General features: G+C 54.6%; 1 protein-coding gene and 1 long non-coding RNA gene across 4 annotated transcripts; one reads left to right on the top strand and one right to left on the bottom strand.

Annotated features, from left to right (window-relative positions):
• Positions 1–2303: 2303 nt before the first annotated feature.
• On the top strand, positions 2304–33661 carry LOC142819469 (uncharacterized). The gene is made up of 3 exons (XR_012897389.1): positions 2304–5020; positions 25840–26063; positions 33531–33661. It is a non-coding gene; the product is annotated as an uncharacterized LOC142819469 (long non-coding RNA).
• Positions 26360–46457, bottom strand: LOC102461691 (dnaJ homolog subfamily A member 1-like). Of its 3 annotated transcripts, XM_075906915.1 has the most exons (8): positions 46325–46457; positions 41580–41728; positions 41303–41495; positions 38573–38677; positions 36852–37079; positions 33580–33810; positions 32531–32631; positions 26360–31280 (listed from the first exon to the last, which is right to left on the bottom strand). In XM_075906915.1, exons 1-8 carry the CDS (start codon positions 46440–46442, stop codon positions 31053–31055), a joined length of 1353 nt encoding a protein of 450 aa, XP_075763030.1. In that variant the 5' UTR covers positions 46443–46457; the 3' UTR covers positions 26360–31052. The 3 variants fall into 3 exon arrangements, with proteins under 3 accessions (XP_075763030.1, XP_075763029.1, XP_075763031.1); XM_075906914.1 differs by having other exon boundaries at positions 41303–41728; XM_075906916.1 differs by having other exon boundaries at positions 41303–41728; positions 46321–46406.
• Positions 46458–55865: the final 9408 nt, after the last annotated feature.

The raw sequence follows: 55865 nt of genomic DNA, 5'->3' as shown, positions 1-55865 counted from the left end.
GAGAATCATCAAGTGATCCCTCTCCTGTCACCCGTTCCCAGCCTCTGATAAATGGAGTCTAGGGACACCATTCCTACTCATCCTGGCTAATAGACATTGATGGATCTAACCTCCATGAATTTATCTAGCTCTTTTTTGAACCCTGTTAAAGTCCTGGTCCTCACAACATCCTCTGGCAAGGAGTTCCACAAGTTGACTCTGAGTTGTATAAAGAAAAACTTCCTTTTGTTTGTTCTAAACCTACTACATATTAATTTCATTTGGTGAGCCTCAGTTCTTGTGGGAACAAGTAAATAATTTTTTAATTCCTTTTCTCCACACCAGTCATGATTTTATAGACCTCTATCATATCCCCCTTTAGTCTTTTCTTTTCTAAGCTGAAAAGTCCCAGTTTTATTAATCTATCTTCACATGGCAGCTGTTCCAAATCCCTAATCATTTTTGTTGCCCTTTTCTGAACCTTTTGCAATGCCAAGATAGCTTTTTTTGAGATGAGGCAATCACAGCTGTACGCAGTATTCAAGATGTGGGCATGCCATAGATTTATACAGAAGCAATATGATATTCTGTCTTATTCACTATCCCTTTTTTAATGATTCCCAACATTCGGTTTGACTGCTGATTTCCCAGCCTGGTTGGAAATGTCCCATGGGAATGATGGGGTAGGAATCTCTTTCCATTTTTCTTTCTCCTCCTCCTGGCCGATTTATACTCCAACTCCTGGACAGGTTATGGCTAGGACCAATGTTCCTTCGGAATTTTTCCATGTGCCGAATAAATTTTGTTATGAGGCACGTGCAGATGTGCACCACCAGTAGAAACACCTGCTGCTGGTTGTGGGTGCTCTGCTAATCAGCTGGGCAGCACCTGAATCTCTCCTGGGGGGCTGCTCAAGTGCTCAGCTTACAGGGACCCCTGGCTAAAATATCGCGTCCTTTGATTCTAATTACAACACAAGCTCTTCTAGCCCAGCATGCAATAGCCCGGCTGGCGCAAAGCGTACCAACATCGCGGGTGCCAAAAAGCACCAGCGAACATTAGCCCTGCCAGCCACCTCTTGCATTGTCACCCTGAGGCCCACTTGATGGCTGCTTGCTTTCCACCTTGTTCCCTCGACCGCAACCAAAGAGGACGCCACTGACCACAGCGTCTTGCTGCAGAGTACGCACCAAGAACAGTCTCACCACGCCACGCTCAGTGGCCAAAGGAGGCTGCAGCCCTAGCCCTGATACCCACACCGATTGGGCTCCCTGAAATGGTACTGATCTTTGCCCCATTGGCTGGCTGTGGGCTGGATACTTAGCAAATGTAAATTGGTGTTGACATGGATGAAGCAAGGACGATTTACACCCCGGCTGTGTCTAGACTGGCAAGTTTTTCCGGAAAATCAGCAGCTTTTCCGGAAAAACTTGCCAGCTGTCTACACTAGCCACTTGAATTTCCGGAAAAGCACTGACGATCTCATGTAAAATCATCAGTGCTTTTCCGGAAAAACTATGCTGCTCCCGTTCGGGCAAAAGTCTTTTTCTGAAAGACTTTTGCCCAAAAGGGCCAGTGTAGACAGCATAATACTGTTTTCCGCAGAAAAGCCCCGATCGCAAAAATGGCGATCGGGGCTTTTTTGCGGAAAACCGTGTCTAGATTGGCCACGGACGCTTTTCCACAAAAAGTGCTTTTGCGGAAAAGCATCCTGCCAATCTAGACACAATTTTCCGAAAATGCTTTTAACGGAAAACTTTTCTGTTAAAAGCATTTTCGGAAATTCATGCCAGTGTAGACGTAGCCACGGTGACTAGGATCCAGGCCTTTCTTCTGCCCCTCTGATTGTTGGATCCGCATCCTCTTTTCTGGCTTTCTTCCTTGCAGCAGTGGCTACTACCCAGAGGGAAAAGAAAGCAGAATTTGGCAGGTGTGAATACCTCTTTAAGAGCAGAGCATGATGGGAGCCCTCTGCAGGGTATAAACCAGAGCACGGTGCGCTCGCACTCACTGTGCTGGTGACTGCCATGAAGGGGGACATAACGCCTGCTTTCTTGGGTGTTGAACTCGATCCTCCCAAACTGCCCCCAGAGCCTCAATATTTTGAGTGAAAGAGCTCAGCCATGGGAAACCGAGGCTAGTGACTGGCCCTCTGTCATTTCAGTGGGGCAGCAAGACAGTCGTAACCAAGTCGGTTTCCTGGGACAGAGTCGTTTTGCTCCCGGCGCTTGCGTCCTTAGAATGTGCGGGGGGTGCCGATGGATCTGTAGCAGCGCTGTGATTGGTGGCAGAGGGAGCGCCCGGTGCTCGCAGTCAGTGCTGTCAGCCTGCCCCTCCTGTCACCTGCCCTGGCTTCACGTACCTGTCACTTTAGTAACAGTAGGAAAAACCTCTGGGCTCTAGAGGCCGGTTGCCGTGGTGACAGCTGGGTCCCGAGTTGGCTTCGGATGCTCCCTGGCTGATCCTCCCTTCCCCAGGGCTGCCAGCGTGGTCCTGGAGGCTCCAGGAATTCAAGATTAATCGTGAATTAAAGATGACGTCACGAGATGAAACCTCCAGGGACACGTCCATGCAAAATTGGCGAGGCCCCCTCCCCCCAGGTTTTCCTGGGTCTTGGGTGGTTTTTATTTCTTTTTTTGCTCAACCAAATATTTTCCCCCCATGTCTGGTATTTTTTGTGAAACTATCTGGCAACCCTACCGTTGGGTGAAACAAGAAAGCACCCTCCTCGCTCCAGAGCACCATCAGGAGGGGCCGGGGGGCAGGCGGCTACATCCCCAGGGAACCCTACAGAGCCCAATGTATCTTCCTGGCACTCCAGTCTCTCCCGCACTGCTTTGTCGAGTTTGCCCTTTGCAGTCCTGGGGCCTGTTCTGCATTTGCCTACTCCCATTCGGGGGCAGCCCCTGAAATAATGAAACCATTTGTCAGGATGGGAAACGTCCCTTCTTGACAGGCCGGTTGCTTGCTTGCGCCTCCTCCCCCTCCTCCGCTCGTCAAGTCCCAGCAAACTGAGGCACGCGGAGATTGCAGAGGTTCAGCCTAACTCTCTGGAGGGCTCAGGGTCCCTAAAGCAGCAGGCCCCACCCTTTTGAGAATTGGGTTGGGAGCGGGAGTGAGGCTGCAGCTCGGGGTGGGGAATGTGGTCAGGGGTTGAAGATGGAGCCACAGCTGGGGGTGAGCCTGGGGCAATATTCCGTCTAATGTTTTCCATATGTGTGTGGAATAAATTTTTTCATTTGCTCTGAGGCCCGTGCGGATGTGCACCACCAGGAGAAACGCCTGCTGCCAGCGGTGGGTGCTCTGCCAATCAGCCAGGTGGCATTGGAATCTCTCCTGGGTGGCTGCCCAAGAGCTCAGCTTACAGGAAACACTGTTATGGAGCCAGGAGTGGGCCACACCAAGGCTGGAGCTGGGGCTGGGAGCCGGGGACATGACTGTGGGTAGAACTGGAACAGAGCTGGGGGAGGGGAGGGACTGGGTGGCGCTCCCTCCTTGCCCCTTATGGGGGCTGGCTGGGTTCCGCTATGCCCTCCGGATTTTTCTGCATGCCCCCCTGCCGCTCAGTTTGGGGAGCCCTGCCCTAAAGAGTCAGCTAGTGGCCTCTTTTCTTCATCTCCAGCTGACTGTAACAGCGTCCTTCGCAGAGCAGGGAGGGGAGCGCAGATGTCTGCCAGGCAGAGGGGCTCAAACGTCATGCTGCACGGAGGACGCCATTATGAAGAGCACCTCGCCCCTAGCAACCTGGCACGTGTCACGCAGGGCAAGGTCATATCAGTGGGGACTGCGCAGCGTGCGCTTCAAAATGGCGTCCTTCAGGCATGATCCAAACCATGGAAAAAACCCGACTGTCTTGCTCAAGACTGGACCAGTGGTCTGCCTGCTTGAGAATTCCCCTTGGATTGTTGTCCGTCAACAGAGCCAGTCTTAGGGGCAGGCCATGTCCGCATTTCGGCCTGACCTCCCAACTCCTCCCCCTAGCTTTCCCTGGTTACTACCCCCTTTTTTTTTGCTTGACAAATTTTTGTCCAATATATTTTTTGAAACCGTCTGGCAATCTTACAGGCAAGCCAGGCAGTCGCTCGGGACCGCCAATTGGTTAGGACCGGCCCCTGTCTGCTGGGGAGGGTGGCCTTGCCTCTCAGTTTCTTGGGGGACAAGTTCGTGACGCAGAATCTGGGGCTCTGTGTAATGAAACTCGTTTGTTCAGGCTTTATATCTTAGCCCTGGAAGAGAGACAATCACAAACTCGGGCTTGTCTTTCTTTCAGAAATCTCACTCAGGTGCCCAGAGAGCATCTTTGTACCCCCACATTGATCCTAATTAAAGCAATTAAGGCAAAAAGTGAACTCCCTTGCTAAGTGGAAGCACTTTCCCTGGAAGAAACAGCATCACAAAATTAACCCCAACACAGCATTTCTCCCGAGACTCAAAACTTGCTCGCACATGCTTAGAAACTAAACTTGTATGACTGTGTGCAACAGCGCCATCTGTTGACTCCCCATAGCAGATACTTTTCACAGCTCACCTCTGGGGCAGTTCTCTGCTTCCAAGGCTAATAGAACCAAAACAGTGGATCCAGTCACCCTTTTCTTCCACATGCTGGCAAAGCTTGGTGGATAGAACTGTGCAGGCCCATTGCAAGAAAAGGCCTTGTAGGGGGATACAGGGCGGCGGGAGCTCTGTGTGCTGGGGCTTGGTGATTCTGCCTCAATAAACTACTTAGCTCAGAGCCCGGAGGGAATGGTGAGGCATAATTGCATCAGTCTTCATGTTGTCTTTGCACGGAGGCATGTTTAGTTAGATCAAAGCGAGATTATGCCCGAGGAATTGGATGAGAACAAAAAAAAAAAGCCAGCCCTTTAAAGATTACATCAGAGAGGTTCTCCCGGCTCCCAGGGTGTGTGCCAGCTGCACTTTCCCTGAAAATAAAGCCGGAGATGATTTCCTGAATGCCATTGTCCTGACATGAGGCGGGAATGCGGCTAGAGCAAGGAGTGGAAGCCAGGACACCTGCATCCTTTCTCCAGGTCTGGGAGAGGTGTGTTGTCTACTTGTGAGAGCAGTGAGTTCTGGGAGCCAGGACATCTGGGTTTGGTTTTATTCTTCTCCTCCTCTCCAGCCCAGATCTGGGTGAGGAGCATGATCTTTATATTAGACCAGGGCTGAGGAATCATGTGATCTGTTCCCAGCTCTGGAAGGGGAGTATGGTCTAGTGGGTGGCTGGGGGTAAGTGTGTGTGTGGGGAGACTGTTACGTTTTCCCTCCTCTTTGTTTTCCTTTGCACGTTCCTTCTCCTCCTGGTGCCTGTGTTTAGTGGTACAATCATAACTGGTGGGGGTGTCATTAAAGTAGAAGGAAAGACCTTTGCAATTCTCAGATGAAACACGCCACAGAAGCTAATAATGACAGTAGCTAGGCTCGAAATGCTCACAAAAATTCATACTCATTCCCCCCCCCAGGCGGATGCTTGGTATATGGTAAATGGAGGGTCAGATTCAGAGCTTGTTTACCCCAGAGAGAATGCACTGCCTTCAGCATAACTAGGACTGAACCCCATCTTCAAAGTTAACTCTAGCGTCTCGTGACTCCAGGATTGTAAGGGGGTTATTGGATCGGGATGTGGCTTGATATTTCTTACTGTGCCCACCTGAAGACTAGTGAACTGGACATCTGGAAGCAAAAAGGACCCACCCCCCAAAAAAAACACACATCTCCCAAGTTTTATAAAAATCAAACTGGTCAAGTTTTACCAAGATTTGCTTTGCAAGACACTTATAAACTGTCATAAAAGTTGTTTTAATGAGCAACCCATTCGCTCTTTTCCAGCCTTTCTGGTCCTTAAAATACGTCTTGCTCTTTCTCCCTATCTTGGTGCTGGAGCCAGCTTGGCTCAGGGGTCCTGGGGAGAAACAGAATTGAAAGATGAGATTAGACAGGCGTTCTGGGGGGTTCTGGGCATTGGTACTAGAACCTTTGCAGCAGTGAGGGAGAGGCAAGGCCAGAATGCCCCCTACCCTCTCTGCAGCTGACTGCTCCTATGGTGAATCAGATGCCCTCTCTTCTGATGCCTCGACAGCCCCTGGTGGGCAAAAGATGTAATTTAAGCTCCTACCTAGCAGACACTATTATTCTGCGGGGGAACAAAAATCTGCGGGGACATGAATTCTGCGCTTATGTTTTTTGGTTAAAAAGTGGGAGCAGGCATTGTTGGTCCTTCTGGCTAATGGAGAATGCACTGGGCAGCGTCTCCAAAGGGCTTCTGGGTAACAGACAATGTGTCATTAGGTCTGGGCAGGAGCCAGGTTAGGTCTGTGGGTTTCTGTTCCAAGGCATGTCTTGAAAATATGTCTGTGCTGCCATGGGTCACTGAGCCCCCGGGAGGTGCTGATTGAGATGTTTTTTCTGGAAGTAGAGTTAATCTGAAACCACAGGCCCTGGTTTGGCTCTGACTTATCCAAGTGTTAACCAGGTGCCTCTTCATGCCAATTCAGGGGCATGATCTACAGCTCACCAAAGCTGATGGAGAAACCCTGTTGTCTCCCCCACAGTGTGGGGAAAATCAGGCCTACAGGGTGTAAATTAGCAGCTACGGGATTCTCTGTGGGATAGCAAGAACGCTGACACCTGCCAAGCCTCAATTTCAGGGCCCTTGCAATGCAGAAAAGCCCTGCCAACCCCTGCCCGAGTCGGGTTTCTCTGCTAAAGTGAGTGTGCAGCTGAACCCTGCTTTGTCATTTTGCCATCAGCCTTGGCTCTGTGATTGTGTTGTTTGCTAAACGAAAGAGAATTCCTCCCCTTGGACTACCCCAGACTACCCCAGACTAACACGGCTACATTTCTATCACTATCCTCCCCTTGGGTTGTTTATTGTGTTAATACCAGCTGGGACTTAAACCCTTTGCAAGACTCTTTGGAAAGGGAAGGGTGTCAGACTGCATTTCAGACACCGGGCATGGATGAGAGACTATTCACAAATTCCTCTGCCTTTTTCACACCGCTTGGGGCTGTTGAGAATAAACTAAAGACCAAGGATATCCAAAGCAGCTAGAAGAGATGGTGTAGTGTAACGGATAAGGCAGAGAGATTTGCATTCACATATAGGAAAGGAGCGTCATAAAGAAAACAGTGCTCTTTGTTCTCCATGCTTGCTAAGGCTACATCGACACTGCAGTGCTATTTTGGGATACCGGAGTATCCCGAAATAGCTATCCCATGTCTTCACAGCACATCCGTTATTTTGAAATAGAACGGGTTCACGATTTCAACATCCCTGTAAACCTCATTCCATGAGGAGTAAGGCACGTTTCGGAATAGCGGGTTATTTTGAAATTTGGCACTGTGTAGACAGGGCCAAAGTACGAAATAAGCTATTCTGAAATAAGATCAAAATAAGACACGCAATTTGCATAGCTCAAATTGTGTATCGTATTTCGAGGTACGGTGCAGTGTTGATACACCCTAAAGGTAGAACAAGAAGAACATAAGAATGGCCAGACTGGGTCAGACTGAAGGTCCATCTAGCCCAGCGTCCTGTCTTCTGACAGTGGCCAATACCAGGTGCCCCAGAAGGAATGAACAGAACAGGGAATTTTCAAGTGATCCCTCCCCTGTCGCCCATTCCCAGCCTCTGACAAACAGGGGCAAGGAACACCATTCCTGCCCATCCTGGCTAATAGCCATTGATGGACCTACCCTCCATGAATTTATCTAGCTCTTTTTAGAGCCCTGTTATAGGCTTGGACTTCACAACATCCTCTGGCGAGGAGTTCCACAGGTTGACTATGCATTGTGTGAAGAAATACTTCCCTTTGTTTGTTTTAAACCTGCTACCTATTAATTTCATTTGGTGACCCCCTAGTTCTTGTGCTATGGGAAGGAGTAAATAACATTTTTTATTCACTTTCTCCACACCAGTCATGATTTTATAGACTTCTATCGTATCCCCCATAATCATCTCTTTTCCAAGCTGAAAAGTCCCAGTCTTATTAATCTCTCCTCATATGGCAGCCATTCCATACTCTCAATCATTTTTGATGCCCTTCTCTGAACTTTTTCCAATGTCAAGAGATCTTTTTTGGAGGTGTGGCAACCACATCTGCATGCAATGTTCAAGAGGTGGGCGTAACATGGATTTATACAGAAGCAATAAGATATTCTCTGCCTTAGTCGCTAACCCTTTCTTAATGATTCCCAACAGTCTTTTTGCTTTTTTGACTGCCGCTGCACACGGCTTCGATGTTTTTAGCAAACTCTCCACAGTGACTCCAAGATCTCTCTCTGGAGTAGTAACAGCTATTTTAGTCCCTATCATTCTGTACGTCTAGTTGGGGTTATGGTTTCCAACGTGCACGACTTTGCTTTCATCAACGTTAAAATTCACCTGCCAGTTTGTCGTCCCGTCACCTAGTTTGGCGCGAACGATTTTAATCGGCAGCCGGGGCGATTCCATTTAGTTGCGACAGGGAAAATGTCACTGCAACGCCCCTTGTCCCGGTACGTGTACGAGGAGTTTAGCTTGGGAAGAGGCATCCAAGGGGCATGTGGAATCCCAGCCAGTGGAGGCTTTTAAGAACAGGTTGGGCAAAACGCCCGTCAGCGTTGCTCGGGGTTTGCTGGCCTTGCCTCCATGTCTGTGATCCTAGGCGGCAGCACTGTCTCCTAAGGATTTACGAGCTTTTCAGGGCCGCCTCTTCCTTGGCCTCCTGGCCCGAGACCTCTACTCCCCCGGGGGGAGAGGGGGGCGCCTCCCTTTGTGGTGACAAAGGGGTTTTCACACAGGGTGAACGGAGCCTTGCAGGGAATCAGAATCTAATCTCCCCTGGTGACCTTAGACCCCACAGCAGCCTGGGGTCTCCTGGCTATAGGAGAGGGAAGGAGAAAGGGGCAAGGGGGCCCCTCCACGCCCCCTTTCATCTCTCCCAGACAAAGGCTGGCTGCAATTATCTTCAGCAATTTTCTCCCAAGCGCCTGTGTCAAAGGAACCCCTGGCCCCCCGCCCTTTCATGGCTTAGTGTATCAGTTACGGTCTCCCCTCCCCCCTGTATTTTAATTAACTTTCTCTCTGAAATTGATTGATGGCTGTGTCCCATATGGGGGGGGGCCTCTAATGTGGCGTCTCCATCAGGCAGTTCTCCCAGCTGTATATTCTCGGTGGGAGGTCGCTGTACGGAGCCCCCCTCTTTTTTACCCCTGGGCTGAGTGCTGACCTCCAGCGTCCTTCCCCGCGTCCTTTAGGGCCCCCAAACTCGGTGCATGGGGATGGATCTTTTAGGGCGATCCTGTCGCTTTGGACCTGCACGGCATCGCTTTCAATGCAAAGTCTCCGCGGATCCCCATCCCAGTCCTGAGTGTCCTTCTGAGCCCAGCTTCCCACCCACCCAGGAGCTAGCTAGTAACACTGGGCTCTGAGCCGTTCCCATCCCTGAAGGTTTGATCCCCTAGCAGGGGTGGGAAACCTATGGCCTGAGCACCAGATCTGGCCCCCGGCTTGCCTGGGTCTGGCCCCTGAAGCTCAGGGCTCCCCCCAGCATCCGGGAGCCAGCGCTGGTGCTCCAACCTTGCGACTTTCCCCACCCCCAGCCTGCGGCTGCATCCCCTCTCTGCTTCTGCACCCTGCCCTCCTCCGCTTAGCCCTCCCACCCCCAGCCTGCTCCTGCACCCTCCCACCCTCCCAGACCCACCAACCCCCCACACCTCAAACCTGCCTTCCAGGAGCCTCTTCCCACACATAACCCCTTATTTTTGGACCTACCCCAGAGCCTGGGGGGCCCACAGAATCGACTAGCCTCCCCCGCCGCCCCCCAGCTCTGCTGTGTGAGGGGAATGTGGGGAGTGTTTTTCTGCTTCTCAGCTGGTGAAGGTGTTTGGTTTTGTTTTTTCAGGGGTATTTTCCTCTTCTTTTTTTGCTTCTCATTTGTGTGCAGCCCCCGACTGATTTTTCTGTGGGTCAGGGCTCCTCCCCCCCCCAAAAAAGGTTCCTTGTCTCCTCTCTCCCGGGGGTTAACCTGGGCAAAGCTCTGTCCTCCCATGGGAAGGGCAAATTGGCTTTAATTAAGTCTGGCTTGGAATAGTCCAGGAAACGGGTGGGGGAGCTGACCCGTAATTGGCGACTGGGGTCTGTGCATTGACCTCCCCTGGTCTGGCAGATTCCCGGGCTGGGGCTGGACAGGTTGCAAGGGTGCCTGTGAGGGAGGGGGTGAAGGGAGGAGCAGGGAGGGGGCACCCCATTTAGCCATCAAAATGTTGGCAGGGGCACAGGGGGCAGGGCAGCTCCTGGGTGCTACCACGAGTTGTCCTCCTTAACGGGTTGTGCACCTATTAACAGAGCCTGCTTAAAGAGACGGATTCCCTGATGGGTGCTATCTGTCCACTGCCTTGCTAAAGCCACCCCTAATACCTAAGAGACGGCACCCACTGAGCGGCCCAATGGAAACATGGTTTGCACTTCTCTTTGGGAAAGCAAACGAGCCACCCCACTTAGCAGGGAGCGAACTAATTTAGCCTTGTGGCTAGTGTTCCCTGTAAGCTGAGCGCAGGAGAGATTCCAGTGCCACCTGGCTAACTAGCAGAGCGCCCACAGCCAGCAGGTGTTTCTATGGGTGGTGCCCATCCGTGCATGCCTCGGTGCACAGAACAAAATTTATTCTGCACAAGGATGGAAAAAAATCTACACATGGATGGAGAAGATGAGCGGGAACATTCCCAATGCCATAGTTATCCTAATTTCACAGATGGGGAAACTGAGGTACAATTGTGAGGCTACAATTTGCTCCAGGGAGCTCAGCAAGTCGGTGGAATAGACCACATTAGTCTTGTCTCCCTTGCTCTAAACATGTAAACGACATTCCTTCCCAAAACTTAGTATAGAACCCAGGTAGTCTGACGGCCTAACCACTAGCCCCCGCTGCCATCCTAGACCCAGGCCAGCTTGCTGATAGGGTCAAAGTTAAAGCTGGGCAAACCAGCAGGGATGACATAAGAATTCTCCCCCTCCCCTGGACCTTCTAGTCAAACTGATCCCAAAAGGATTTTGGAGAGATCAGGAGCATGGAATGGATAACTTTTCCCTAACCCTGTGATCCGTGTAATCTCTCCTCTTCGCTTTCAGAGGAGAAGGCACTAGAGTGGTCAGCAATCTTGGGAGATACCCAGCCTGATTCTGCCAATCGCTAGCGGGATTGGAGGCTACTGAGGAGCACCCAGAGTTGAGGAACTTGCTGGGTCTGAACCTGCAAATTCTCGGAAGGGTGGGGAAGGGTTTGTGAGTCAGACACAGGGCTAGACAGCAGGATGTCTGGGTTCCCTTCCCAGCACTGCGCTGCGTCCTTGGAATCCTCTTTCGGGGTGCTTGCTGGAATGGAGCTGCCGGGGATCTCTTAGAGCCTGATTTTGGGGTGCAGGATGCCTGGGTTCCTTCTCCAACCTTGCATTGCGACTAGGAATATTCAATATCGGTTAATTGAATAGTCGATTAACCTCACGAATTCTTATCGGTTAGTCAACTAGTCTATAGTCCCTCGGGGTGCCACTCCCGAGGAGCCCCCCTGCTACTCCACACTGCTGCCTCTGTATCAGAGGCAGCAGTGTGGGGTGCCAGGAAGGAGCTGGTCCACAGGGGAGCCAGTTTAAAAACCAGCTTCCCTCACGGACTGGCTGCCTGTCACCTCATGCTGCTGCCTCTGAAAAAGAGGCAGCAGCATGGGGTGGCAGCAGCCCCTGTCTAGGGTGGTCTGAGTTTCTGGACCAGGCACGAGCTGGAACTAAGCCAGGCTGCCTGCCCAGCTCCTAATATACTTTAAATGCAGAGCTGCAGCAGGGATAGGTCCCGGACCTGGTGCGAGCCTGGATTGAGCTGGACAGCCTGCTAAAAATGTTACTGGCGGGGGTGGAGGAGGAGGGAAATGTGAGTAGTCTTTAGCATTAACCTACAAGCTTTTGCTCAGCAGTTAATCGACTACATTATTACATCCCTAATTGCGATGTTAACAAAATGCCCATAAATCCGTCTTTGGGGTGTTTGTTAGAACCAAATCGCCAAGGTCAGCAGAGATCAGGGGTGAAAGGGACTTGACATTTCTTACAGGTACTGTCCTAGTGCAACCCAGGTTCCTGCCAGCTTTTTAAATAGCTCCCTGCTGGCTTTTGCTGCAGCTCAGCCAGCTCTTGCCGGAGTTGTGCACCAGGGTGCACCCGCTACCTGTCACCTCTGGCAGGGATACAGGCTGGCTGCCATGACCTGGATTCCTGGGTTCGCTTCCCAGTGCTGCAGCCCTGGCACATCCATCCCTCTCTCTTGGGCTGTGTCTAGACTGGCAAGTTTTTCCGCAAAATCACGTGATTTTGCGGAAAAACTTGCCAGCTGTCTACACTGGCCGCTTGAATTTCTGGAAAAGCACTGACAATCTCATGTAAGATCGTCAGTGATTTTCCAGAAATACTATGCTGCTCCCGTTTGGGAAAAAGTCTTTTTCTGAAAGACTTTTGCGCAAAAGGGCCAGTGTAGACAGCATAGTACTGTTTTCCGCAAAAAAGCTCCGATCGCAAAAATGGCGATCGGGGCTTTTTTGCGGAAAACCGCGTCTAGATTGGCCACGGACGCTTTTCCACAAAAAGTGCTTTTGCGGAAAAGCATCCTGCCAATCTAGATGCGCTTTTCCGAAAACGCTTTTAATGGAAAACTTTTCTGTTAAAGCATTTTCAGAAAATCATGCCAGTGTAGACGCAGCCTTGCTGTCTTTGGGCCCATGTGAAAAAGCCAGCGACATAGCCCAGTTTATGATTGATCACGGCTAAGTTGCGTTACTGGGCTGTAGCGTTCTGGCTCGGGGGTGTGAAAAAACACCTCTCATCTCCCTCTCCCCCAGATCATGGAAAGTTTCAGCATCTGTGTAGACTGAGCCATGATCAGTCATGAACTGGGCTGTGCCCCCGGCCAGCGTGGATTGGCTTTACCCAGAGCTCTGGGAGAGATCTCATGCCATGGCCCCTCTGCCGCCTTAGTCTTACGTGTATACAAAGCCCATTTGATAAGGCTTCCCCTCCACCAGGCAGCCTGCGTCAATGCGAATAATACCCCCAGTATGCGTCAGCTGCGAGCTGGGTCTTGTCCCAGTTCAGCAGTGTGGGAAAATGCCCGGACAAGGTCAGCAAGGTGGGTTAATGACATGCGAACGTAGCTGGGGGGACGGGGAAGGAGGGGGCCTCGTCAGGCGGATTCCGAGAGCGTTGCTGGGGGACTGGGTCTACAAAGGGCCGCCCCCTGCCCTTCGTGGCTTGTGTGTTCACCCTGGGAATGTTCACGCATGGCAGAATCAAGGGAATTTCCAATCCCGGAGAAAGGAACGAGCCGGGCTGGTGATGGTGGTGGGTGAGCTGCGGTCAGAGCAAGCAAAAAACTGCAGCTGCTTCTGTGTAGCCTGACAGGTGTGCAAACGCCTAGGGGGCACAATACACATGTGCACACACATCACGGGCAGAGTGTGTGCAACACACACAGCGCCCAGGCCGGTGCGTGCCTCTCAGAGAGAGAGAGAGGCGCAAACACCTGTAGACAACGAGGCTGGACAGACAAAGCGCACTAAAATAAAGACACACACACATGTGTCTATATATACACACGCAGGAAGCAAATGTGTCTGCAACCGCAACCTACACATTCACACTCATGCCACAGAACACACACAGGCACACTGCACGTTACATGCCGAGGACAAAACTGCTGTTCCACCCCCCCCTCCAAATCGCACCCCTGATCAAAGTTGCACACAATCAAATGCACAATGGGGTTCCGCCATGCAGCTCCGCATGTCGCAACACACCCACGGGTCTAAACCTCACACCCAGATAACAAGGCACAGGGCTCAAGACCTCTGCAGTGCAATCCATCCAACCCACAGATGTGACATCCATCCCCCAGTACACGCCTAGAAACATGCCCACACATGCACTGTCTGCTAAGACAGCCAAGGACTCCCAGACGCCATGGGGCCTAATTCTGCTCTCACCCTGCCTTTCACGCTGGTCAGCTCCTTTGCCTACAGGGAATGTCAGATTCAAGTCCCTATTTCCTGGCTTTGCCAGGCAGTGGTGCTTGCCAGTGCTCCCTGTAAACTGAGCGCTTGGGCAGCTTCCCAGGAGAGAGTCAGGTGCCCCCCAGCTCATATAAGAGTGCCCACAGCTGGCATGTCTACTGGTGGTGCACACCTGCACTTGCCTTGGTGCATGGAACAAAATTTATTCTGCACTCTGGTGGAAAAAATGAGAGGGAAAAGCAGATCGGCAATGAGTCGGGTCAGCCAAGGGTTGGTGGCATCTCTCAGCGCCCATGGCAAGACATGTGAGTGTGCTAGGTGGGGGATGGGAGAACTGGGAGCCAACACGGGCCAGATCCCTGGTTGGGGTTAATCCACCTCCTTGGACTCAGAGCACCGGACTTGCAGCTGGTGTCTCTCTGAGTCCCTTCATGGCAGACAATGGACCAGATCCCCTGCAAATGCTCTGAGCGAATCTCTCCATCTATGGGACCGAGGAGTCCACACCTGCCAGATTTGGACCTAGTTTTACAGCTTGTGAGCCTGGTTCCTGGGCAGCCCTAGTGTGTGGAAAATGCCACCCGAATGCAGTTCCTTAGCACTGGAGTTAGCAGACTGCCCGAGGGGCACGGCGACTTGGCTCCTCGGCCTCCCTCCGACCCGAGCCCTCCTGGACTTTCCGCGCGGGGCGTGCCTGTGAGACCTTCTCTTCTTGGGTCCAGCCCAGCTTGTTCCTCCCTCGGAGCAGCTCTGCCCAGCTTTGACGCCCACGGGCGCTGCTCCGCGAAGGGCCGTTGGGATCAATTGGTGAGCAAATGTGCCGGACGGTGTCAAACGTGAGCACGGCCCTACGTGCCGTGTTAGCCGGGGTCATGCTGGCTGCTCCGGGCCCCTCTGGCCCGTTTCGTGTGGGAGCCTGTTTGGGATGATCCTGCCAAGACGGGAATGCTGTTTATTTTAGCCCTCGGAGCCGAACACCCGTCTCTAGCCTGGCTCTACTGAAGGTCAAGGCATTTGATGCCGGGCACGCCAGGTGGCGGAACAAAACGGGGCAAGGTTCCTAACTCCTTCATGCCATGGTGCCTTCTGCCCCTGTTTGCTCTGTGGCTGGTGGCCACCGGACTCTGTTGCCTGCTTGTGCCTGGACCTCTCGTGGCGCAACCGGGCAGCAATGCCAGCTAGGAGTGGCAGGGAAAACCGTGCCAGGCAGGAGTGGTGCAACGCTGTGTGGTGACACAGGATTGTGAAAAAGCAAGCTCAGTCCTTCAGCAATACCAGCCTAGTTAGGGGTGTTTTGGAGGCTGCTGCTGGCTGGGCTGAGACCTGCCAAACTCATTTCATTTTGGCTCCTGAAGATCCTACCATGTGCTTGTCACATGCAGGCTGAGCTGGATTTGAACCCACCACCCTCACATGGGAAAAGCTGTAATCCCTGCCCCCACCTCCTCCAGGCCTTTCTAGAGTGAGAGGCTCAGCAGAGTCCAGTCCCTTGCCGGCTCGGGGGTGTCAAGTCAGGCTGCTTCTCCCAAAAGATGAAGGCAGAGCCATTTGGGGCGTTGGCGTCCTCACCCTTTGGGGGCCAGCTGCTCTGCGGAGCTTGTCGGCTGGTCTCAGTTGTACAGCCTCCTCCAAAGGGCCGGCTCAGCCTTCCTTCTTCTTGCTGAGCCAGCAAATACCTATGTGTGTGTGTCACACACACACACACACACACACACACACACACACACACACACACACACACACACCCCTCCTGTGTCAGACACCGCCCCACACACCCCTTCTGTGTCAGACACACACACACACACACACACACACACACACCCTCCTGTGTCAGACACCCCCCCTCCTGTGTCACATACACACGCACACACACCCTGTGTCGCACACACACACATGCACCCACCCATCCTGTGTCAGACACACACACACACACCCCTCCTGTGTCAGACACACACACGTGCGCGCGCACACACACACAAACCCCCTTCTGTCAGACACTCTCTCACACACACACACACGCCCCTCCTGTGTCAGACACACACACACACACACACACACGTGCGCCCCTCCTGTGTCAGACACACACACGTGTGCCCCTCCTGTGTCACACACACACACACACACATGTGCGCCCCTCCTGTGTCAGACACACTCACACACACACACCCCTACCTCCTGTGTCAGACATCCCTGACCCAGCCTTCCAGAAATACCCGGGAGCTGCATGTCTGATTCAGCAGCATCACCCGTAGCCAGCTGGCCAGGAGGCTAAATGGGGAAAGTATCTCATAGCTCGCGACCTTACAAGCTGCGGAGAGAGGCATGTGTGACATTTGCTCCCTCTAGAAAAGGAGACGCTTCCCCACGCCACAGCCTTTCCCTTCAGCGGACACGAGGCAAAACGGCTGCAGAGAGACAGCAAACCCAGCATCTGAGCTTCTCTTTTGTAGGGATCTAGAGAAAAAAGGAAAAGTCCGTAGGAAGGTTCAGCTGTAGTGAATTGTCTTTCTCTTTTCCAGTCACAGTCACGCTCTCTCCTCTGGAACTGGTGGAAATTTTTTGTTCATATCTTTTTCAATGGAAAATGGCTTCTTCTAGCCGGCCCATATGATAGAGGTCTATTAAATCATGATGCGCCTGGCAAAAGTGAATACAAAGGAGTTATTTACTCCTTCCCAGAACACAAAAACTAGGGGGTCACCAAATGAAATTGATAGGTAGCAGTTTTAACACAGGCAAAAGGAAGTATTTCTTCACATGACACTTAGTCAACCTGTGGAACTCCTTGCCACAGGATGTTGTGAAGGTCAAGATTATAACAGGATTCAACAAAAAATTCATGGAGGGTAGGTCCATCAGTGGCTATTAGCCAGGATGGTGTCCCTGGCCTCTGTTTGTCAGAAGCTGGGAATGGGCGACAGGGGAGGGATCACTTAATAATTCCCTGTTCTGTTCATTCCTTCTGGGGCACCTGGCATGGGCCACTATTGGAAGGCAGGCTACTGGGCTAGATGGACCTTTGGTCTGACCCAGTCTGGCCGTTCTTATGTAGAATGGGAACTTTCCTGGGAAATGTCCCTTTTTGACAGAAATTCTTGGGTTTTTGGTGAGGGCTGAGAATGCCTTGTTTTGATCCCGGCTGAGAATACTGCGACCAAGCAAATGCTTGAAAATATTCTAGTTTTGGACAACACCTTTCCGTTCTCCCTGTGCCAGACTCTGAAAACGTCTCGCGCTTTGGCTTCACACCAGAGACCTGAACACTTTTGCAGAACGTTTTTGATGGAAATGAAAACGTCACTGTTTTTGTGGGGGTGGGGTACAAAATCCCATACCAAGCTCTGCCCTTTAGTAATCAAGCCATCCCCTTATCCGGGTGTGATAGTGCTCTGTCCGGCTGAGAGGGTTTTACACAGTCAGTCACTGCAGTACCATCTTTACATCTTCCGTGTAAAATGAAAAGCAACAGCAAGGCCCAAACTTTACTCCTTCCCAGAACACAAAAACGAGGGAGTCACCAAATGAAATTGCTAGGTAGCGGGTTTAACACAGGCAAAAGGAAGTATTTCGTCACATGACATGTAGTCAACCTGTGGAACTCCTTGCCACAGGATGTTGTGAAGGTCAAGACTATAACAGGATTCAACAAACAATTCATGGAGGGTAGGTCCATCAGTGGCTATTAGCCAGGATGGGCAGGGATGGTGTCCCTAGCCCCTGTTTGTCAGGTGGACATCAGGACCTCTCTGTCCTTTCTCCCTTTTTGAAGTCAGATGCGGGGAGGCAGACCCACAGAAAACCTCACTGAGGTGGCCCCTGACTGAGGAGAAAGACACTCCCCACCTTCTCCTCACACACCAGAGACTAGTGGGGCCTGAGCTATACTCAGAGGTGGGGCCAGAAATGAAGGGTTCAATGTGCTGGAAGGCCTAGTTGGAGGGTGCAGGAGTGGGGCAGGGTCCCCAATGCTGGGTGAAAACCCTGAACCTTAGGGGCCAGATCCAGGCAATCCAGGGGCCAGATCCAGCTCCTGGGCCTTAGGTTCCCTGCTCCTGGGCTAGAACTTCCTGCTGGTTGAAACCCATTTCTCCTGCCTATTGTACCTGGGGGTCTCTTGCTCCCCCGCTGACTCTTATGAATGGATCTGTCTGTCTGTAGCAGAGGGTGGGGAACCTTTTTTGGGCCAGGGGCTGCTGACCCATAGAAAAATCATCTGAGGGCTGCAGAGGAGGCAGTGAGGGATTGGGGTGCCAGCATGAGCTCCCCATTGCTGGGGGTGGCCCTTGCTGGGGGCAAGCCAGGATCTGTATCCAGCGCTTGGGGCCTTACGTTCCCCACCCCTGGGCTACAGTGTGAATTGCCCAGAGTTTGGGATGGCCACATCGGCCCTGGGAAATGTGACCCAGACGTCAGTGCGGCATCATCGTCTGGGGCAGCCGAAAGGGGAAATATCCCCCCCAGGACACAGATGGAGTCAAGTGCGAAGGGGGCTTGACAGCCTGGGGGAGCTTGTCCCCCGGCCTCTCTGAACTGGGGAGGGGTCACAAGAGCCTGCTTGGGCAGAGGGCTTTTTTCCTTGGGGGAGTCCCTGTCCCCCCCCCGTCTCCATGGCTGCTAGGCTGACCCTTGAAGGCTCTGCCATAGCAGCTGAAGCAAGGGTTTCGGGCTGGGCCTAGGGGAGTAGGGTGCTCACGTCAATGGGAAATAGGTGCCTCACTCTCTTAGGCAAATTGCCCAGCCTTGGTCTGAGGGGGAAGGACCCAGGCACAGGGCTGGGGAGCCCTTTTCCTAGCTGGCTCTTCTGCTAGCCGGCCCTATAACTCTGGGCCCTGTGGCGGCCATATTGCACTTGGCTGCAGAGTGTGTGTGTGTGTGTGTGTGTGTGTGTGTGTGTGTGTGTGTGTGTGTGGGGCGGATGTGGGGGGGTGCTGCTAGCTCCCAGGGGCTCCTCCCTTCCCTGGAGGGGGGGCGTTGTGCACTCTGCGTCCCAAGCCGCAATGTTGCGACACCTCGTAATCTTCCGCCCGGGGCCGGGCCGGGCCGCCGTGACTCACGGTGCGTCTCTGAGAAAGGGCAGGTGGAGAACGCTTTCTGCCTCCACAGCCCCTGCCCTGAGGAGCCTGCAGGCGGGCACGGCCGAGGGCGGGGCCGGCGGGTGAGGAGTTCAGCAGGGCTGGGACGCAGGCGCGCGGCTGCGTGACCACGAACGGGGGCCTCTCGCCGATGTCGCCGTCGCTCGGCCCCTCTCCCTTTGTCCTGCCAGTCACGCGGGCCGCTCAGGAATGGGGCCAGCAGGCCTAGACAAGGGGCTCTGAGCGGCTCACGACTCTGCGGAAGGGCCCGAGGCCTTTTCAGACATTTCTTGATCCCAGGCATTCTCGGGGCAGCGGGAAAAGCCAAACGCAGCCGCTTCCCCCTCACCCGGGAGCAGGACCAAAGACAGAACCAGTCGAACACGCAGTCTGGCTCCTGGCCAGCGAAGCCAAATAGTGGATGCAATTTTACCTTTCCTTTCCTTGAAGGAAAAGGTGGCAAATTCAAAACGGAACAAAGGAAAGACCTCATCACCCCCTCATGCGGGATTGGCCTGGGGAACTCATTGCCACTGGATAGCGTCAAGGCCAACGATGTAACTAGTTTTGTAAAAAGGACTGGACATTTACATGGACAGCAAGATTATCCGGACTTATAGTTCATGTTGACACAGTTTTACAGGGATTATTGACTCTCATGTTTCTTGGTTTAAACTATTGGGAGAGCAAACTGAGACAGGGCTGGGCAGGGAGGGGAGAGCAGATTAGTTTAGCTTGAAACTGTTCAGTCCTTCTGCTGACCGCTATGGGAGCCAGGGAACTGGATTAGTTGGTCCACAGTTCTGAGCCAGTCTGGCGATTCACTCACCAGAACCTCCCTCTGGCCAGCTGTGCCCCTGCTTCCTGCCGGCCAAGACCCAAACCTCCCCTTCCATCAGCCTGCCAGCAACCCATGACCCCCTCACCGCCGTCATGGGGTAGGGGAGATCCTGGGTTTTCAATGAGATCACGCCCGCAGCAGAATTCCTGGGGTATCCAGATTGGCGGGAGGGGGGAGTGGAGCGGTGGGATCGGGCCGAGGTTTGGGCTCTGAACCCGCCATGCGTTTCAGCTCTCAGCGCAATCTCCAAGAATGACGTAAGTCCGGGGGCCGGCTCCAATCCCCTCTCCCCGCTGAGAACGTCGGACTCATTAGATGCACGACCCCTTCTGAAGCCAGCCAGGTCCCCCCCAGCTGAGAACATGAGATTCGCTACATCTGTGGCACCCTTGATGTCTTGCCGCAATGTCTCTCCTTCCCCCCTGCCAAGAGACATGATGGGCAGAGGTAGTAGCCCCCCCCAGTCTGTCTTGAGCTCCCCTACCCCTGAATATGGTGACGGCCCTTTGCTGGCAGCCGAGGGGTGACCCCGCCGTGCGGAGTTTGGCCAGCAGTGGGATCAGACACAGCGAGCTGGCTCTGCAATGCGGCCTGTCAGCCAGGGCACGGCAGGGGGCTGGGCCGGACAGGAAGGGTGCGCCGGCGGGTCGCCCGGGCTCGGAGCCTGCTTGCTGGGAGAAAGCGAGCCAGTTCCCCAGGGCGCAACGGCCCCTGGCCCAGCTCTGGCAGCACGGGGCCTGCTCGGCCAAAGCGAGGCAGTACGTGTCAGTGGTTAGAGCAGGGGGAGGGGGGCAGGGAGCCAGGGCGAGGTGTAAGGGACTTGTGGCTCAAGACTGGAGGGGGAGGGGCTCAGCTCTCTCAACTCCCCCCCCCCTCCCAGAATGGAGACAGGAACCCTGTTTCTGAGTCCTCTGCTGTAACCATTAGACACCTGTCCCTGCCCCCCACCCCCTTCGGAACAGCACCCAGGAGTCCTGCCCCACCCCCTGGTTCCACGCCAGAGCCAGCCCAGCTGGGAGGGGAATGCCCAAAAAGCTCCCTCCCCCCCCCAGGCCCTGGCACCTGGCCAGCATTGTTCTCTGGGCTGCGAGGAGGGGGGGGGAGTGCCCCCCCCAGCAGCGTCTGGTGTCAATCACTGTCCCTGGCAGCCTGCCCGGGGCTGCCTCCCACTCTTGCTCTTGCTCCCCGGGGGGAGTGACTCGCCGCAGCCTGTTTGACCCACAGCTGCTGTTCCCTCCCCCGGCCGATGCCCCTCACCCCCAGCCTTGCTAGTCCAGATCTGCCCCCCCATCCCCACTGCCCCGAAACCCAGTCCCCAGACAACACTCCCCCCTTCCAGCCCTGGCCTCCCAGCACCCCCCAGTGCCCTTTAACCTCAGCTCCTTCAGCCCTGGCTGAGCCCCCCATCCGGTCCCCACACTTGTGCTACCCCTCAAGCTCTGCCTCCGTCGCTGCCCCTGCCCCACGCCCCAGCTGCCCTGGCAGCCGCAGGGCCCCGGCGCTGTGTATACAGCGTAGCGCGGCTCCCCCCCTCCCCCAGCCAGCCCCCGCGTGCATGGCCATCCGTCAGTGCCGGGGCCCTGCTGGGAGGGCGCCCGGATCCGGCAACGAGTTGCTGGGCGAGCTGCTATTCCAGGCTCGGTATTCGGCCGTGGGGCAGCCCCTGTTATTTATAACAACTCCCCCCCTCCCCCGCCTTCCGCCCCAGGGGTGCCCAGCCTGGATGCCAAGCCGAGAATTCCCCGGGGTCAGCCAGGGGCCTGCCTGACGTGCAAAGGACTGAAGAGCGATGGCCGACGCCGTGAGCCCCCACAGCTCTGCACCCCCCCGCTGGGCTTGCAATGCCAGACTGAGCCCCCCGGCCCCCGCTCACTAGAAATCACAGGACGACCCCCACCAGCAAATTTACTCCCCTCCCCCTTGTTGGCTAGCCCAGATTCGACCCTGGGGGTGTTTCTAAGACCACTTTGGCCAAACACCTGCTGGTTCTGGGCTGGGTTTCCTTGGCCCGGCCTCAGCAACCGGGCTGGCCCGGACGCCCTCCCCCGGCCCGACACGGCGAGGCTCCATCTCCGCCTGGTGGATGAGTGGGGTTAGGCAAAGGTAGAGGTTAGCTGGGGTGCCCCGGTGCGGAGCATGGGTAAGAGACTGGTGGCGGCAGCGCATTCAGGCTCCAGGCCCCGGGCTCGGGTGGCCGGTGGGGGCTACACTCTCAGTCCAGAGCTCTCCCCCACAACCACAACCCCCTGCCCTGAGGCCCCCTCCACACACCCTGGCCGATTCCTGAGCCCTTCCCCCGTCTACCCTGAGCCCCCTCATGGCTCCCAACCCTGTGCCCCGATCTCTGTACCTCCACACCCCTGCACCCCCACTCCTTGCCTTGTGCCCCTCACCTCTGCACCCCCCACTCCTTGCCCTGTGCCCCTCACCTCTACACCCCCACTCCTTGCCCTGTGCCCCTCACCTCTGCACCCCCACTCCTTGCCCTGTGCCCCTCACCTCTGCACCCCCCACTCCTTGCCTTGTGCCCCTCACCTCTGCACCCCCCACTCCTTGCCCTGTGCCCCTCACTTCTGTACCCCCTACTCCTTGCCCTGTGCCTCCCACCCCTGCACCCCCACTCCTTGCCCTGTGCCCCCACCTCTGCACCCCCACTCCTTGCCTTGTGCCCCTCACCTCTGCACCCCCCACTCCTTGCCCTGTGCCCCTCACCTCTGCACCCCCCACTCCTTGCCCTGACCCAACCCCTGCACTTCCCCACTCCTTGTCCTGAGCCCCCCTTGCTCTGACCTCAGCACCCCTCCACTCCTTGCCCTGAGCCCTCTCCAACTTCTGCACCCCCATTCCTCCCCGCACCCTTCTGTCCTGAGCCCTCTGCACTCCATCCCACACTTCCATGTTTTACAGGTACTGGCCCATCACAACCTGCCCTTAGTGGGTTAGAGGGAGGTTGCATTAGGCCAGTGCTGGTAAGAAATGCAGACTACTTTCACCCTGGGTTCAAGCAGGCCCACATGGGGGGAGCAGGCAACATACTGGAGGAGGGGTGTGTGTGTGTGTGTGGAGGGGTGTGTGGTTCAATGCATGTGTACAAAACTACCCCCCTCTGGCCTTATGCATGGCTGCAAAACACCATTTCCCATAGCCTGGGGGGGGGTGCATTCCCTGAAAGCAAATGAGTGGGTGCAGCAGGCAAGAGTTTTTGGGGGTTCTCCACCCGGGCTGGGGTGCAGGAAGGGCTGGGGTGCAGGAAGGGCTGGGGGCTGGTAACCAGCCATGTGGCCCGCCCCCCTCAGTGCATGAGCTGGGAGGTGTGTAGCCACTAGACCCCCCCGCCCCCCCAAGCCTCTCCCTCAAGCCAGCCTGCAAACCCAGCCAGGTCCTGCTGCCTGGTGGCTTGGCTGAGGAAACGCTGCCCCCTGGTGGCCGTGGTGGGCAGGCACTGGCTGCAGCAGGCTACCCCGCCCCCCCAAGCGAGCAGTTGCTAACACCAGACACCCAGGGGTGGGTTTTAATTTATCTGAGGCTATTGCCTGTATGGGAGGGGCGCGACTAATGGGACGAACCGGGGCCTGGGGATCAGGCCTCCTGGCTTCCATTCTCATCGCTGCCACCGATTTATCCTGGGCATGTGCCTCAGTTTCCCCAGCTGTGCAACAAGTCGAACGGCACTGACCCATTCCCAAGGGGATGGGTGGGTGGGGGTGGATGTCACCCACTCGCCTGACGCCTGCGCTGTGACGTGAGTGCTGCTGTGAGTGGGCGGGGCCGCGATAGATAATTAGCTGCCAATAAGAATGAAGCTGACAATGCATAATAAACCCCATTGTGACAGCGGTGGGGCTGCTCCGCAGGGGCGCTGCAGGGACCCAAAGAGGAAGGGGCCACAGAGGCTGTCAATAAGACTCGCTGAGAGGGTGGTGGGTAATCTGCGGCCCAGCAGGGTTGTGTGTGCGGCCCACGAGACAGGTTGTCGACTGTTGCCCACACACAGAATTGCCAGATTCTGCTGGTTGCCGGCTGCGTCGTTTTTTTCCTGCCAGTGTTACTGAAGGGACACACACGTAAAGCCAGGGCACGCAAAGTGAGGTGTGGGCTGATTCCATAGAACAGCCTAGGCACAGGAAGTAGGGGACCCTGCAGCACCCTGCTTCCCTGCACCTGGGGGGTCAGTCCTGCTGCCAACTCCTCCAGCCCCAGGTCCCGGCCTCCAGGTGGCTTCCTGTGGTCCTGCCTCCTGCCCTTAGGGTCTGGCTGGCCCTGCCATGGTCTCTGCAACCCACGGGCTCCACTGGTCCCAGGCCTAGGCAGTGAAGGTTGCCAGCTTTCCCACGTTGGATGGATCAGACACCATGTGCAGCAACGGAGTCCAGTGCGGGACAGATGGCAACCCGATCTCAGCCCCCCCCCCCAAACCAATTCCAGCGCCGCTGTACTACGAGCGCCAGACGCTCCCTCTGCTGCCAAGGACAGCGCGGCTACGGTTCCATCCGCACAGCCCGAAAATTCTAGGCCCGCGGGTGCAGTGAGCAAAACTACCCTGTTCTGGGAGACCATCTTGGTTAGAACCATCTTGCGGCCCATGAAGAGGGAGGAGGCCCACTCGCTCGCCTTGCTTGCCCAGCGCGGCGCTACAGCAAACCCATGTGGGTTGCCACAGGTCAATGGGAGCGGAGGGGGAAGTGGCAGGGGGGCTGGCTTGCCCTCCTGTTGAGCTCACGGAGCAGGGCCCTGAGAGAAGAAAGGAATAAGGAAAAGTGATTCACTTGTTCCCATAACATCAGAACTAGGGGCCACCAAACGAAATGAATGGGCAGCAGGTTTAAAACAAATCAAAGGAAGTTCTTCTTCACACTGCGCACAGTCAACCTGTGGAACTCCTGTGGAACAGGGTTTAAAAAAGAGCTAAATAAATTCATGGAGGTTAAATCCATTAATGGCTATGAGCCAGGATGGGTAAGGAGTGGTGTCCCCAGCCTCTGTTTGTCAGAGGGTAGAGATGGATGGCAGGAGAGAGATCGCTTGATCATTCCCTGTTGAGTTCACTCCCTTTGGGGCACCTGACATTGGCCACTGTCGGCAGACAGGATACTGGGCTGGATGGATCTTTGGTCTGACCCAGTGTGGCCGTTCTTATGTAAAGGGACTTTGGCTGGGTAACAAGTGGGATGTGGCTGGTTTTGGGGAGCTGTGGCCGACACAAGGCCGCCTCCCCCATCGTCAGGGGTGTGAAGCAGTTAAGTGAACTGGGGCTATCAGACAAGGAAGGTTATGAGTCAGCTACACTGGTCCCAGCTCTGAAAGCCTTTTCGTCTGCTGCTTTGTTCCTCTAGCACAGCTGAAAGGTCCCTTTGGTTCAAGCCCCTGCCCAGAGAGTCTGCAGCCTGCTGTCCCAGACTCCCGGGGAGCAGAACCCACTGGGACCTGCCCAGTGGGCACAGTGTGGGGGGAGGGGGAAGGTACCAGGCCTGAGACCTGAGGTGCAGCCAGTCCAGTAACCCCGGCTCCTCCATCCCGCCAGAGTCAATACCACAGGGTGCGGAGGGGCCCGGTCATGGTTCCTTATGCCAGGCAGGAGAATGCTCCCCTTTGGGTTCACGTGTCCAGCCCAGAGGTGTGGTCATCACAGAGGAGGAGAATCAGTGCTCTGGTCACAGCCAGGCTCATGCTAAAGGTGGGGAAATTGTGCCCCAAATTGGTGCCCTGCTAGGCCTGAATGTAATTTCATAGTATCATAGGACCCAGAACCAGAAATCTCCCCACTCCCTCCTGGGGCAGCCCCTCTGGGGTCAGGGGCATGCCCCATGAATGTACCATTCTCACCTGTCTGGTTTGAAATCTCCTAAAGGGCAGAAGCCCATTACTTAGGGTAAACGGAATATTCCCACCTCACACCTTTATCCCCATTTTACAGATGGGGAAACTGAGGCACTGAACGGGGCAGTGACGTGCCCACGCTTCCCCAGCAATTGGACCCAGGATGACCCAGCAGGCAAATGGCCAAAAGGGGATACAGCCCAGCTCGCCTGGATCCAGACCAGTGCTCCTAGGGAAGGATGCGCCCGAGCTGGCAAAGGAAGGCCTCTGGAAAGAGGGACTCGGTCCTGGCTGGAGATGGACGTCCTCCCCCGTTACCAGGTCTCTCTGACACATCAGCATGGGAGACAGGACACTGGGCCAGATGGACCTTTGGTCTGATCCAGTCTGGCTGGTCCAGTCAGCCTGAACTAGGGCACTGTGTCCCCCTCCATCCCCCCCCCCCCCCCGCCCCGCAGAACCTCTGAGTCACATTCAGGCTCCAGCAATGTGAATGTTTGACCAAAGGAAGCCAGATTCACCCAGGATCAGAGCCCCAGCATGCAGGTTTTCAAGCCCTCCTCACGACTGGCTCCTGCCACCCACCTGGGCTGAAATAAAGCAGCAGACACTGCCCGTCTGATGCCGGTTTGCTTTTAATGCCACGTACAAAGTTTCCCAAGAGAAGAGACAGACACCAATTTAAAATACTCTCAAAAATAAATTAAGGTTGTTTCTTTTAAACTCCCTTCTGTGCAAAAAAGGAAAGAAATCGGCCCCCCTCTCCCGTAGCTACTTCCTAGAGCCTAGTCTAGGGCAACGTCTAGACTGCAGGTTTCTTGTGGACGAGATCTTCCGCAAAAACTTCTTGCACAAGAGCACGTCCATATTGCAAAAGCGCATCGGAAAAACGATGTGCTTTTGCGCAAGAGAGTCCACACTGCATGGACACTCTCTTGCAAGAAAGCTCTGATTGCCATTAACAGAATGGCCACCAGGGCACCTGTGCTTCTTTCCATAGGCTGTTTTTGTGCGAAAACCCCCAGTTTCCTGTCCACACAAGAGCTCTTGTGCAAAAAGGAGTTATTCCTCATAGAAAGAGGAATAACTATTGCACAAAAACCTAGGATTGCTAGGTGCCCGGTTTAGGCCCGCACAGTCTGGTATTTGAGGTCTGTGTCCGGTTAAAAAAAAAAACCCCAAACCCAGAAAATACTGGATATGTAAAATGTGGCAGGGGCGGGGAGAGCTTGGGGATTTAAAGGCGCAGTGACTTTTTTTTTTTTTTTTTTGCTCAACAACTCCTTCCCCCCCTTTTTTTTGTTTTGCTCAACCAATTTTTTTCCCCGCCATGTTCGGTATTTTTTGCGAAAGTATCTGGCAACCTTACAACCCCTCCCCCTTTTCTTTTGATTCAGAGTAAATTTACTTGCGCAAAAACGCGCTTGCAGTGTGGACGCGCCGCGAGTTTTTGCGCAATAACTCTGCAGTCTAGACGTAGCCTAGGTGTCGAGCGAAGAAATGCACTAAAAGGCAGTCAAGCACTAGGGCCCGGTTTGCATTTTGCAGGCCTCACGTCCCACGGCTCCGGCAGCCCCCGCTGCACCTGTGAATGCCCCTTGCTCCTTTACGCTGCCACAGCTGGGCAAAGCATCCCAGGCAGCCCTCAAATTCTGAGAGCTAGTGAGCAAGGTCTGTATCCTGTAGCCTCCGCCTGAGAACGAACCGGGCTGGGACGTGAATGATTGGCGGTGCTGTCCTCGTCTTGCACAGAGAACAGACACCCCTGCCCTTGCAAATGCCTGGATAAAGCTGCCAGTGCAACCCCCCACCCCCCGGCCTCTCTCTTTAGATTTGATGCCCTGGTATGTTTTGTGGCCCCCACTTTAAGAATTCACAACCAAAGCCTCATCCTTCTAATTACAGGGATGGGCAATCATTTTTGCAGGGGGCCACTTAATGAATTTTAGTACATGGTCATGGGCTGGCTCCTCCCACAAGGGGCGGGGCCTGGAGCAGAAGAGGCGGGGCTGGGGACTAGTCTGCCCCCAGAGTTGTCTGGGGCCACAGGCTTTCAATTAAACACACAGCAAAACGCTCCTGGCTCTGCTGCTACCGAGTTGTCTGGGAGCTGTCTGGGGTTGCAGCAGCTATTTAAAGGGCTCGTGACTCCTGCCCCACCACGGCTGGGAGCCATTTAAACAGGATCCTGCTGTCTGAGCCACCTCCTGGAAATTCAGTGGCACAGGAGCAGGATATAAGCAGTCTGCAGGCTGGATCAAAGCGTTAGGAGGGCCAGATGCGGTCAGCCCTGTTCTAATCACAGGGCATGACAGCTTCCCCCCCACCCGAGCCTGTTTCCCAGGGTGGAGGGGTACATTTGCCCATGAGGTGGGTTTACCTCTGGCTCAGGACAACCCATGCAGGCAGCTTAGCTCCTAGGTGAAGAGCCATCTGGCCCTGGCTTGGACCCTTCCCGTCTGTCACTCTAACCACAAACCCGCACCCAGCCCCCTGCAGAGCTTGGGAGAGGACCCAGCTTCTGTTCTAACCACTAGGGAAAGCTCCCTCCCTAGAGGAAAGATGCAACTCAAGAGCCACAGGCGTCCCACACCGTGGGGTGACTGTTTAGCGGAGATGTGCTCACCCCATCACAAGCCAGATGGAGGGCAGATCTCACTGCCTTGGGGGAGTGACGGTTGAAAGCACAGATCCGATGCGAGCGGGAAACAGCCCGATCTGTACTCATCAGCTCGGCTCCAGGCACGCTGCAAGCTCGGACCAGCCCTTTGAACTTCCATTAACCCCCCCAGCCAGATGAGTGGGGCAGAGCACTAAATTCTAGCCTTGTTCACCCTGCACGGGCGCCCCCAAAGGTCCTGGAAAAAACTCTGACGAGTGACAATGCCACAAGACGAAGATGCACCAGTTTGACTCTCAGATCCCCCCGGCTGTCAGTCAGGAAAAGCTGCCTCTCTCTGGATCTGTGAAGGGAACCCGGCTGACAGCAACCAGCAGGCAAGTCACACAACAGTCACACTGGGAGGGGGCAGAATTACACCTCCACGCCAGATGCAAAGCCACAGCTACAACGTCCAGAATCGTCAGCCCCACTGCCCACGGCGTGATTCCTAACCACTAGGGCTCAATCTGTACCTTGGTCTATATAAAACAGGAACCAAGCAACTGTCTTAACCTGGGTGAGAGTTTACCATATTTCCAAAGTGCCCCTCGCTCTAGGCCAATATATTTTGGGGGTTCAATCCCCATGTCCAGAAGACAGAATCGCTGCTCATGGAAAACTGCCCCTTGGCTTCCCCAGCGACCCCTCCTGAGGTTTAAATCCTCAGCTTAGATGTTGCCTGCACTTAACGTTCAGCCGGGGCACACAAGAAGTCAGGCTGACTCAGATCCAGGGTCCATGTCGTCCCGTATCCCATCTCTGACAGCGGCCAGCCAGCACCAGCTGTTTCAAGCAAGTGGCTGTCTTCCAAAGGAAGAGACGTTCCGTTGCTTCCCTTCCCCACACCTGCTGGACTGTCAGTTGACAGAGCTAAGCCGCAGCTTTTCTTCGCCGGAAGCAGCCTGCTGTCGCCCAGCCCCCGTCTGCAGCAGGGACCGCGCACTGTGCTCTGGCACAAGGCCTCCCGGAAGGACCCAAGAGGTGGCGAGCGCTGGAAGAAGAGTGCTGCAAACAGATCTCTTTGCTGATCAGCTGGGGCAGCAGGAGGAAGTGCATGGGGCCAGTATCAGGGGAGCGCGGAGACCGCAGGGTTTGGTAAGGTGAGCTGGGCAGGGAGGTTTCACACGACGACTCTGCTCTCTCCCCGCGACGTCGGCACACGATCGTTGTTTTACCACTGGGGAAACTGAGGCAGAGCCATGCCAGTCACACTGGCAGACATGGCCACAGAGCTCACATTTTTCTGCCTCCCAATTGGCTGCTCTAACCACTCAACCGCACTCTCTTGCAGTCTGCTACCAGGGGCTGTGGGCTTGTCAAACACAGGTCTGAGCTCCTCTCCCAGCCCATGAACACTGGGGTGGGGGCCTCACTCATCCCCCACTGCTACTATGAACAGTGTGGCAGATTTGCAATGGGATCAATGGTGGAAACTAAGCCTTTAGCTCTTGTTACTGTGCCTGGCACGGGGTGCTAAGACAGACATAGTTCATAGGCCTGGAGAGACCCAAGGGGAAGCAGCACAACGCACCACGGCCCAGGCAGACGAGAAAGGAAGGAGATTAAAACCCTGTAGCGTCAAGAGCCCGCTCTGTCCGATTCCAAGAGAATGCAAGGGCATGACCCTGAAAGAAAGAGCTGAGCCATGCTTTATTCTGGGATAGCGCATCGCTCAGGACTACCAGTGGAGGGCGTGGCAATTGCCAAGCACCCGCAGACAGAATCGATTCTTCACTGTCCTACACCGGGCGCACCCATTTCCACTGGCTCGGCATTTTGATCCCACTCTACACAGGCGTAAACAACCACAGGGCAAGGCAAAGCTCTGGGAATTGAGTGCTACCAAAGGGATCAGCAGTAGAAATCTGGGGAGCGGGTCCAGGCCTTGAAGCCCCTTCCCAGGGTCGCCAGGCGGATCCGATTCCAGGCTCAGGATGTAGCTAAGTGCCCCCGGGGCTCCTTGCAATCCCAGGCTTTCCACATTGTGTTCCTCGCCAAGGGGACGCGAATCAATGGCGAACCCGAGCGGACGGACGCGCCTCTGCGAAGTGGCTTTAACGCCTCCCCCTTTCGCGTCAATGTGCAAGAGATCTCCAAAGCGAGCTTTGCCGCTCAGGCAGCGGAGCCGGACAGTCCACCCAAAGCAGAGGAAGCAAAGCTCCCGGGGCAGATTACGAAACGGCGCGACGCTTTCGTGCCAACGAAAGCCGGTCGATTTCCCACGGAGCTGTGCGGAGAAGCCGGAAGGGGCTTAAACTGACAGATCTGATTCTCCATGACACTAAGGGTCTTTGATGCCTCCCATGGGCGTGGAGGGCCGTTACCCCCCTTTAAAGGCCTCATCATTGGGGTTTCGGCGCGCAGGAGAATCGGGCCCCGAGTCACCGCGCTGAATGATCCCGGTGGAGCTTGCTCAGGGATCACCACGATGCTCCTCCCAGGCAGCCCCTATTAGCTGCCTCCTAAGCCCTTACACGGGCTCCGCCTCCCTTGAGTGGGACAGGGGACGCAGGGAACTCTGCTGGGGCTCAGCGGCGCCCCCCGGAGGAGTGGCCGAGCAAGGTTAACTATTTACATCCCTGAACCGCATGACCTTCCAAACCGCCCCCCCACCCCCGGCTCCAGGGAGGGGGAGGACGTCCGGGGGGCTATGACGTGTGGCACTGGACGTGCGGGCGCGAGGCATCCTCGAAGTCGTCTTCGAAGTAGGCCTCGCCAGCGTGAGGCTGCCACCAGTGTCCCGGCTGGGAGAAGTAGTCGCTCAGTTCCACTTCCTGCATGTTCTCCGTAGCCATGACCTCTTCCTGGGGCGGGAAGAAAGCTCGGAGCTGGCGGAGCCGGTCGGGGGGCAGCCAGCCTGGCTCTGGGAATTTCACCTGGGAGAGGCAAAGGGAGATAGAGCCAGGCCTGAGGCACAATGGGGCAGGGAGAGCGGAAAACTCCCTGGCTCTCATCCCCATCTCCCCAACGCCCGGCTCTGCCCTCATCCTCCCTCCTGAGGGAAACGACCTCCCCCAGGTGAGTTACTGAGGCCTGGATCCTGGATGTGGTCTCCTAAAAGCAGAGCTGCTGCTAACAGCCCTGAAGCAGCAGTGGGCAAGAGATGGCCTGCAGGCCGCATCGGGCCTGCCAAGCCGTTTGAGCTGGCCTGCAGCCGCCCTGCCACACCTGCTCCCCCAGGCCAACTGAGCCCTGGCGGCGGGGGAGTGCGCCAAGTCCTTCGCTGTGCGAAGTGGCTGTTGGCTCCCCCCCCCCCCGCCAGGGGCACATGGTGCCTAGACAGAGCCGCCAGTCATTTTGAACAGCAAATGACTTAGCACTCTCCCTTGCCCCCAGGACTCAACTGGCCTGGGGGTGGGGGAGCACACAAAGTCTCCTTCCCCCACCAGGGGTGGGCGATATCTAGAGGGAGCCAGCCCTTCCGCCTGAAGCCCCACCCCTTCTACCTGAGAACCCTGCCTTTTCTGGGCGGAGCCAGCCTGCAACCACTACCCACGATGCATGAAGTGGCCCTCTGCAAAAATTATTGCCCACCCCTGCACTGGAGTCTAGTTGGAGGCAGCAGCTGACTCACGAGCCCCTGATGTGAAGTGGGCACTAGAGGGAGAGAACGAGTCACGAGGGGTGAAACCCACCATCCTCGCTGGGCACAGATGGCAAATCCCGTTTAACCAGCGAACTGCTTAAATGCAGGGGGGAGGGGAATGATCTCTTCCCGCGGGCAGGCTGCCGGTTACCTGGTTAACCATTCACATCCCCAGTGGCTAAGCCAGAGACCTTGCAGCTCGGTCTCTCCCTGCAACCTGGACCTTCCCACTAATTTGGCTGCATCCCACTTCTCCCAGAGCAGGGCGCCTCTTACAGGCGCGGCTCTGGGGCTCAGATCCTCACAGGGATGGGAAGGGGGTCTCAGTAGCTGTGAACCAGCCCGGAGTCATCAGGGATGGTTTAGACAGTACTGGGTCCTGCCATGAGGGCAGGGGACTGGATTCGATGACCTCTCAAAGTCCCTTCCAGTCCTAGTGGTCTATGATTCTATGAATGGGGCTCGGGCCAGGGACACCAGGTGGGGATCAGCCCGGTGGCCTCTGCGGCTCCTTGGAAAATGCCCCTCCCTGCCCCTCACCTGGAAGTGTATGACAAGCCGGCCCTTCTGGGTGGGGTTTCTGTAGACGGGCATGCCCTCGTTGGGAATGCACTTCACGGATCCTGGCCGGATGATGTCACCTATGCAGGATGGGAGGGGGGGAGGTGTGTTAAAGCCAGAACATTTCACCCCCGCGCAGGACACTGGTTTGGGAACTCATGTTGCCACAGCCTTGCGGGGGCGGGGCAGCTCCCTGAACGACCCCCCTGGCTTGCAGGACTCCACCCTGCATCTGGAGCACAGCTCAGGAACGACAAATGGCTCTTTCACGCGGCTCCTGCCAGAGGAGGTTATGAAGGCCAAGACTTCAACAGGGTTCAAAACAGACCTAGATAAATTCATGGGGGATAGGTCCATCCACGGCGATTAGCCAGGATGCACAGGGCTGGTGTCTCTCGCCTCTGTCAGAGGCTGGGAATCGGTGACAGGGAAGGGATCACTTGATGGTTCCCTGTTGTGTTCTCTCCCTCTGGGGCACCTGTCGGAAGACAGGATCCTGGGCTAGCTGGTCTGACCCAGTCTGGCCGTTCTTAGGTGATCAAGAGGAGCATCTCAGATGTCCACAATAACACGATCAAGGTGCTGGGGAGATGGGGGGGATTCCTAGATGAGCCCCCACAATGGTCTATGTGATGGGGGTGCCCAGCTGCAGGGCTTTGCTGGACAGACCTCCAAAGGAAGCATCTTATGGGTCCAACGTGCATTGGGGGCACAGGCCATCTCTAGCGGGCTGTCTGTAGGGTATGTTGTTGATTCCACGTGGTCACATGTAACCCGAGTCACATGACCAGAGGCCATGGTGCCGGGCACACAAATAAGTAAAGGTTAGGCCTGTCCAGAGAGGGTGGGTCTCACCCTCATGCGACATGGAGGGAAACTGAGGCACAGAGCAGGGAAGGGGCTCTCAGAGTTCAATGGGAGAGGTGGAACTAGAACCCAGGTGTCCGGTCCTCCATGCTTTAACCACTTCTCTCCCCAGCCCAGGAATGGAATCCGGGAGGCTCGATTGCCCCGGGTCGCCATCTCACCTCGTGGCGAGGAGACAAGCAGGGTCCTGTTGTCCAGAGTGTGGACGACTTGCCGGAAGCCGCACAGAGCATCCACCAGGCTGATCTCCTTCCGGATGATCAGGTCGTTGCCGATGCGCCGGAATACCGGGTGCTCCTTCTGATCCAGGACGATGACCACATCCCCTGGCTCTAAGCCAGGCACCTGGTCCCCTTCCTCGTGGAACGTGATCCTCTGCCCATCCTGCATGCCTGCAACACCAACCCTGATCACTTGGTGCCCTAGATCACTCTACAGGCTGGTTGTAAAGGTGCCTGTCATTTTGACGTTCAAACTACAGACGCCCAAAAACGCCTTCACCCAGCACCGAAATGCAGCCACTTCTGGGGTGAAGCACAGCCACTGATTCTCAGCCACACAACGGCACAGGCCAGGAATCCCTTATGACAAACTACAAGAGGAACTTCTGGAGGTGTGAAAACACTGGGAACCGAAGATCTGATGGAGCAGATCAGAAATAGCAATCTGAATTAGAACTGGCTCTTTGATGCATCTCCCACAGTTCTTGCAGCACATATTAAAACCAGGGTGTAAAATCCTGTTTAACTGGTTAACTGGTTCAACAGTCCGGTTAACCGATTAAAGGGAGACAGGCGGCGGGAGGGCACTCCATCCGCCCCACTTGCAGTGGAGGGTGGGGGTGAGGAGAGGTGCTCCAATCTGGGGGACAGTGCTCCAAACTGGGGGGCTCTTCTGGACCTGCACAGGGCTGCTGGCTTCCAGCCTCAGGTGGACTGGGAGGTGGCAGTCCCACACGGGGTGGGAAGGCCACAGGTGGGGGTCTGCTCCCAGGTTAACCACTACCCGGTAAGAATGAGCAGTTCAGGGTAATACTTACTGAGTAATGGGTTACCCATTCACATCCCTAATTAAGACAGTATGATTTAGTTATTAACCCATCTCAGTTATTAGCTAATGAGGATGCTTTCACTATGTTTTTAACCAATTAAGTTATCAACTTGCACAAAGTTATTCTCACAACAAAGAAGTTAATAACAGATACATTAGTACTGTCCTGTAAGCTGTGTGCTTGTGCAGCAGCTCAGGAGAGATTCCAATGCTGCCCAGCTAATTAGCAGAGTGCCCACAGCTACACTGTTTCTACGGGTGGTGCACATTTGCATAAACATTGGTGCAGATTAAAAAATTATTCTGCACATAGATGAAAAAATGCACATGTAGAGGGAAAAGATTGGAGGGCACATTGCTGCCCTGTCATACTGATTAAATATGACTAATAGATCAATGACCTGGGGATCACAGTGGATGAGAAGCTGGATATGAGTCAACAGTGTGCCCTTGTAGCCAAGAAGGCTAATGGCATATTGGGGTGCATTAGAAGGAGCATTGCCAGCGGATCCAGAGAAGTGATTATTCCCCTTTATTTGGCTCTGGTGAGGCCACATCTAGAATATCGTGTCCAGTTCTGGGCCCCCTACTATGGAAAGGATGTGGACGTATTGGAGAGGGTCCAGCAGAGAGCGACCAAAATGATTAGGGGACTGGAGCACATGACCTATGAGGAGAGCCTGAGGGATTTGAGTTTGTTTAGTCTGCAGAAGAGAAGACTGAGGGTGTGTCTAGACTACAGGGTTTTGTCAACAAAAGTGGACTTTTGTCGACAAAACGATACTTGCGTCTACACTGCCGCTGAGTTCTGTCAGCATAACATCGACAGAACTCAGCAGTTTTGTTGACAGCGGTAAACCCCGTTCTACGAGGAATAACGCCTTTTGTCGACAGAGTTCTGTAGACAGAAGGCATTATTGCATCTACACTGTCCTTTGCATCTACACTGTCATGTCGACAAAGCGGCTTGCTTTGTCGACAGAACTGGATGTAGTCCAGGCGCTCTTTTGTCGACAGAAGCTTTGTCGACAGTATCTGTCGACAAAAGCCTGTAGTCTCGACGTAAACTGAGAGGGGACATGAGAGCAGCTTTCAAGGACCTAAAGGGCTGTTACAAGGAGGAGGGAGAATAATTTTTCTCCTTAACCTCTGACGATAGGACAAGAAGCAATGGGCTTAAATTGCAGCCAGGGAGGTTTAGGTTGGACATTAGGAAAAACTTCCTGTTAGGGTGGTTAAGCACTGGAATAAATTGCCTAGGGAGATTGTGGAATCTCTGTCACTGGAGATATTTAAGCGCAGGTTAGACAGACACCTGTCAGGGATGATCATTCTATGGTCCTGCCATGAGGGCAGGGGATGGGACTTGATGACGCTCGAGGTCCCTTCCAGTTCTAGGATTCTGTGGTTCGATGTGATTTTCTGGCATCAAGAAGTTGTCTCAAACACTGGGCAAGAAATCAGGGAGGACAGACAGTATCCCAGGGCTTCACAGGAATAAAATCATAGGACTGGAAGGGACCTCGAGAGGTCATCGAGTCCAGCCCCCCGCCCTCAAGGCAGGACCAAGCTCCGTCTACACCATCCCTGACAGATGTCTATCTAACCTGTTCTTAAATATCTCCAGAGAGGGAGATTCCACCACCTCCCTTGGCAATTTATTCCAATATTTGACCACCCTGACAGTTAGGAATTTTTTCCTAATGTCCAATCTAAACCTCCCCTGCTGCACTTTAAGCCCATTACTCCTTGTCCTGTCCTCAGAAACCAAGAGGAACAAATTTTCTCCTTCCTCCTTGTGACACCCTTTTAGATATTTGAAAACCACTATCATGTCCCCCCTTAATCTTCTTTTTTCCAAACTAAACAAGCCCAGTTCATGAAGCCTGGCTTCATAGGTCATGTTCTCTAGACCTTTAATCATTCTTGTCGCTCTTCTCTATGGTGATCACACTGGTCACCATGCAGCAGGGGCGTGGCCTAAACAGGAAGGGGAGGGGCTACCCCATATTGGCCTGGGGGCAGGGGAGCAGTAGGGCCTCCACGGGCTGTATCCACCCCTTGGTGGGCTGAATCTGGCGCACGGAGGCTCTTTTGCCCACCCCTGACATACTGGGATTTTCATCCAGGGATCTCCAAGCCCTTTGCAAAGGCATCGCTTGGCCCTGAGCACAGGACGGACGCACACAGGGGATCGAGGACTTGTCCAGCCTCACGTGGAGAGAATGCAGCGGAGGGCTGGGAGCAGAAGCGAGAGGCCCAGAGTCCTGCGTTAAGGCCACGGGACCATGCTGGCTCGTGGGTGCAGGAACAGAACCCAGGCTGTCTCACCCGCGCAACCCTCTCTCAAGCTCCCAGGACCCAGACAGCGCCTTGGCCTCACCTCTGTCCAGGTGGACATTCAGGATCTTCTTCTCCCGCGTCACCCTCCTGCCGTTGCAGGTGAGGCAGCGATCCAGGGGCCGGACCCACTCGCCCTGGCCCTGGCACTGCGAGCACATGGTCTGGATCTGCTGGATCATGCTGGGTCCCAGCTGGTGGACGTGAAACTCCATGCCGGTGCCGTGGCATTTGGGGCACCTGCTGTTGACGCCTTCCCGGACCCCGCAGCCTGTGGGTGAGAGAGGGGAGACAAGACAGCGGGTGTCAGGCAGGGCGGAGGGTGGTAGTCTCGGAGTCAGCACATTGCAGGGCTTTGAGGGGCAGCTCCCGCATTGCCCTTAAGGGCAGGGTAAGCAGGCGCACGCCACAGACGGCCAGGAGGCACTGGCCAGGGATCTAGGCGCTCCTGGCAGACGAGGGGAGGGGTGGAGCAAAATCCCCATCCTTGTTGCCCATCTAGTGCAGTGATTGCTCACAGGCTGAGCTGGGGGGTGGAACCCAGGAGTCCTGACTCCCAGGGCTGGATTAACTCTTCAGGGATTGGGGCTACTAGATTTATGGGGCCCTCTAGGCTCTGGAGTGGGGTCGGGGTGTAGGAGGGGGCTGTGGGTTGCGGTAGGAGGGTCAGTACGGGAGGGGTGCAGGCTCGGAAGTGGGGCAGAGGAGTGTTCCCTGTAGGCTGAACGCTTGTCAGGCTGCCCAGGAGAGATTTAAATGCCACCTAGGTGATTAGCAGAGCGCCCATAGCCGGCAGCCTGTGTTTCTACTGGTGGTGCACATCTGCACCTGCCACAGTGCACACAACATGATTTATTTTGCACAGGGAGGAAAAATTAGAGGGAACCTTGGCAGGGGATGAGGCTGCGGTCAAGGGATTTGGAGTGTGGGAGGAGGCTCTAGGCAGGAGGTTGGAGTGCGGGGGTCTGGCTGGGAGTTTGGATCAGGGCTGGGGTTTGGTGGGAATAGGGCGAGGGAGGGGGTTCAGGGATGGGACAGAGGCACCAGTGCATTTCCCCTTTGGTGTGGGCAGAGAACCAGGTGGCTCCGCACAGCCCGTGTTTGATTGCAGACAGCGCCCCCCCCCCCCCAGAAGCTCCCATTGGCTGGGAATCGCAGCCAATGGGAGCTGCAGGGGTGGAGCCTGCAGGAAAGGGCTCATTGTGGCGAGGTGACTCAGGAGGGAAGAGGAACGGCAGCACGTGGACCCAACTCACTGCCAGGTAGAGCTGGCCCAAAACTCAGCATCCAGGGACATTAATGGCTGCAGCTTAAAGGGGGTCCCCTCAGCCCAGGGCTGCAGCTCCTAAAGCCCTTTTCTTAATCTGGCCCTGCTGACACCCAGTCCCCTGCTCTAACCACTAGCCTCCACTCCCCTCCTAGACCCAGGAACAAAACCTGAGCCTTGACTCCCAGCCCCTTGCTCCAGGCTTCCTCTCCACATATGCATGGCAGAGTCTCCGTAACCTGAGAGGCAGACCCAGCGAGAAGGGCTGTATTTGAGTATGGCAACGCCCCTCCCCACTTCCCCAATTTCAGACTGCCCCCAAACCAGGGTCACGCCTGGTGCTGCGCCAAATGCACATGGGAAAGAGCAAGTCTCAGTAGGCGCCACTCCTGTTCCTCATCGGATGGGGCCTGCAGGGTTGAAGCTGCGCACTTCCCCCCTCCTTTGGGGCCCCGACTCTTGCAGGGCCCCAGATCCAGAGCCGGAGGCTCACTCACCATTACACTTGCTGCAGATGATGTTCTTCTGCACGGACAGCTTTCGGGTGGTGCCGTTGTACAGATCCTCCAGGGTCACCGAGAGAGGGTGCACCACCGTCTTTCCTGACCACAGGACAGAGAGAAACCAGACGCCCATCACGGACATGGCTCCACCCCTATGACTCCCCACAGAGACAGCAGGCTCTCCTCACCTCCCGCCATCTCCAATGCGTTACAAGCTACATCCATACAGGGATCGCTTTGCCCAACCCAGACAGGCAGCCCCCTCTGGGGTGGAAAGCAGCAGCTGTTTGACAGAGAAGAGCAATGCTACGCAGGGATGACTCACCCAGCCCTGACATGCAGCCATTTCTGGGGATGGAATGTGGCAGCCATTGAAAACACATCCCGCAAGAGGTTAGTATCAAAACCGTCCAGTCCTCGGGCTAGCTGCACCCTGGACCCTCTCCTGTCTCTGAGGGTGCCGATCCAGGTGACATACCTCTCCTGCTCTTGGACTGGATACCTGGGCTACAGTTCTGAAACCAACCCTGAGAGCAGGTCTGATTGGGTTTGAGCCATGTAATTCTTCCATTCAAGAACCACGGCCAGTGGTCAACATAGAGTCCAGACAACTGTCTTAAAACTGAGTATCATTCAATCTTAATAGCAAACCAGGAAATGTGTGTGTGGTGCGGAGGGGGGAATTTCAACCCAACAGTCAGCCTACAGACCCCTCGAAATGGAGGAAGGCCCCATGAAGGGGAGGTGTCTCCCTCTTGGAATACTCGACAACTCACTGGCATCTGCCCTCCCCCAGCCAACGACCTTGTAGCTGGGTAGCGATCTGTCCCCTCCCAGCCTTCGCAAGAGCCGGCAATTTCAGCACCGTCATGACTAGTGCATGGGTTTGGTTTCTTCCCTTCCTGGCCTGTTTACCGGGTGGCTCCCAACCACCCTGTAATTAAGCTGACCCACCTATGTACCCAGTCACCATGGCCGTGTAGTCACATGGTAATCCAGTCCCATGCCCAGGTCACGCAGTCCTTCTCATTTAATCAGAGCGCCCCTTTCTCCCTCACGCCCTGCAGTTAATTGAAAGCTCCAGGGGAATTTGGAGAGTCAGGGTGTAATTACTTGAGTGTGAATTTGGACAGCAGCCCAGAGCTAACCCCTCTGGTTGCCGTGTGTCGAACCACACAACACAGGTTCCTTGCTATGGGGCTGGAATGAACCTGAGGGGGGAGGGCTCCATTTGAAAAGGGGCCACCCAGGCAACACAGCGCCCCCTAGGGCTACTGAAGCAAAATGCAGGACAATGTAGCATGGCGGGACTGGAAGAGAGCCCTCCATAGCCTCTCCATGCGACACCCAGGGGCTGTGTCTACACTGGCAAGTTATTCTGGAAAATCAGCCGCTTCTCCGGAAAAACTTGCCAGCTGTCTACACTGGCCGCTTGAATTTCCGCAAAAAGCACTGACGATCTAATGTAAAATCATTAGTGTTTTTCCGGAAAAGGGCCAGTGTAAACAGCACAGTAGTGTTTTCCGCAAAAAAGCCCCGATTGCGAAAATGACGATCAGGGCTTTTTTGCAGAAAAGCGCGTCTAGATTGGCCACTGACGATTTTCCGGAAAAAGTGCTTTTCCGGAAAAGCATCCTGCCAATCTAGACGCGCTTTTCCGAAAATGCTTTTAACGGAAAACTTTTCCATTAAAAGCATTTCTGGAAAATCATGCCAGTGTAGATGTAGCCAGGGTGTGTCTAGACTACAGGGTTTTGTCGACAAAAGTGGGCTTTTGTCAACAAAACTATACCTGCGTCTACACTACCGCCGAGTTCTGTCGACAGTAAGTCGACAGAATGCGGTAGTTTTGTCAATGGCGGTAAACTTCATTCTACGAGGAATAACGCCTTTTGTCGACAGCGTTATGTTGAAATAAGGCTCTATTGCATCCACACTGCGCTTTTTCAAAAGAAAGCGTCTACACTCTCTGTTGAAAAAGCGGCTTGCTTTGTCGACAGACCTGGCTGTCGTCTAGACACTCTTTCTTGACAGAGGCTTTGTCGACAGTATCTGTCGACAAAGCCTCTTTCGAAAAAAGCCTGTAGTCTAGATCTACCCCCAGAAGAGATTTTCAAGGAATCCTGTCCAGGCTTCCACCGATTTAAGGCAGCAGCTGATCACAGCCCACCGTGGCCTTCGCTGCCTAAGATACTCATCCAATCCTCAGCTCAGCAGAATGACTCTGGACTCGCCCTTCCTTTCCTAGCTTGCCTTCAGCAGTGCCGATATTAGGGATGTGAAGGTTTAACCAGTTACCTGGTAAGCTTCACACCCAATGGGTAAGGCTTCCCGGTTAAGGTTAATTGGTGGGGCTGGAGCAGCCCCCTGCCTGGGGAGGAGAAGAGGTGGGGGGGGGGGTGTTCCAGGCCAGCGGCAGGCTGGAGATCCCCCCTCGTGCGCCCCCTCCCTCAATCGGTTGGGCGGTAAAACAATATGTTTAACCTGTTAGCCACTTAAATGCGATTTTACATCCCTGGACGATACACCACATCAATGCAGCCTCTTGCTGCAGGAGCTGAACCTCCAGGGTGCCTCTCAGAGCCAGCCCCCCTGTCTCCCTGAGCACCTGTCCCTCCCAGCTCAAGATGACCTCAGAGCTTAACCCTGGTCTCCAGCATGTGTAAGCCCACCCCGTGCCACCAGCACGAACCTCTCTCTATCCCAGGAACCCATCCCAGGTACCTCTCCTCTCCCCCCGGCCAGGCATCCGCGCCCCTCCTCCGAAGAACATGTTGAATATGTCCATCGGGGACCCGAAGCCTCCTCCTCGGCCTCCCACGCCGCCTTCTTTCATGGCCCGCTCGCCGCCCCGGTCATACAGCGCCCTCTTCTGGGTGTCTGACAGCACCTCGTAGGCTTGCGAGATCTGCTTGAACTGGGGAAAGGCGAAGAAAGTGAGAGGCTCCGCCTGGCCCTGCTCGCCTCCCACGGCAAGGGAACCACTGCCCTCGCCACCTACCCGCTCTCCTTCATTGGGGTTCTTGTCGGGGTGGTACTTCAGCGCCAGCCGCCGGTACGCTCGCTTGATCTCGTCCAACGTGGCACCCGGCTTGACGCCCAGAAGGTCGTAGTAGCCCGTTTCTTTCACCATCTTTCCCTTCTGATGTCCTGGGGGAGGGGGACAAAGCAGGTTCCAACAGGGCCCAGTGCTGGCGCTGTACACAGCTGCTGGCTCGCCTGGACTGCTGCACTTATCTGAAGAGGCTCCATGCCCAGAGCTGCCAGACTAACATACCTGTATGGCCCCCAATACTACAGTATCTGAATACCTCAAACTCTTTAATCCACGTGAAGCAGGGCTATGCTATCTTCATTGTAAAAATAGGGAAACTGAGGCACAGAGAGGCTAAGGAACTCACCCAAGACCATACAGGCTGTCTGTGGCAAAGCTGGGAATTGAACTCAGGACTCCCAAGTCCCCATGGACATACCCCCGCCCATGGGACTGAGTGGCACTGTGACCCTCACCACAAAATGGCCCCAGAACAGGAAGCTGAACCCAGCCCTACAGGACAGGAGCTGAGTCAGGTTCACTCTGGTCCCTGCCCATGGGGAGCCTCAGTTTCAGATTTCACCCCCCGAAAGCCTCGGCATAGCCCTGCTTCTGGCCCTGAAATCTACTGATCAATGCCAGTGACGATGGTGGGTTTGGCCATACAGATCCCGGCCTGCTGGGAACTACAGGGCCCTCTCCAAATCCACCGCACACCCAAACCCGCAGGCAGGAATGAGTTTTCAATCACTGGGGATCAGGGCTAATGAAGGACAGTTCTCTGCATGTGGCAAGGGGCTGGACACAGATAGGGCTAGGCTAGTCTCCAGGCAGGGCGTGGTGGGGTCTGCTGACCTAGCGAGTACTGCAGCCCGTGTCTTTAAATGCTGGGGTGCGGCAGGTGAAGTGGGAACAGCTCTCAGTCTTGGGAAGCCCCTCCCTTCCTGTGCTCCCCTGTTGAATCCCTCCCCCACACTTCTTTCCCAGCTCCCCTCCCCCGCAATCCAGGGTTGCTAAGCCTGGTTAGTGCCTCCTACCAGCCTGCCGGGGCTGGCACACAGGAAAGGCTCTTGGTTCAGGTCATTAGCAAAGCAGCTACCTTGCCTACAAGCAGCCAGTTGGCCCACAGCAGCGGCACTGACATGGAGGAGCAAGGCAGCTCACCCTGGGCACTAGAAACTCCCCTGCGATTATGTTACCAAAGAGGGTTGAATAACACAGCACTGGCAAACGGTGGCTGCCTGATGCTGCACGCTCCCGACGGGGAACAAGTACCCTCCGCTGCTCTGGAAGTCGAGAGGTCCTGAGGGTACTCAGGAGCTCCCACTCAGCACCAGGCAGATCTCAGACCCTTGACCGGGTGCTGTGCTTCTGGAATCTGGGAGCCGATTTGAAAGCACAGCACCCGGTCTAGGTCAGACAGAGCCCAGCTTGGACTGAGTTGGGCGGATTCCCAGATCCGTGCCCTTGTTACAGACCCCCTGGGCCAGGATCCCTGAGAAATTGGGGGGCTCAGAGTGAGCTACACATCCAGGAGCTTAAGTCTGAACACAGCATGATCTATTCCCTTCCTTGACCCCTGGCACCATCCAATCTGCACATGTTCACATGCAAATGCCCTTATCTTAAAAGCTGCAGCTGGAACCTTGGCTTGGGCCAATTTTATCTAGGGATGTTTAAACGTGTTTACATACAGGGGGGAGGGAAAAGAAGGAAGCTGGTGCTTGTGGGAAGCTAGTTTTTAAGCTGGCTCCCACTTCCCCACACCCCTCTGCTGCCTTTGTATCAATACCAAGGCAGCAAGGGGTGTATGTGTGTAGTATAGACTAACTTGGCTACACCTCTGAAGCTGCAGTATAGTCGTTAGGATTAATTGATGAGCCCAGGCTTATCAGTTAATCATGTAAACAGGGACAGGGTAACATCCCTAATTTAAATTGGCTCCACATCAATCAAATCCACATGAAGCCCCATCCATAGGGGGTGAGTAAGACTAGTGTTTCTCAACCTTTTTTTTTTTATAAAGTACCCCCTTTTCAAAAAAAGTACCCCCAGGACCTACAGTTTTCAGACACACACATTGCAACACATGTGATTAAACAACTTAATCGTAGTCGGGCGGGCGATGAAATTTTTGGGTGTAAAAAGTACAAAAATAACAAAGCACTGTAAAACTTAAAACAAAAAATCAGTTTTCTCCAAATTTTCAATTGTGTTGACGTACCTCTCAGACTTCTCTCGAGTACCCCTAAGGGACTCCTACCACTGATTGAGAAACACTGAGTTAGACCCTTACCAATTTCAGCCCTATTGAAACTCAGTTCAAAGGGCAAAGAGACTGCAGCGTGGGCTACAAGTTTCCTTCTAGGGATGTGAATGGTTAACCGTATGCTTCCCCATCCTGGTTAACTGGTGGGGGCTGGAGTGCCCCCCGTTAATTGGTTAACAGGCTAAACATTATGTTTAACCTGTTAACCAATTAAACAGGGTTTTACATCCCTACTTTCTTCCCCAACAACTAGGGCCAGATGTTGGAAGATTCACCCTGGACAGGTTAAACTGGCTAGCCCAGGACCAGACATGAAAGATGGTGAGGCTTCAGGATAACGCCCTGGTGACAGGCCTGACAATCCTCAGCTTTTGGCAGTTTCAGCAGGGTGCTTTCTGTGGACCATGCTGGGGTGTAACAGCCTCAGGCTAGGAGAGACCTAATAAGATCAAACCTCCACCATCCTGCAGGAAGGAGTTTGTGTCTCCTCCTCCTCCTACTGCATGTGTGGAGGATCTTTGCTACTTCAGTCCTCCCACAGCCTGTGTTTTTAGGGTTCCCGTCTTACATGAATAGCTACTCCTCCTCAGGATTTATCCAGGTCACAGGCACAGGGCTCTGAAGAGCAGTTATGAAACTGACCAGAATCTTGTTAATTACAGTCCAGGCAAAGCTCTCCAGGAGCATCTGCCTGCAAACTGAAGAACATAGGGCTACTCTGTTCCTATTTGGCTGGTTTTTCTTTGCAACTTTAAGGGCTGTTAAAATGAAAGCTGAAGGTGTTGTAGAGGCTGCGGGGAAAGGCACCTTCAACTCAGGAGCGTTTGTGGGGGTTTTTCCCAAGAGAACACTGGGAGTATATCAGGACAATCCTGTCCACAGATGCTCGGAGACTATGGTGCTGAGGAACACACAAGAACCTAAGTAGACTAAAACAGCCCTCTCTCCCCACAGCGGAGACCCCCAACATCTGCAGCACAGAGCTAAGCTTGCAGAAAGCAGAGTGATCTTTTGCTCGAGTTAAGCACTGCTTCAAACCCAAGCTAGCTGGCTCAGCATGACAGGGAGCTGAAATTGGGGTGCTGCTGATGAAATGGGGACTAGCTTGCTTGAGTTCTCTCATCATGCAGCCGTTCTCTTTGAGCTAGGCTCACTCACATTGGTACAAACTCCTCTATGGACTAGGGATGTGAAAGGTTAACCAGTTACCTTCACTCTTAATGGCTGAGGCTTACCAGTTATGGTTAACCAGTGGGGGCTAGAGCAGCCCTCCACCCCCTATGGGCAGGGAGCTGCTCCAGCTCCACAGGGCCTGCCACAAGAAAGGGGTGCACCATGGGCAGCAGAGCTCCGCCCTGGCCAGAGCAGCCCCTGGCCGCAGTGTGTATGTGGGGCGGGGGGTGTTCCAACCCAATGGGGCTAGAGTGTTCCCCCTATTTCATTGGCTAACCAGTTAAACATAAAATTGAACCGGTTAACTAACTAAATGGGATTTTACATCCCTACTATGGACCCACTTATATCCTTTCAAAACTGGCTAGGTCAGTTTAACTCATGCATGTAAATCTACCCACAGAAGCTAACGCAATACAGTAGAAAAGAGTTCGCACCCAGTTACACTGGTTTAACTAAACCTGACACCGGCTCCACTAAAATCTGTTTTGAAAAATGCCCCTTTCATTAAACAGAGCCACTGTGCGCCTCGCCCCGGCACGAGCCTAGTCCCAATGGCACCATGGCACAGAAGCATTTCTGCACTGGCCTTCTCAGCAGCCAGGCCAAGGGAAAGGCAGAGCTGCCAAGGTAGGGGGAAGCCAACTAACCCGAGTTAACTCTGCAGGGAGGACAGGCAGAGCCCTGGGGAGGCAGACCCCAGCACAGCAGTGGATTTAGGATTGCGGGGAGGGGTGACACCACCCAGAACGGATTTTTCTAGACACCCAGCAGAGGTAGCGCCATCCCGCCCCATCCCTGGAGGGGCGCGCACGCCCCCCCCTCTGCTCCAGGGGGCAACAAGGGACCAGTGGCCAAGGGGGAGGCTTCCCCCTGCTGCGCCTGGGGCAAGGCGGGGCTGCCCCGTTCTCCCACCTGCTCTTGGCAGGGGGGGCTGGTTTCGGGGTGACACAGCACAGAGCCCAGGCCCTGCCTCCTGGGGGGGGGGGGTTCTAGACCCTGGGATGTGGGAGGGACTCAGGTATCTAGGCACTGGCCAATCAAACTCTGGGGGGGGGGGGGTAACCCTGGCAACCAGAGGGCTGTGCGGGGTTTCCCAAGGGGGCATCAGTCCCTAGGGTGGGGGAGGGACCCAGGCGCCCGGGGAGGGTGTAAAGCCACGGGGGGGGTCCCCAGGGCTCCCATGGGGGGAGGGACCCAGGAGTCCGGGGGGCACCGACGGGGGGGGAGGGACCCAGGTGTCCGAGCCCCCCCCCGCTCACTTACCCACCGACGCTCAGCTCCTTTCCTCCCTTCTCTTTCCGAACTCTCTGGAAGCCCGGCCGCGCCCCCTCCCCACCCATTGGCTGCCGCCCAGCCCCGAAACACGCCCCTCCTCGCGTCCGCATCGCTCATTGGCTCCCGTCCCTCCCGAGCTCCGCCCGGGCGGAAGCGGCCGCGCCCCCTCTCCTCCCAGCTCACTCATTGGCTGGAGTTCCGGCGGGGCACCCGCCCTCCCCCCTGACAGCTTGTGAACCCGCCTACTCCTTTCTCGGATTGGCTGCCGGGCCGGCCTTCTCACGCATGCGCCCCAGCCTTTGGGTTAAGTCACGCCCCTCGGAGGGGCATGCGTTGCTCTGATTGGTGAGGCCGCTAGAAGGTTTCCACCAATTGGATCGAAGGGCGGCGATTTCAAACTTTGCCTGGAGCAGGGGGCGGGGGAGAAGAAGGGGAAGGGAAAGGAGGGGGAGGGGAGGCAGAAGAGAGGAAGGGGAGGGGAAAGATAGGGGAGGAAGAAGAGGGGGAGGGGAAATGAGGGGGAGGGTAAAAATAGGGGAGGGGGAAGGGGAGGAAGAAGAGGGGGAGGGAAATGAGGGGGAGGGGGAAGGGGAGGAAGAAGAGGGGGAGGGAAATGAGGGGGAGGGGGAGGGGAAAATAGGGGAGGAAGAAGAGGGGGAGGGGAAAAATAGGGGAGGGGAAAAATAGGGGAGGGGGAAGGGGAGGAAGAAGAGGGGGAGGGGAAAGGAGGGGGAGGGGGAAGGGGAGGAAGAAGAGGGGGAGGGGAAAAATAGGGGAGGGGGAGGGGAAAAATAGGGGAGGAAGAAGAGGGGGAGGGGAAAAATAGGGGAGGGAAAGGAGGGGGAGGGGAAAATAGGGGAGGAAGAAGGGGGGAGGGGTAAGAAAGGGAGAAGAGGGGGAAGGGGGAGGGGAGGAAGAAGAGGGGAGAGAGAGAGAAGAGAGGAAGGGAAGAGAGAGACAAGATAGGAGAGGTCAGGGGGTGGGGATGGTTCAGGCCAGGGCTCTGTTAGGTTTCCCACACAGGTTTTGCGCTGGCTGGTTAATGTCATTGCCCCAGTCCCTCTCTGCACTGTGTCTTTCACCTGTTGGGGGTCTTTCCTGCTTGAGGATTTAATGGTGATCCCAGTGGTTTCAGTTCACGGACCACCAGGCCAATCAAAAAATGTTCATGGACCACCTCCTTTTTGAGACATGATAAAAAAGAGCAGATCACAAACATTTTGGTTTGAAATGTATTTCTTACTAACAGATTTTTGGTGCCTTCCCACGCTGTGTGACTTTGGACAATGTTCCTATGGACCACCAAAAAAGTCACCGTGGATCACCAGTTGAGAACCACAGCACTAGTTGAAGGTTTCTGAAATCATAGGCACAGCAAAGGCAGAACGAAGCAGATCCAAAGTTTAAGTCCCACAGCCCAGGAGAGGAGATGAACAGCCTGGATACAAAAAGCTAACCAACCAGATAAACAGGAGGGTGTGTAACTAGACAGCTGCCCTCCATTTGTTTTTAATAAATTACATAGTTAACCGTGGAACACAATGCCACAAGATATAAAAGGTTAAATGTTCAGGAAGATTTTTTTTAAAAAAGCACTAGACATTGATATGGAAAATTGCTAATAGTTACAAATGGTACGTGTTTCAGAGCGGTCGCCCTGTTAGTCTGTATCCACGAAAACAATGAGCAGTCCTGTGGCACCTTAGGACACATCTACACAGCAGTGCTATTTCAGAATAACCGACGTTATTTTGAAATAACAAAGTGTGCATCTACACAGCAAGCCCTTATTTCAAAATAATGTTGAGCTGGAAGACTTCTTACTCCAGCTCTTGTAACCCATATTTCACGAGGAGTAAGGGAAGTCGAAGGGACAGTGTTCTTCCTTTGACTTCCTGCTGTGCCGACAGTGCCAAATACCAAATTAAGCTATTCTGACTTCAGCGACGCAATTGACGTAGCTGAAGTTGTGTATCTTAATTCCACTTTTACCCTGCTGTGTAGATGTGCCCTTAGGGTGTGTCTAGACTACATGGATCCGTCGATGGAGCCATGTAGATGAGCTTTCTAGACATAGGGAAATGAAGTGGCGATTTAAATAATCACCGCTTCATTTACATCAAAATGGCTGCCGTGCTATGCTGATCAGCTGTTTGGCGGCACAGCGCGGTAGTCTGGACACTCTGCAGTCGACAAGGGAAGCCCTTGTCAACCGCCCCGTTATGCCTCGTGGAAGCTTCCCTTGTCGACCACAGAGTGTCCAGACTACCACGCTGTGCCGCCAAACAGCTGATCGACACAGCGCAGCAGCCATTTTGATATAAATGAAGCGGCGATTATTTAAATCGCCGCTTCATTTCCCTATGTCTAGAAAGCTCATCTACATGGCTCCGTCGACGGAGCCATGTAGTCTAGACGCACTCTTAGAGCAGTGGTCTCCAACCTTTTTAAGCACAAGATCACTTTTTGAATTTGTCAGTCCAGGATCTACCTCAAACCCAAATACCCCTGCTCCACCCCTTCATCGAGGCTCTACTCCACCCCCTGGCCAAGGTCCCACCCTCCTCACTCTGTGAAGATGGGGTACCAGGGAGGGGGACAGAGTGACATCAACACCCCACTGGCTCTGTCTCCCCCACTCTGCACAACAAGCAGGAGGTTCCCAGGGGGCAGCTCTGAGGCAGGAGCAGAAGAGCAGTGTGGGGAGAGGCAGCTGAAGTGCTGGCACTTGATAGCCTCCCAGCCAAACCAGTCAGGATCATCTCTCAGAGGCTCCAAGATCTACCGGTAGATCTGGCTCTACAGGTTGGTGATCACTGCCTTAGAGACTAACCTATTTATTCAGGCACAAGCTTTCATGGGCAAAAAACTGATGGGGCTGTGTCTAGACTGGCAAGTTTTTCCGCAAAATCATCTGCTTTTGCGGAAAAACTTGCCAGCTGTCTACACTGGCCTCTTGAATTTCCAGAAAAGCACTGACGATCTCATGTAAAATCATCAGTGCTTTTCCGGAAAAACTATGCTGCTCCTGTTCGGGCAAAAGTCTTTTTCCGAAAGACTTTGGCGCAAAAGGGCCAGTGTAGACAGCATAGTACTGTTTTCCGCAAAAAAGCCCAGATCGTGAAAAAGGCGATCGGGGCTTTTTTGTGGAAAACCGCATCTAGATTGGCCACAGACGCTTTTCCGCAAAAAGTGCTTTTGCGGAAAAGCATCCTGCCAATCTAGATGCGCTTTTCCGAAAATGCTTTTAACGGAAAACTTTTCCGTTAAAAGCATTTTCGGAAATTCATGCCAGTGTAGATGTAGCCATGAAGTGGAGTTTTGCCCAGGAAAGTTAAACCCAAATAAATAGGTTCATCTTTAAGGTGCCACAGGACTTCTTGTTTTCAGAAGATACATGCTGACAAGAGAGAGAAACTTTCATGCTTCATGGCATCACACAATCACTAATTTCCAGGGGTCAGGAAGGAATTTCAGCTATCGGCCTTGTCATGCCACATTAGTCCACTGGGGGGTGTCTTGCTCCTTTCTCCACAGTGTCTAGTGTTGCCTCCTGTGGGAGCCACATTACAGGGCTTAGTGGACCACGGGTCTGATCCAACCTGGCAATGCCTTGGGACTGATTTTACAACCATCTGTAAACAGATAAAGATGACACCATAGGGCAGTAATAATGGAACCAGCGTGACGGCAGCCCGGGATATTGCTGGAAAAATGCAGACTGCAGCTTTTATTTGCACAGAGCAACAATAGGGTGAAATGCCAATGTCTCACTATGCCCTAGCATGCTCATTGTGAGGTCAGAGCCTAGGGACGGCTGTCTCTCTCCTGGGCTGAGAACATTTTTTAATTAACCGGGCTTGAAAGGAACATAGCAACTTCAGAACAGGGAAGGAGAGATCAGGGGAGGGAGATGGAACCCATGGCGGGGCTAACAGTCACTGGGTTTTTAATCACCTTGCTCTGGTGGTGTAAAAGAGCCTTCCAGTTGATGGGAATAGCCCCTTGAGAATCTGCACAGGCCGGGGGAGTTGCTGGCCACTCTGGAGCTGATGTAAGAACGTCCCGTGCATCAGTCCCTCTTCCAGCCTCCAGCATAGATGGCAGATCAGCTGTGTGTCTGGGACCTACTGCACTGTGGCTATTCTCTGCTTCCCAGCAGCCCTGGGGTGGAGTAAGAGCACCCATGAGGCTGCTCTAACTTACACCAGGATCTAATGAGACCCCTGCCAGGGTCCCAGAAAACAGGGGCGCAAAAGGGGTCTTAAACCCACCTTAACCCCCTCCATGTCCCCCCAGATACAGTCATGGAGAGTATTTCTATAGATTTACTGCTGGAGCGACGAATATTCCCGTTTGGCTCAAATACGGCAGTGACAGTCACTTTAGAAATAACTAATGTAGACATCTGGATTAGATTTAGAAAGGGAAGCTAGATTATGTCCCCTGAGCCCCAGGAGGATGGCTGCAGAGTAACAGAGAAATTCAATTACTTTATATTTCTACCAGATGAAGGCAATCAAAGTGAGGACAAAAAATTGCCTGCGCAGAAGATCTGGGCTTTATTCCTAGCTCTGCCACAGCTTAGGTGACCTATAGCAAGACACAGCCCTACTCTGTGCCAAGGTTCCCTCTAATCTTTCCTGGAGTTTTTTTTCCACTCAGGTGAGGAATATTTTTATCTGCACCAAGGCACGTGTGAAAGTGCACCACCAGTCAAAACAAAAAAACCTAGCTATAATAGAGTTTAAAGAGAAGCTAGATAATTTCATGGAGGTTAGGTCCATAAAAGGCTGTTAGCCAGGGGATAAAAAGGTGTCCTTGGCCTCTGTTTTGTCAGAGGCTGGAGAGAGATGGCAGGAGACAAATCGCTTGATCATTGTCTTCGGTCCACCCTCTCTGGGGCACCTGGTGCTGGCCACTGTCGGCAGACAGGATACTGGGCTAGATGGACCTTTGGTCTGACCCAGTATGGCCGTTCTTATGTTCTTATGTTTAGCTGTGGGTTCTCTGCTAATCAGCTGGGTAGCATTTGAATCTCTCCTGAGCAGCTGCTGAAGTACCCACCATACAGGGAACACGGCTCTGTGCCTCAGTTTCCCCATATGCAAACCGGGGATAATGATACTGGCTTCTCTTGTAAAGCAGTTTAAGAGCAGTGGAGGAAAAGAGGGGGATAAGGGCTAGGGATTATTTTTGTGTATAAAAATATATGTTTTACAGAGTGTGCTCTGCACTGGAATAAGATTTGGCCTCATCACAGTGACCTAAGATCAGGAGAGATCGCATGCATTTGGATTACAATAGCACTCGGGTATGTCTACACAGGAAATCCAGAATAACCTGCAGCAGCAACTTGGAGCCTGGCTCTACAGACTGAGGCTTGCGTGATGATCCACACTGATGCTCTGGTGCAGGCAGGAGCTTGGGCTTGGGTGCCTGGGTGGGGAGTGGCTTTCAAAGTGCCCAAGCCCCATGAACTAGAGTCTGGAGCCCTGAGCTCTGAGACTCCCAGGTCCTGTCATTGGGGTTTTGTGCATGTGTGGGGGGAGGAGGGAATAGGTGCTGTATTTACACAGCTTGGCCCTGGAGAGGCGAGACTCTAAACCAGGGGTCTCAAACCAGTATTCCTTTTAAGGAGAGATGCAAATGCCACCCAGCTGATTGGCGGAGCACCCACAGTGCCCACAGCTGGCAGCATGTGTTTCTAGAGGTGGTGCACATATGCACATGCCCCGGTCTACATACATTTTATTCCGCATGTAGATGGAAAAAATTAGAGGGAACATTGTCTCAAAGTTAATTCTCCTCAGGGCCTGTGCTGAAATACTCCTCGTGGGCCAGAAGGCACCCGTCTCTGGCAGGGATCCGAGGACGGGGGTCTCCGTGCGCTCCCCCCCCATGTCCCCCAGTCCCACCTGTTGCCCCTGGGTGATTTAACCCTCTCCCCCATGAGCAGTGCAGTGGGGCTGGAGCAGCTTCTGGCTGCTAGCTCGGTGCCAACGCCCGCGTGTCCCTGTGGCCTGGGGAGGTGTGTGCCTAGCTGTCCCGTCCACAGGATGGTTTGGGGCAGCCTCCTCAGGCCCTGCGTTTTGGGGGGGGCTCCACGGTGGCCACCACAGCCATCGTATGGGCGGGCCAATCCCCCATACTCAGGTTAGCCCACCAGCCCTGGGCGGGCTGGGGCCGGCAGGAGGGGTCGACACAGGTGGGGGCTGAACAGGAGCTGGATTTGGGGGAGGGTACAGACACCCCCACCCCCCCAGGCTGCAGGCCGGATGGTAGAACTGTTGGGGCTTCAGATGGGCCCTGGTGATGAGTTTGAGACCCCTGCTCTAAAGAGCCAAAGGGAGGGGGGGAAACATTATTAGCCCCATTGTACAGTTGGGAGGAAGGGGGGGACTGGTACACAGAGACTAAGTGACTTGGCCAAGGTCACTCAGGGCATCTGTGGCAGCGGCTGGCGCCTTATTCACAAGGCCAGCCTTCCTGCACACCAGCAAGAGTAAGACCATAAGAACATAAGACTGGCCAGACTGGGTCAGACCAACGGCCCATCTAGCCCAATATCCTGTCTGCCGACAGCAGCCAATACCAGACGCCCCAGAGGGAGGGAACACAACAGGGAATCCTCACATGAGCCCTCTCCTGTGACCCATTTCCAGACAAAAGAATCTGGAGGTGGGATTTAAATCAGATCAGACACCCCCCCTCGCCCCGCTGCCAAGCTCCCCCTTCCTGAGGATTTTGTTGCAAGTTGAACCTGCACCTGAGGGAGGCCCATTTCCTGGCTCCGGTTTGGACACGGGAAATCCTGCCAGACGGCCGGGCTTGCCAGAGTTTAATCTGAGCTCTCCCAAGCCTGCTCCTGTCAAATCCAAACCCAGCTGGAAGGCCAGCTCTTTCCAACCTGAAACTCCCCGCGGTGTCCTGCAAAAAGCATCCCCCGGCCCTTGCAATGTGCTGCCGGAGCCTCTAGGGGGTGCTCAGACCCCTGTCTGAAACAGGGTGCAACACCTGTCCAGGCTGTCCGGCTCCTACAGCTGAAAGAAATCCACAGGAGGGTTTTAAAATACCTCCCTGGCCCCCCAGCGGCGACTCTTGGGTTTTGCTTATTATTCATTCTGAATTTCCCTGCTCTGCATCTGCAGAATGCAGAGGAGGAGAAGACACAGGGGATAGATGGGAGTTGTGCCGTGACAGCGCCCCGAGGCCCTGCAAGGAGATCAGCGCCCTTGGTGTGCTCGGTGCTGTACGTGAAAGATAGTCCCCCGCCTTAAAGAGCACGGGAACCAAGCAGACAGAGGACGGGCTGTCATCTCTATTTGTGGGCCGAAGAAACTGAGGCACGGAGCAATGTTAGGGCTTGCCCAAGACCAGGGACGGAGTTTGAGATGTTGAACCCGGGCCTCCTTCTAGCCCAGGGTGGATGTGATGGTGGCTGGCCACCGGCGCGGCTGACGCAGTGGCTTACATGAAATGAGTTTGTGGGGTCTCCTTCCACTGCCCAGTGAGCAGATCAAGGCCCCCACTCCAGCTGGCCCTGCAGGCTGTCTGCAGCCTCTGCCCTGACTAAAACATACCCCCGCCGCTCAGCAACAGCCTCAGAAGGTCCCCGGGTTTCCCTCTCATTTTTCCTGCGCCTGAGCGGAAATACTTTTTCTTGCATGCGCCCACGTGGAGGTGAGGGGCGACGCGTCACCTTCGGATTGGTGCACATCGCGAAATTCATGGGGCGGGGTTGGAGACCAGGGGCTGTGGGTGGGGAAGGGGGCTCAGGCCTGGGGCAGAGGGTTGGGGTGCAGGAGTGTGAGAACTCCAGGTGGGGGTGCAGCTGGTGCTCAGGGGCTTGGGGTGGGGGCAGAAGGTTGTGGAGCCAGGGCTCTGGCTCAGGATGCAGCAGGCTCTGGGGTGGGGATGAGGAGCTTCGAAGGGGCAGGAGGCTGACTCCAGGTTTGTTTAATTGATCTGTTGCTCCGGGCTCTGCAATTTGATGTCGGAAGGGGGGATGTTTGTTTTATTTGCAATGTAGACGTACCCCTGGAGACTAAGGATTGATCATTCTATGCGGCGTTAACTCCCCCCCTCGCCCTATGCAGCCCCCCACCAGTGCAAAACCCCCCCCAGCTTCCGCCCACGCTGGGCCTAGAGAGACTTCAGCTGTAGCCCTAATCCCCGACCCCTTTTGGCCTCTGCCCCTGCAGTTTCTTTGTGTTGGGGGTTAGGCAGGTGAGTGAAATAACTCTCTCTCTGGGGCCCATTCAGTAGGTGCCTCCCCACCACAGCAGAGCAGGACGAGAGCTTAAAATAACCCCCACAATCCCAGCCCTTTCTTTCCTGCTCCGGGAGGCTCTGAGGGTTGAGCAAGGGGCACTGAGGGCTAGCTGCCCACAGCCCCACTCTGTCCACTGGAGGCTCCACCTCTTCCTCTGGAGGCCACGCCCCTTCTACCAGAGGCCCCACCCCTTCCATTGAGGCCCCACCCCTTCCATCTGAGGCCCCGCCCCTCTGGGAGCATGGAGCAGCACCCCCCATACCTTGCCTTGGCCCTTCCTCTAAGCCTGGTGGTTCATAGCCCTGGCCCCTCTGGTCTTACTGCATCAGTTATGACAGTAAAACAAGTTGCTTGGGCTCCAGCCCGTCTTTCATTACAAGTGAAGCCCGGACGAGCTCGGTGGCGGTCATCCCTACAGTGCCTCGTGTCTCCACTAAGATCTGACGCTGAGATGGCTGTCGGGATGGGGAAACCGCCCCCTCTTTTTGCAGTGAAATGCAGAGGGAAAGCGAAGGAGAGAGGAGGCGGGGGGAACCAGAGGGCACATGGGAGAGGGGCAGAGCACAACAGAGAAAGAGCGAGACCAGGAGAGGAACGTGCGTTTGCCCCACGCCGGGCCGCACAAAAGCCATGTTTTCTGTCCTTGCCCCCTTTGTTTTGCGGGTGGTTCCACTTCCCGGGCACTCCAGAGACTGCTGCTTTCCCTACCCTGAGCTGCAGCTTTGCCCCTGATTAGAAGCAGATGGGGAATCTGGAGAGAATTGCGTTTTTCCCCCTCGTAGGGGGGAATTTGGTTCCCCGGGTCTTGGCGGGAGGTGGGAGCGGGTCTGCGTGAGCCAACGCGCTGCTGATGGAGGGGGAGACCCTGCCTGGGAAGAGACGGGGGGGAAGAAATCATAGAATCATAGAACACTAGAACTGGAAAGGATCTCGAGAGGTCGTCGAGTCCAGTCCCCTGCCCTCACGGCAGGACCAAGCACCTTCTAGATCATCCCTGACAGATGTTTATCCAACCTGCTCCTAAATATCTCCAGTGATGGAGATTCCACAACTTCCCTAGGCAATTTATTCCAGTGTTGAATCACCCCGACAGGAAGTTTTTCCTAATGTCCAACCTTGCTGCAATTTAAGCCCATTGCTTCTTGTCCTACCATCAGAGGTCTATGAGAACAATTTTTCTCTCTCCTCCTTGTAACATCGTTTTAGGTACTTGAAAACCACTCTCATGTCCCCTCTCCATCTTCTCTTTCCTAAACTA

This window comes from Pelodiscus sinensis, chromosome 24, assembly GCF_049634645.1.
Source record: "Pelodiscus sinensis isolate JC-2024 chromosome 24, ASM4963464v1, whole genome shotgun sequence".
NCBI classification, from domain to species: domain Eukaryota; kingdom Metazoa; phylum Chordata; order Testudines; family Trionychidae; genus Pelodiscus; species Pelodiscus sinensis.
The sequence above is the reverse complement of the archived record's forward strand: the minus strand, read 5'-3'. Positions and strand labels throughout refer to the sequence as shown.

What these genes read in the sequence shown, in the direction of transcription:
- LOC102461691 (XM_075906914.1), bottom strand. Translation starts at nt 46,442, where the DNA reads ATGCGGACGCGAGGAGGGGCGTGTTTCGGGGCTGGGCGGCAGCCAATG. An exon ending in AGGAAAGGAGCTGAGCGTCG is followed by an intron (nt 41,729 to 46,324) that starts GTGGGTAAGTGA and finishes CCCCTCCCCCAG; the next exon opens with GACATCAGAAGGGAAAGATG. An exon ending in CATCTGCAGCAAGTGTAATG is followed by an intron (nt 37,080 to 38,572) that starts GTGAGTGAGCCT and finishes TCTCACCCACAG; the next exon opens with GCTGCGGGGTCCGGGAAGGC.